This window comes from Salvia hispanica, chromosome 2 (genome assembly GCF_029641045.1).
Source record: "Salvia hispanica isolate PSC_SH4W2 chromosome 2, Shi_PSC_v1, whole genome shotgun sequence".
Classification (NCBI taxonomy): Eukaryota; Viridiplantae; Streptophyta; class Magnoliopsida; order Lamiales; family Lamiaceae; genus Salvia; species Salvia hispanica.
Window position 1 is genome coordinate 19,313,858 of NC_142693.1, and position 59,191 is coordinate 19,373,048.

At 33.9% G+C, this 59,191-nt stretch overlaps 2 protein-coding genes, 1 non-coding gene and 1 pseudogene across 4 annotated transcripts; all 4 read left to right on the plus strand.

Annotated features, from left to right (window-relative positions):
• Positions 1-7,902: 7,902 nt before the first annotated feature.
• LOC125201037 (uncharacterized) lies at positions 7,903-14,669 on the plus strand. Its single transcript, XM_089064683.1, has 6 exons — positions 7,903-8,080; positions 8,389-8,461; positions 10,353-10,823; positions 10,967-11,107; positions 12,968-13,419; positions 13,724-14,669. The coding sequence occupies exons 2-6, from the start codon at positions 8,407-8,409 to the stop codon at positions 14,294-14,296; spliced, it is 1,692 nt and encodes a 563-aa protein (XP_088920809.1). The 5' UTR covers positions 7,903-8,080; positions 8,389-8,406; the 3' UTR covers positions 14,297-14,669.
• A 7,585-nt stretch (positions 14,670-22,254) lies between these two features.
• On the plus strand, positions 22,255-23,258 carry LOC125188550 (uncharacterized). The gene is made up of 2 exons (XM_089063366.1): positions 22,255-22,424; positions 22,508-23,258. The coding sequence occupies exons 1-2, from the start codon at positions 22,266-22,268 to the stop codon at positions 23,108-23,110; spliced, it is 762 nt and encodes a 253-aa protein (XP_088919492.1). The 5' UTR covers positions 22,255-22,265; the 3' UTR covers positions 23,111-23,258.
• Positions 23,259-24,340: 1,082 nt separating this feature from the next.
• On the plus strand, positions 24,341-46,091 carry LOC125188568 (uncharacterized; annotated as a pseudogene). The gene is made up of 6 exons (XR_016135548.1): positions 24,341-24,475; positions 29,344-29,689; positions 42,771-43,245; positions 44,224-44,361; positions 44,939-45,311; positions 45,448-46,091. The product of XR_016135548.1 is annotated as an uncharacterized LOC125188568 (transcript).
• LOC125202926 (U5 spliceosomal RNA) lies at positions 35,057-35,175 on the plus strand. Its single transcript, XR_007173256.2, has one exon. It is a non-coding gene; the product is annotated as a U5 spliceosomal RNA (small nuclear RNA).
• Positions 46,092-59,191: the final 13,100 nt, after the last annotated feature.

The window sequence follows — 59,191 nt, forward strand, 5'->3', positions numbered from 1 at the left end:
AGAAATTACATTTTCGGATGAATTTCTTACACAGTAACTTCGTTGGAAATAAAAAATTTCCAAGCTGACCCCAGCCAGGGGCTGCCGCCCCTTGGACCCCGCTACCCGGGGGCACTGCCCCCGGACCCCCGTCCATCATAATGAATTCAAATAAGCGTGCACTCCGCACTTCCATACTTATATGATGTATCATTATGATAATACTGATCAATCAGGTTAACCCAATTATACTAAAATATCCAACACCCATGCTCTAAGCAATACTCTCTTCATCCCATAAGAATATGCACTCTTTCCTTTTTAGTTCATCCCACAAGAATATATATTTTCTAATTTTAAAAAGTTTCTTCTCTCTAATGAGGTGAGATCCATTCTCCACTAACAATACTTTATTTATTTTTTCTCTATACATCTCTCTTACTTTACCAATTTTACATTAAAACTCGTGCCGTCCTCAAAGTGCATATTCTTTGGGGACGGATGAAGTATTTATTAAAATTACTCCATTCACCCCTATTAATTGATATTTCATTTTTCCTCCATCCTTATTTATTGATACGTTTATTTTTTACTACTATTTTTAGCAATAAATCATATATTTTATTAGTTTATTCCTTAAAAATATATTTACTATAAAAATAAAAATTATAAATTTTATTATCAAAATAATTTATAACCAAATTTAATTCTGATTGTGATTTGATTTATTTTTAATATTAAAAATTAAAAAAATTAATTAGCCTTAAATTTTTAATTAATCCAAAATTTTTAATTTTTAATAATAAAAAAAATAATTGAATCACAATCAAAATTAAATTTAGCAACAAGTCATTTTAAAATTATATTTACAATTAATTTACTTAAAAATTTCATTGTATTTTTTAATTTAATTTTTACTTTCTAAAAGTTTTAGAGAAAAAGAGAGAAAAGAGAACTAATATAAAGTGACTGAAAAGTAAAAAGAAAAATATCATTTCAGGTACTCAAACTATAAAAAGAATATCATATATATTACTCAAGAGAAAGATAGAGAAAATATCATATCTAGTGATATTAAAGTTAAAAAATGTCCTTCATGCTTTGGGGGCATTTTTGTGTAAAATTATGATGAATAGTGAAAAAAAATACTAGTGATTACACCTTAGTCGAAAGACTATCCATGATATTTTTAAAGTTCAGGTATCGTTTATGTGCGAAACGCATAGTTCGTAGACCATATGCATAATTCACTCTTTATTATTACTAATATTTTAATAGTATAATTTATTAATATATCGATAGTGTGTATGCAACAGCCTAGCATTGCTGCTATTGTTGAATACACCGCATGGAATCCAAAATCCAGTAAGTACGATTCTGAAAGAAAATGACATATAGTAATAGTGTGTGGTCCATGTTGAAAATTGCCCTGCAGTTCCACTCACAAGTTTTATTAATTTCATAATGAGGTACTCCCTCTTCTATTCAAGATGTCCATTTTTTTCTTTTTTATTTGTTCCATTTAACAGGCCATTTTCCAATTTTGAAAATAATCCTCTCTCTCTTATCTTCTTATTAAAATATTCAATTATCTTTTTTTCTTTCTACTTTAATCCATCTAACAACACTTTCTAAAATCTCATGCCACTCAAAAATGTCGTCATCTTGAATGAGACGAGGCGATAAGAGTTTTGATATTAGGAGTCATATTTAAGCGCCTCTTGTGAGCGACGATGACATGGAGCCACATCACCTGTCATTTCAATATTACTCCCTACTTTGTTTTTCTCTTTCAATCCGTCTCCTCCTCTAGCTCCATTATATTCCCTCCATCCACAAAATATAGGACAATTACTTTTTGGCCGTCCATAAAAATTAGAGCATATTAATTTATGCAAAGTTTTAAACAAATAATAACTTTACACACTATTCTACTAACACTACTTCTCTCTTATTTTTTCTCCTTATCTCTTACTTTTTTTCCCAACTCTCTTATTTTACTAATTCTACGTTAAAACTCATACACAAAATATTTTTTTTTTTTGGATGGAGGGAGTATTTTAATTTTATAATGGAGAAATCATCGGCGTCACTTGCATAAATTGGTGAAATCAAAATAGCGTCAATGGCAAAAATTGGAGAAATAAAAAAAAAATAAAGGTTGCTATTCATCTTTTTCACGGTTTCAAAATTACCTCTTCACAACTGCTTGATTTGTTGATAAGAAAGAAAGGGAGAGAGAGAGAATGGTGGGAGTGAAGAGAGTTCATTTTCTAATACGTCGTTGGGGCACGGCGAAGAGTGGAAAAAATCTATAATTTTCTAATCCATCCGTCTCTATCTCATTCCTCAAATGCAGATCTCTTCGAAATTTCTACAACCATTCCACCTTTTTATTGTTTGAAAGGAACAACTAACATCCAGATTATCACTTTTATGAGAAGGTTAAATACTCATTTTTGGGTTACATAAATGAGAGCTCTCGAGATTCTGATATTGGAGTTCGGCGTGGAGAAGAATACTCATTCAAGATTTAGAAATTGATGTGACTTTTGGAAGAAAGTGCATAATAATTTACTATTCCCTCCGTCCCAAGATAAGTGACCTACTTCCTTTGAGCACGAGATTTAAGGAATGATATTTAAATAAGTTAAAATGGAGAAAGTAAAGTATGAGAGAGGGAAAAGTATATGAGAGAAGAGAGAATAAAGTAAGAGAGATGACTTTTAGCTAAAAATGGAAATAGGTCACTTATAGTGGAACACCCCAAAAAGGAATACAAGTCACTTATCTTGGGACGGAGGGAGTATTACTTATTGAGAAAACAAATAATTGAAAATATAGCAAGAAAATTGGTGACTTGGCTCCATGTCATAGTCGCTTATAGGATGCACTTAACTTTGACTCCTAGCACAAAACTCTATGCGATAGTATATTTATATTAACGTAAGGAGGAATTAAAAAATTAGAGAAAAAAATATTTTACTTGCCCTTCGTTATTATTTTTATATTTATTTATTTGTATATAGTGGTGGACACATGATAATTATGCTAGAGTTTCAAACAGCTATGAATAACTGTTATAGTAGTATTTTTTTATATCAATCAGGACAAAAATAATTATGACTTAAAACAATACTTAGCTAAACATAAATGAAAAATGAGATATAAATAATTTGAGAATGAGCAGTATAAATTAAAGATAAATATAATGCTAATATCAGTGTCGAAATAATTGAGAAATATATTTTTTAAATGAAAATAGTAACTTTAAAATTAAATTTACTAGTATTATATGATATGTATGCATAATTGTAGAATTAAGAATTTTATTTTTGATTATAGATTATAAAGAACATTATTTAGTGATTTTGCAATAATAATATTTATACAAATGACAAAATAAAAAAAATTGCACAAAATTACTAATGTGAGAAAAAAACAAGAATAAATTTTATTACATGATAAATAAATTATTAATATAGCTTTTAGAAAACCTAGTAATATAGTAATAATAAAATAACACAAATAATTTAATAATCTATAAAGATGGAAAAAAAAAATCTAAAGAATCAAAATAGACTTTGAAAACAAAAGCGCATAAGACCTAAGCTAATATGAGAAATTAAAAAGAATCAAACCAGATTTAGAAAGCAAATAAGTACAGTTACGAATCATTCTAACATGGGAGATGGGACCCCTTCTACACCAGCTATGTTGGAAAGCATCTAAGCTTCCGGTTACGTTGCAGTACTTCCTTATATCCCATAAAAACATGTACATTTTTTATTTTCATCAGCCCCTACAACATATGTGTATTTTTTTTTGAAAAGTTATCAATTTAATAATGTATATCATACTATCTACTAACACTACTTTTATTATCATTCTTTTGTATTAGAGCATCCACAATGGTCGGCTAGCGACCGGCTAGCCGATCGGCTAGCCGAACCATTGCAATCGGCAAACACGAAATCGGCGAGCGGATCGGCGTGGGCTGGCCGATCGCTCGTCGCTGGCCGAAGCGCTGGCCGATTGGCTAGCCGCCATTGTGGCGGCCCGATCGGCCAGCGCCGATTTTTTATTTTAAAAAAAAAATCATATATAAACGCGATTTTCGTTTTATTTTCATTTGCACCACTTGTTTTACGAGTTTTTTCTCTCTCTAACTTTCTGTACAAGAGCATCATCGAGCGATGAGTAACGCAGGTGGTAGCGGTAGTGGTAGTGGTGGGGATCCTGAGGAGTACGGACGGAGGATGAACGAGGCTATGGAGGCCTACATGAACCGCGGGATAGAGCGGTACATGCGTATGGTGGAACAGCAGGCGATACCTCGCCCTCCACGAGTTGTCCACCACCGAGCAGTGATTGATCGGGATCACGTAGCTGCACATCAGCGGCTGTACGAGGACTACTTTGCAGAGTACCCGCGGTTTCCCGCCAACATGTTCCGGCGGCGTTTTAGAATGCGCAAGGAGTTGTTTATGCGCATCGTTGGGGCATTGGAGCGTCAATATCTGTGTTTCCGCTTCAGGGCCCAACGCGTTTGTGGGATGTCGGATGCGTTTCCGAGATAATGTACGCCTGCATTATCCTGCACAACATGATCGTCGAAGACGAAGGCGTACAACTGACTAGTTGGGTCAGTGACGATGAAGCCGGTCTAAGCCACGGAACGGCCACCCCTAGTGTACGACAGGGGGTACCTCTCGATGAAGCCGGCCGACTCAAGGAATTTGCCAACATGCGCCAAGTGGATGCTCATATTCAACTCCAAAAGGATATAATTGAAGAGTTGTGGGCACGGAGGATTGCACGACGATAGTTTTTTTCCTTTATTATGCATGTAATTTTTTTTTATCTATGTAACTTTTTTTAATGCAATTAATGAATTTTCCCGTATATGTGTCGTAAATTTAATTCCGTATTTTAATCGTAATTTTAATTCCGTAAATGTAGTATATTTTGAATTGTTTTTATTGCGGCTGGCCTATGGCTGGCCTAAATCTGACGTGGCAGGTGGTTTTTTTAGTGTTGCTGACGTGGCAGGGGAGAGAATGGCTGGCCTATGGCTGGCCTAAGCACCATTGCAGATGCTCTTAGTATCCCCTGTTATGGCTGATAGCACAACAGGAAATGCTATGTCACACATGACATTATTTAATTATTAAATTATAATATTAAAATATGAATATCTTTTATTATAAAAAATTTGATCTGTGTGCGCAATTGCGCAAAATAGCACAGCCTGCGCTGCGTACAACATGGGATCCTTGGCTCCTTGCCCCATTCTCCCACTCTCTCTTATTTTACCATACATTTATTCTTCTATCTCTTACTTTATCAATTTTATGGACGGAGGGAGTACTATTTTATTAATTGATGTATGAATATTGAATATATAGTGTCATTCCAAATGGAGGGGTCCCATGGATCCTCATGCCCCTTCGTGGGTCCGTCTCTGTTTGTATATTACTCCCTCTATCCCCCAAAATTCGTTACCATTTGACCGGGCATGAGTTTTAAAAAATATAATAGAAAATGAGTTGAAAAAGTTAGCAGTATGTGAGTCATATTTTTATATATTAGTTTTAAAATAAAATGCGAGTGGAATGAGTTAGTTGAATATGAGGTCCACTACCAAAAATGGTAAAAGTGAAAGATGACAATTTTTTAGGGACGGACGAAAAAAGAAATAAGTGACAAATTTTCAAGAAAAGATGGAATAATATTTTGGCTCTTCCTATTACAATTTTTTGGCTCTACCACCTGCCAAGAGTGGCAAATTGATAAATTCAGTAAGACCATGTTTGGTTGCCAGGATTCTGTCTTAGAAAGTAATATGATTCCTTAAATTTTAAATTTCTGTTTTTGTTTCGGTTTTTAATCAAATTGGAAAAGTAATCAGAATCCGAGAACAGGGAAAGTTAGTACAACTTTCCAAGATTCTGAATCCTAACTTTTCTTAGGTATTCTTTTTCTCAGTTCTAGGATTCTTACATGTTTAAGCAATATATTATTATTATTATTATTATTATTATTATTATTATTAATGACAATGTTTTAAATATAAATTAAAATTATAAATCATACTTAATTTTACTATAATAAATAACTATAATTAAATTATCATAATTATAACTATATTTTATAATAATTCATAATAGAAATTAATAATTTATTAAATAATTTAAAATATAATTATATAATATAAATCATATAATAAATAATAATTATTATAAATTATAAATTAATAATTAATCAATAAAGTCATAGTGCAAATTTAATTTATAAAATTTATTCAATTATAATATCTGTAAATATTATAATTATAATATAATAATTATTTTATTTATTATTATAATAAATGAGTATAATATACCATGTAACTATAATAATAATTAAATTATTATATATTAAGATGGATAATCCATATTTAAACTATACATCTTAGTAATTAATATAATAATATAATAATTATTATTATTTATAACTAATAATTTATTAAAAATTGTACAATATTATTCTTCTTTAGAAATAAAATAATAATAAGTATATTTTTAATTTGGTGTTTAAATTAAGTATATATTTAAATCTTGATATTTTCCAAACACATGAAAGTAAAGTTACTAGGATTCATATTCCATGGATTCATTTTCCCAGAAATCATTTTCCTTGCCAACTTTACTTTCCCGCCAACCAAACATGGCCTAAAAGTAATGTTATTTCAATATTCGAACTATAATTAATTAAAGTTTAATGTAGGAATTTTAATTGAGTAAATTGTATTAGTATTTTAATTTACACTAGAGTATTATTTATTTATTTTCTGAATCAAAAACTAAAATAAAAAATAATACTCCATATAAAATGGCGGAATAAGCTGTTGGCAGTGGCGGCCACGGTAGGGCCAAGGGGGCCCTTGGGCCCCTCACCCATTCGACGAATTCCTATATATAATATATATACACAATAATTAATAATTGAATTAGTAGCTGAGTTGGACTGAGTTCCAAGCACATCATTCCAACTAGTTCGGGTTCAAATCCCATTTCTAGCATTTTCGTTGTATTAGTTTTTATGCCTTTTGGGTAATTTCTCTAGTAATTTTATGCTACTATAATCTTATAAATAATAATTTTAGTTTATACCATAAAGAATTTTTCCTGTTAATTTTCTCTAGTAATTTTTAATCTTATATATAGCTATTAATTTTGTATAATTCTTTTTTTAATTATAAATAAATGATTTTCATTATTTAACAATATAAATTACTCCTATCTCTTTAATTCCATGAATATATAAATATTTCACATAATATTATTTAGAAATTCGTTTTAATCATATCATTTTTATTTTAAAAATCTAGAATAGAAGAAAATATTCATTAACTCCATAAATACATAGATAAATTATTAGTAAAATCAATTTGAATAGTACTCTTTATTATAAAAATCCGTTCTTTAATTTAATTTTATTTTTTGTTGTTGTTACTAACTTACTATATTTAAAATTTTATTACTCATGCTCTAATTCTTTATCTCATTATCCATTTCTCGTACATACTACTAACACTTATGACGGAGCTATTTCCACGCCGTTAACACATAAAACACTCGACAAATTTTAGCAGTAATTTGAGCCCCTAAGATTAGAATCCTGGCTCCGCCAATAGTTGTTGGTGTCGTGGTTAAAATTTAGAATAGTGATGCGACTGAAGAAAAATGAGTTGTGGACTGATTTTCAGAGGATTAATGTCGAGTTTAGGATTTAGGGTTTAGGCAATTTAACGTCGAGTAGTTGGGAAGTATGCTAGGAATCATCCGGTTTGGTTCGACGAATTGATTTGTAAATTGCTAGGAGTAATATTTTTCTCCATTAAATAATTGCCATTTGCCGAGAAGAAAGGAAACTACATGGAGGTTTCAATTTCACACATTCTTAAGTAAAATATTCAATACTTCATCTCTTTATAATGGGATTTAGTATTGTCACCAGTCACCAATCACTCATATGTAGTCTGTCTTAATATTGCATCTCTCTCTCTCTCTCTGTCGGGAAGGAAGTAGTGCCTCATCTTTTTCTTCTCCTTCATAAGGTAAGAGTTCAGACCTATTTATGAAAATCAAAATAACACTCACTCGTCTCAGCTGAGATGATCCCTTTATTTTTTGCACGTATTTTAAGAAAATGATAGTAAATTTAAAGGGAAGAGAAATTAAAATAAGAGAAAGAATAATGTAGAAAAGACCATCTTTCTTTCTCTTACTTTAATTTCTCTTCACTTGAACTATTTATTATCATCTTTTTAAAAACAAATGCGAAAAGAAAGAGACCATTTTAACTGGGAGAGGAGTATAATTGTGAAGTATTTGGTTAAATTACCCCATCTCTCTCTCTTGGTAGATTGAACGTGCATATACCATGGTGATAAATCTGCAGCAAACACCTACAAAATGTTTGTATTCCTCATCTCATCGTAAGTTCTCTCAAATGAATATTCCAATCTTGATTAACTCATTGATTGAATGGTAGTAGTAGTTTATTTCGTGTGAAAATGGATAAAGACATATAGCTTTAATAAGTGGGAACCACTCGCCAACTCTAGTCATGACTCATGTCCCACTATAATTAAAGTTGTTTGTTTAGGTAGTTTAAATTTTGAAATAATTAACTAGTGTTATTAATGCAATTGGGACATATTATAACTTTTTTAGGACATCTAATAGACGAGCACTGAAAATAACACCAAGAAGCACTTCGTTTACATTATTTAAGACTAACTAGAGATGAAGATATTGTACATTCTAAAATATGGCAACAATGTCTGCATTGGCTCAATGGATTAGATTCTAAATTGATCCAAATATCCACCTACATATTCTTCCGTTCGCAAATATGAGTCTCATTTTTTTTACACGGATTTTGAGAAATGTTAAGAAAAGTAGATGAAAGAAAATTGGTGGATTATGAGTCCCGCTTACTTATATTAGTTTTAAATAATATATGAGTGAAATTAGTTGGTAAAATGTGAGACCATTTATCATTTATGATAATTGTGAATCATGACTTTTATTCGCGGACGAAGAGGTGAGTAGTATAGAGCGAGAGATTGCCAAAAAAACTGAAAAAATTAGTATAAAAAAGAGAATAGAAGATTAACGTAATGTAGAAGTATGAAGAATGAAATGAGAGAGTGCAATAATGTATAGATGAATACTTAAATAAAATAAAATAAAATAGAAGGGATAAGTGTGCAATACGCTCGGTGCTGATTGGGTGAGGGACATACACGTGGCATGCTATTAGACGTTTGCACTCTTCGTCATCCAATAGTTGCTCTTACTTTTAACTCATTTATAAATTATAAATTATTCTAATATTACAATACATATTTATTTTAAATTTTTTTGCAATCAAAGTTACAACTAATTATATAAGCATTTTATTAGTTATATTTAAATATATGATGAAAGGGATATTAATCGATGATAACTCTATATATTGTACGGATTCAAAACTATAATCTGGAGCGTTAAATTTTAAGATTTGATGACAAGACATGATAAATAAACGTGCATATTATAGTTTTGAATACGTAGAAAAGATGTAATTTGCAGATTATTATTATCCTTTTATTTATTTATTTTAATAATTGTTTCCAAATTATTACAGATTACTACTATCCTATCATAAAATATGTATTAAAATGAAATGTTAATAAAACCTTTTGTATCTATTCCATCGATTCCATTCAAGATGTTTATCTCTAATTTTTAGTACTCTATGTCTCACTTAAGATGTCCATAAAAATAAATCTCTATCTCCTATTTCTTTATTAAATATTCACCTATTTTCATTTTACTTATTTTATCTAACAATTTCTCTTAAAATTTCGTGTTACTCGATAATATCGACATCTTGAATGAGACATTCAAGACGAATGAGTAATACTAAAAGTCAAAATGTATTCATCAACTTTATAGTTTTGTCCAAATCCTTGTGTGAACTAGAGACTAAATTATGCGGCTTTGCGGCGCCTAATATTCCCTCATTTTAAGTGCCAATGTATCATTGGACGTTGATAATGAACAAAAACCTACATACTATATACTAGTATTGAATTTATTCGAAGTTTAGGAACTCGAGGTAACAAAAGCTACAACTTTACGGTTATTAACTAAATTGCAATAATCCATGTTCAAGTAGGCTTTCAAAAGCTACAACTATATTTTTGTGTTTAGGAATAGCTAAACTTCATTCCGTCTCATCTATACATTCTATAAATAAAGCATGTTACTAAGTGACTCATTTCTACCTCCATCAATGTTTTTCAAATTGAGCAATTTAACAAATCATTCTAATAATAGGCAAAAGAAGACAACGGACCGACACGGTGCTTCACGAAGCTGCATTAAGGGGCGACTGGAATGCCGCTGAAGAGCTTTTGACCATAAACAAAGACTTGGCCAAAACTGCCATAACAGAAGGAGGTGAAATCGTACTGCACATAGCCGCACTCGAAGGGCATACAAGATTCGTGTCAAAAATATTGGAAATTATCGAAATAGATGACATGGCAGCTCTGAACGCGAAAGGGTGCACTGCACTTTGCTTTGCAGCTGCAGCTGGTCACACTAAAATTGCTGAAATTATGTTAAAAAAGCACCCAAAATTGGCCAATATTAAGGGTGAAGATGGAGTTTGGCCGCTCTATATGGCTGCATTGCAAGGATTTGGAGAAATGGCTGACTTTCTCTACCATGAGTCAAAAATCGGATCGTGGACCCCACTAGATAAAATTAATTTGTTAACGACAGCAATCGACTCCGAATTGTTTGGTGCGTGTAGATTTTTTCGATCAACTAAAAAATCTCAAACCACCAAAAGTGGTGCCAGAGTATAATAATTGCTACAAGAGTATAATAATTGGTTGTTAAATTAAATATAATGTATTAATGTATTTATTTGGATTTTTTTCCAGATCTGGCTATAAAGATTTTGGACGAAGATAATACGTTGGCTGTAGCAGAAGATAGCAACGGCGAGACACCATTGCAAGTGCTTGCCAGGAAGCCATTGACATTTTCTCATAACAATGGCCAAGGATTCTGGACCAAGATTGGTTAGTATAATATTGAATTTCATAAATTTTATTTTGATCTCGTCCCACAAAATTAGTCTTTTCCATGCCCCAAACTATAGAAACTTCACTTGAACTTGTCTAAAGCCTTTTCTTTTATTAAAGTGACCTATATATTAAAATCATCTCCAACCATACTCTAAAAATGAGTTTTGGTATAGAAATATTCTCCAATCATACACCAAACTCAAACCAATTTTTTGTGTTTTTTGTGAAACAACACCAACTATGGTGTTACTACAAAAATTTTGTGAGACAAAAACTCAAAAATAGTGTAAATTTTGAATTTGGTGTAAATGGTTGGAATAAAACTACTTTTTGGTGTAACGTATACTCAAAAATGGGTTTGAGTTTGGTGTAAATGGTTGTAGATGGTCTAAGACCGTTACACCTTTAATCCACTAAAAAAGCCAATAACACCCAACAACTATATTTTTGTCGGTCAAACGTTTTAAACTACTCTCTTCGTAGTTCGTACACTGCTTAAAGAACCATTTTGATTTTACACTAGTTTTAAGAATTTGTTTGATTTTGTCAAGATGGTGAATGAAAAAAATTTGTGAAATGCGTGTCCAATTTTTAGTACTCCCTCTGTCCCGGCTAAGATGACACATTGCTTAGCCGGCACGGGATTTTAGGAGTTATTGGTTAAAGTATTTAATTAGAGAGAGAAGGTGGGTGTAAGTATTAAAGTAGAGAGATAAAAAAAGATGTATGTTTTAATAGGAGTGGGAAAAAGTGGTTGAGTGTATTAATTGGAGAGAGAAAGTTACCAAAAAAGGAAATGTGTCATCTTAGTTGGGACAAACTAAAAAGGAAAACGTGTCATCTTAAGCGGGACGGATGGAGTATTAGTTTTATACTTCATTCGTCCCATAAAAATATGCACTTTGGTTGAACACGAGTTTTAATGCATAATTGGTAAAATATTAGATAAGTAGAAAGAAAAAGTAATTCAAGTATTGTTAATGTAGAATAAACCCACCTCATTAGAGAGAGAAGAGTTTACAAACTTGAAAAGTATATATTTTTTATGGGACGGACTAAATAAGTTAATAGTCTATATTATTGTGGGACGAAGAAAATAATATATAGTGAGATAGAATTAGTTAAATATAAGATCTGCATTGTAAAGTGAAAACAAATGAATGAATCTTTAAAAGTGGACGCTCCAAAATAACAAAACATAACTTTTAAATCATGGACATGGGCCATTTGTAGACAAAGTACATAATTGTGAAAATATTAGTATATGGAGCAGTACATACGAGTAAAATTAAACAAAAAATAGATTCTTTTGACGAGACAAAGAGAATATATTTTGATGTAGCCTAAGTAGACCCAAATACAGGTTGGATCTGGCTAGACCACGCCCTAAGCGTATTAAGTTTCGGGTGAGCCTGTCTCCGTCGGGCCAATCCATTTTTCTTGTTGGGTATGGGCCAACTCGACTTTTAGCCGAGCAAAACCGACCCATTGAACCACATCGAATTTGATATAGTTCATACTCCCTCCATTCCACGATAGTTGAGTCATTTCATTTTTTGCCCCCGTTTTGAAAAAATGATAATAAATAGTTAAAGTGGAGAATGAGCAGGGTAAGAGAGATAATAATATAAAAAAGAGTCTTTTTTAAATTATTCTCTCTCTTACTTTACTCTTTCTCTACTTTAATTATTTAATAGGAGTATCATTTTTTCAAAACGAGTGCGGAAAATGAAACGACTCAACTACCGCGGAACGGACGGAGTATCAACTTTATGTTTTGGTAAATCAACACATCAATTATTTGGTGTCCCAAATCTAAGTTCTCACAAGAGTTCAAATCCACTATATGTATAGTACAATCCTACGCGAAGAAGTCAAAGAATGCAAAGTGTGATGCCTATACGTTAATGGATCGTTTGTGGGATGCTGCTGAATCATGTAAAGAAGACATTGAATCATGTGAAGAAGACATAAAAGCAACTATAGATTCTTCCAAGTTATTTTTTATAGCGGCAGAATCGGGAAACGATGACTTCTTGGCCGAATTAATTCAAAACGACCATAACTTACTATACAAAGTAAATAAGTCGTCACATAGCATATTCCACGTTGCGGTTTTGCTTCGCTATCCCAAAGTGTTCAACTTGATGTATGAGTTGGGCGGTACCAAAGATTTGATAGCATCATACATAGATAACGATGGTAACAACATTTTGCATTTGGCGGGAAGATTGGCTCCTCAAAATCAACTTGATAGCATCCCCGGTGCCGCTATGCAAATGCAACGAGAAGTATTGTGGTTCAAGGTATGTGATTTTCCATTTCATATTTATACTGCTTTCTATCCATCATAAGCGACTTTTTTTGGGACCTCCCATCTGAAGTGAGCCATTTATTTTTTAGGAAAATATAATACAATTACGATTTCTAACTTTATTCTCTTCTACATTTTTCTCTTTTTACTTCTCAACATTATTCTCTCTTTACGTAACTCTCTAAACATCATTTTCTTAAATCTCATGTCAAAAGAAACGCCACACTTATGGCGAGACAGGGGAAGTATTTATTGGCACGGCAGTGTAAAATTTCTGCCTTCACCGTTGTTTCTAGGTCGTTGAGAAGCTTGTTCGGCCGGCGTTCAAAAACAAGAAAAACTCCGAAGGGAAAACGCCTCACGAATTATTCACATCTGAGCACAAAGAGCTAAGGAAAAAAGCAGAGGAATTCATGAAGCAAACCGCAAAATCGTGCATGCTCGTGACGATGCTTGTCGCCACCGTTGTGTTCACGACGGCATTCACCGTCCCCGGCAACAATAGGATACTCACGGTCTTTTCGACTTCAGAAGTGGTTGTGATGTTCTCATTGCTCACCTCGATGCTCATGTTCTTGTCATTACTCACGTCTCGTTACTCGGACGAGGACTTCCTCAAAAAGCTGCCACTTTGTCTGGCGGTTGGCTTGTCATCGCTCTTCGTCTCGATTTTGGCGATGGATGTCGCATTCGTCACGTGGCTGCGGTTTTTCGAGCACGGGTGGCCGGCCATGACACTGTTCTTGATCTTCTTTGTGAGCGCGCCAATGATGTTTATGGTGTTAGAATTTCCTCTGTTGGTGTCTATTCTACGTTGTACCTATCACTGCACGGGGTTGTTCCAGCCGTACAACCCGTTACGTTTCTAGTATACATAGTGCAGTGGCGATGTGACGGTCGTCACTGGTCGAATTGTCGCACTGTGGGCTTGATGTCAGATCCAATGACCGAATTTAATGGAGTTTGGGCTGGTAGTGCAGTTGATGGACCGTTTGACAACACGTGGATCTGCCATTGGTACAAATAAAAATCTCTCTGTGTATGTGTGTGTATGTGTATGTGTATGTGTGTGTATGTGTATGTGTGTGTATGTGTATGTGTACGTGTGCAAAACAAGAATATGTTGTACTCCTACTATTTAGACCATCAAATTTGATGGTTTGTTTTAAGAGTGAACTACATAAATGGTACCTGATCTTTCACTTTCGCACGCAAATGGTACCTGATCTTTATTTTATATCATTTTTGGTACCCAGTGACCAAAATAACCCTTGGTACCAAACTTGTGATATTTTGTTATGGAGGTTATTTTTGAAAATTTCCATTAAATAGTATACCAAACATGTAATTATATTTTTCATTTCTTATTTCTTTTTTTCTTCTTTAGTTTCTCCTTCTTTCTTTTTTCTTCATTTTCTTCTTTCTTTTTAGTATTTTATCTTCCTTTTTTTGTTTCTTTTTCTCCTTAGTTTATGTTTCCTCTTTTTTCTTTTCTCTTCTTTTTCTTCTTACTTTTTAGTGTTTTATACATACATCTAATTGCATTCAAAATATAAATCAAGAACAAAACACCTAATTAAATTAATTATTTAAAATATTTAAATCAATTAAATATTTTGTATTGAATTATTTTATACTCATTTTATGGTTGAAACACCTAACTAAAATATTCAACTCTTAATATCATTATGAGTACAATTCACAATTTTAAATTTTTATCAAGACTATATTGATTAGTTATTATTATTATTATTATTATTATTATTATTATTATTATTATTATTATTATATAATATTGTGCGATTCATAATTTAAATAATTATATTATTATTATTATTATTATATATTAATTACAACTAGTTTTTAGTACTATATCAATAATCTTATTACAATAATTAGATATAATATAACTATAATTATAATTAAGTATATTTGAATGATATTAAAAAATAAATTAATTATTAATTTATAACATCAAAATAACAATATTAATATTGAATAATAATAATAGTATAAAGAGTGAGAAGAATGAGAGAAGAAATTATAATATCACTTTTGGTACTTAAATTTTATATGCCCAAAATAACCTTAATGATACAAATGGAAATATGTATTTGTTTAGAGGGCATTTTGGGGTCAAAATTGCATTATGTACCAAAAATGTGATTTATAAGTACCAAAAACGATATAAAATAAAGATCAGGTACTATTTATGTGCGAAAGTGAAAGATCAGGTACCATTTATGTAGTTCACTCTTGTTTTAATTGTTTTCTTTATCCCACCATAAGTGATTGATTTTCATTTTCAGCAAAATGCAACGCATTTACTTTCTCTTATCCCATTTATATCTAATATATGGTAAACTGTTCATACAATACAAATTTATAATGACTTCTAGTTAATTAAATCCACCTCAACTAAAAAACCAAACAACCATAAACTTATTTGTAATGTCAGAAAATTTATACTCTCTCGATTCCATGTTAGTCATTTTTCTATATTAAAAAATTCCAAGATAATTGAGTCATTTCAATTTTGGCAAAAAGTAATTCTCTTTTTACGTTATTCTCTCTTCGTCTCTCTTACTTTATTCACCATCCATTTAACTCACTACTCTTAAACTTCGTGCAAAAAAAAATATCTCAGTTAATATGGAACGGAGGGAGTACCAAATACCATAGAAAGGTACTAGTGAGCTATCTCTAAATTTATAAAAAGGCCACTTTCATGTTTACAAGTGGCTTTCAAACAAAAAAACTTGACTTAATTAAAATTACCAAATATTAGAATTCCAAAAATATAAGAGAATAGAGAATGGATGACATTAGATCTGTAAATTATGAATCATTATAAATTGCTGAAAATATCAAGGGCCATTTTCTACGCTTGAATTGGGCTTTGTTATAGCAAGGAAGCACGTTATGCGATAGTTTGCTTTGAAATTTTTGTAATTAAAAAATCATTTAGAGAGAGAAAATTGCACAAGAAAAATCATGTGTAACAGAATCTGTTTATAAGGCCTAGATGGAAATTGAAATTTGCATACAAAAGTTATTGTACATGATACTGAGGTCAAGTGCACAATACCTTTTTTTTCACTATATATGATCTATTTGGTATATTTGCAACAAGACAACATTTCAAGCCATGGAAGATCCATAACTTTTTATTTGGGGTACGATATTTAATAAAAGTGATTTGTTCCTTAAAAATTCGACCGATCATTTTTCCCTTATAAGAGGTGAATTCCTTAAAAAATAATTTATCTAGAACTTTTATATAAGTAGAAATATATTACTCCAATATTTGACATAAATTATCTAAGAATGATAATAAGAAGAGAGAACAAATATTTGTAGTATATTTAACAGAAATCCTACCACTGTGCCAAAGCACATTTTTAGAAATTATTTCATCGAAGGAATATATAATACGAAGAATATTTGGGGATACAGTTTTACCCCCTTGTTCTATATTGGCTCCGCCAATGATTTCAAGAGCTGTAATCGGATCAGGAGATGATGAAGAAACATTTGTTCTCACACCATAGTGATTAGACTAGAGATTGATGTCCAAACTTTTTATTCTCGTCAAGATTGGTACTCTTGATAACATGAGCGATGCTAGGAATTGGATGTGATCATAGACTTCAAAAAGACATGACGTGTTGAGATTATGAATATATAGTGGTATATATGTTAACTTCACATTCTTATTATTCCATAGGGGCTGATTGACGCATTACTTTGGTTAATGTTTGATGCCTACCGTGTAGAGTTGTCAACTGGGCCAAACGGACCTCGCCCAACACGACCCAAGCCTTGTATGGCCGACCCAAGCACAACCCATTAGTGAAACGAAATAGGTATAGACTGGGATCATTGGTTGAAGTAGGCTCGAATTGGTCCAATTTTCAAACCCAAACCCAAGACCATCAGAAATCCGCCCAGACCCACGCACAACTAGCCTACGTCAAGCCCAAATAAGAGCCATAACTACGGATTCTATTTAATGCTTCATCCATCCCACAATAAGAGTCGAGTTATAAGAAATATAAAGGAAATTTGGTTGAATATGTTAGTGAAATATGAGTCATACTTATAGGAAAATGATCAATACAAAAATGCATCTCAATACAAAATCCAGACCAAATCCTAACCATGAGATTTTTCAATCTAATGGTCAATAATTAAAGAAAAACACAGTGGGTCATTATAAAGCAATTTTATGTCATATTATAAAATTTGGGTTTGAGGTCATGTTAAGATCATTTTATGTCATGCTTATTATAATTACATAAAAATAAGCTTACGATGACCTAAAATGACATATGTATGCTTGGTTCTGTATTTTTATATTAAGAATGAGTTTTACATAGATCAAAACTCCATACTTATATATATTAGTTTTATAAGAAAATGTGTGTGGAATAAATTAGTGGAATGTGAGTCCTACTTATCATTTATAGTAAAAGTAAAATATGATTCTTATTGTGTGACGGACGGAAATGGAAAAACAAGACTCTTATTGTGGGACAAATGGAAATGTAGAAACAAGACTTTTGGTTTGTGTTTGGTACCTACCGTGTCGAGTTGTCAACTGGGCCAAACGGACCTCGCCCAACACGACCCAAGCCTTGTATGGCCGACCCAAGCACAACCCATTAGTGAAACGAAGTAAGTATAAATTGGGATCATTGGTTGAAGTAGGCTCCAATTGGTCCAATTTTCAAACCCAGACCCAAGACCATCAGAAATTCGCCAGACCCACGCACAACTCAGCCTACGTCAGATACAAATAAGAGCCATAACTACAGATTCTATTTAATACTCCGTCTGTCCTACAATAGGAGTCTTATTTGGCGTGGATACTAGTTTTAAGAAATGTAAAAGAAATTGAGTTGAATAAGTTAGTGGTTTATGAGTCTTACTTAATATATATAATAAAATGTGCGTGGAGTAAGTTGGTGGAATGTGGTGCCTATTTAACATTTATAGTATAAGTGAAATATGATTCTTAATGTGGGACATACGGAAATGGAAAAATATGACTACTATTGTGGGATGGTGGGAGTAATTCTTTACATTTGTCATTATATTTGTATTATTTTAATTTTTTACAATTGCCCACACATTTGAATTTTATTAAAAATAATTGCAAAATGATATATTTGAATGAAATTTTTTTATTTAATAAATAATAATATATTCAAAATCATCCAGTAAATATACCAACTATAAGTGAAGATATAGAATTCTATAAATAATTTAATTTTCTAAATATAATTACTTTGTCATTAATAAGAAAACTTAAAATACATTAAATTTTTTAGAAAAAGTATTAAAAATAATTTTTTGTGCAATCCAGCCCACTTAGTAAGCCGGCCTAGACTGGGCTGAATCTAAAAACTTAGAAAGAACCCAATCAACTTTAATTATGAACCCAATCTTATTTTTAGCTTTTATTTCTATTTCACCATTTAACACGGTTTGAATATTTTGCTCATCTTATAAAGAAATTTTTTTAAAAAACTCTCACAACAATTATTGGGACCAAAAATTCAAGAATTCAAATCTGTATTTTCTACTTCGAATCATCGTTCACTTCCTCATTTCCTCCCTCCTTCCTCAACGGCAATAATATTACTTAGGTTCCATATATGTATTGATTGAAAAGTAGAAACCGCACATTTCTTGAACATATAGCCTCTCAAAGAAATTAAATTAAATGTGTTGCTCAATTATGGACAATCAACTCAAATATCGAAATATGATAGCCTTTCAAAGAAATTAAATTAAATGTATTGGTTAATTATAGACACCCGAATCAAATGTCGAAATATGACGATAAACTAACATAGTTTTTAACACTCCTACAATTTTTGTTTAATTTGTAAATTTATGATATAAATCACCACGACAATATCAGAAAAATGAAAACCATTATTGATATTTGAAAAAAGAAATTATTACTATCGAAAATAAAGTGCAACATAGTAGTTTTTAATACTCCTGCATTTTTTTTATTAATTACTCCGTCCGTCCCACTTTAGGAATCCCGATTTACAATTTTTGGGTGTCCCACTTTAGGAGTCCTGATTGAAATTCCATAAATGGTATTAGGCCTCACATTCTACTAACTTTTTTTCCATTCACATTTTATTATAAAACTAATATAAAAAAGTACTAGGACTCACATTCCACTCTTTTTTCAGCAACTTTCCTTTACGTTTAATAAAACCCGTACCGAACTGAACTTAGACTCCTAAAGTGAGACTCAGGGGTGTCGAAACGGGTACCCGCGGGTACCCGTACCCGAAAACTTCAATATTATACTACCCAATCCCGACCCGTATAGTTAAATGGGTAATCCCATAACCGCATCGGGTATCCCAAACCCGCAGTTGCAGGTACCCAAACCCGTAGACATAATTTGAATTGTGTATTATATTATTCAATGGTATTATGCTTTTAGTTTTCGCTTATCATCAATGCTAGTCATCTAATACAATAATTTTATGTACATGTTTGAAATTCTAAAATGAATTTTGGGATTGTTGCTAGTTGCTACACTATGATTTTAGATTTGTATTATTTTTACTTTGTTGTATTTGCACAGTTTCCAACTATTAACTATGCACAAATATGATGAGTTCTCATCTCTTAAATATAATATGACTACGTATGAAATATAATGCAAATTCAAATTTCAAATAAGCAAAAATGATAGAAACATCAAGCATGTCTAAAATTAAATCACTAATCAAAAGTTTAATATAAAATAAAAAATAATTCACTTTCATCAAAAGTTTAAATATAAATAACTTCAAAGAAATGTCTAAATATTTTAAATCTCTAATCTAAAGACCCTAAACTAATAAAAGTTTCACTTTCACCAATCTTGCAATCCTTCATTTGGATGCGGATAAAATTGGAAATAAAGTGTATCATTGGGGGAGTATATATATAGATTTGAAACTAACTAACTAAAACAAAATATTTGAAAATTTTAATCCTAAAAATGACGGGTATTATCAGGTTTGACGGGTATACCCGCGCGGGTAGCGGATATATTCATACCCGCAAAATTTTTAAACAAACTACCCGATCCTGCCCCGTTTCTCATTATCATCGGGTAGCGGGTACTCGTTACCCGGTGGGTAGCGGGTCGGGTTGAGAGTTTCCCGATACCCGCTACCCATTTCGACACCCCTAGTGAGAGTGATGGAGTAGTAAATTGAGAATTCAAATCACCACGACAATATCCTATTGTGGTACCCACCACCATTGGTTGACGGTTACCTTCTGCTTGACTAAATCTTCAGCAGATGCCCATGTTGGAAATATACTATTGCAATAAAATATGAGTCATTTCCCTTTTTTAATAAAAGAGCCATTTTCCATTTTAGTAAAAGTCAATACATTTTTCTACATTTACTTTTCTCTCTTTTACTTTTTTTTCTTTTCATCTCTCTAACTTTTTTTATTTTCTATTTTATTCTTCTTTTGCTTAACTCACCTAACATAATTTTTCTTAATCTCCGTGTCAAAAAGAAATGTCTTTATTACTATGAAAACGGATGGAGTAAATTATTACTCCACTATATCACTAGATGATTCAATACATGCATGTGTCTTGTCAAGTGCTTTATACTTTTATTTCCGTGGTGGTTAAAACTGTCCTTTCAATCCAACTTCTAAATTCTAATTATTCCCAAGTAAAATTAGAGTCGAATAAGAGTCGAATTTGAATTCCTAAACTATTCTACTCTATTTTTCTTGACTTTCATGTTGAATAATTGCTGAAGTGGACCAGACAGAGGCTGGCAGTCATGACATGCAGTGGGGTCAGAGCAATCTCCAATGCAAATAGGCCAGTTATAAGCCAGCCACTTTCTCTTCCTGCCACGTCAGCAGCACTAAAAATCCACCTGCCATATCAGATTTAGGTCAGCCATAGGCCAGCCGCAATAAAAATAATTCAAAATATACTACATTTACGGAATTAAAATTACGATTAAATTACGGAATTAAATTTACGAGACATATACGGGAAAATTCATTAATTGCATTAAAAAAAAGGTACATTAACTAAAAATCAAAAAAATTACATTATAAAAAAAAAATCCGGACTTCCACACACGAGCCACCGTGCCACTCTACTCCTCACTAATTTATTAAAAAAATACATTAAAAAATGATATTGAAGCAGCAATACATACTGAAGGAGTCGGAGTTACTGATTCAACACATGCTGAAGCAGCAGCTCATGCTGAGTCAGCACCTACTGAAATAGTCATTCCTACTGAGTCAATAAATAATGAAATAGTAGAAGCTATTGAGTCAACACATGCTGAAACAATAGCTCCTACTAGGTCAACAAAGTCAGAAAATAATGAAACAACAAGAGTTAAAGTGGTAGATTCATCGGAATTACTCCCTCCGTCCCCTATTAGGAGTCACTCTTTGACCGGCCACGGGTTTTAAGAAATGTAAAGAAAAGTTGGTTGAAAAAGTTAGTAGAATGTGGAATCCATTTTTTTATATTGGTTTTATAATAAAATGTGAGTGAGTTGAGTTAGTGGAATGTGGGACCTACTTACTATTTATGGTAAAAATAAAGTGTGACTCTTAATTGGGGACAGACCGAAATGGAAAAGTGTGACTCTTAATGGGGGACGGAGGGAGTATTTTTTTATAGCGGCAGAATCGGGAAACGATGACTTCTTAGTGGAGTTATTCAATAATGACCATAATTTACTATACAAAATAAATACAAAAAGACATAGCATATTTCATGTTGCAGTTTTGCGTCGCTACATCAAAGTGTTCAACTTGATGTATGAGTTGGGTGGTACCAAAGATTTGCTTGCAACATATGTAGATAATGAGGGTAACAACATACTGTACTTGGCGGGAAAATTGGCACCTCAAAATCAGCTTGACACTATTCCCGGGGCCGCTTGGCAGATGCAACGGGAAGTACTGTGGTTCAAGGTACAAAAATGCGATACTAGTGTTAGCCTTTCATTTTATATCGAAAGATACGAGATGTAACGTGAAAATATAAAAATTCTCAGGAGGTCGAGAAGCTCGTACGGCCCGCATCCAGACACAAGAAGAACAAGAAAGGGCAAACGCCCCACGAATTATTCGTTGCCGAGCACAGAGGTATACGAGCGGAAGGGGAGAAATTCATGAAGCAGACCGCGAAATCGTGCATGATGGTGACGATGCTGATCGCGACCGTGGTTTTCACAACGGCTTTCACGGTCCCCGGGGGATACAACAACAGCGGCGTCCCGATCCTCGAGAACGAGAGGATGTTCGTGATCTTCCCTCTGTCGGAGGCGGTGGTGACGCTCTCCTCGCTCACCTCGATGCTCATGTTCCTCTCGATTCTCACGTCCCGCTACTCAGACGAGGACTTCCTTAGAGGGCTGCCGATTTGGATGGTGGTGGGCGTGTCGACGCTCTTCTTCTCCATCGTGGCGATGATGGTGGCGTTCTGCTCGTGCTTGCTGTTTTTCGAGCACGGGTGGGTGGCGACGTTGCTCTTGGCGTTCTTCGGGTGTGTGCCGATAATGTTTGTGGTGTTGAAGTATCGTCTCTTGGTGACTATATTGCGTTGTACCTATAGTTGTACTTGGTTGTTCCGGTCACACAACAAGTTGCACTCCTAGAGTCGAGTCGAAAATAGCAAGATCGCTCCCCTCCGCTTATAGAAATATATAAAATTGGCTCTTAATAAATTGAAGTTATTGTAGAACAAATTGTTGAGATGGGAGAAATAAAAGTGATGAGGTTGGAGGAATACAAAGGCCTTTTGTTGTTGAGAAGTTCAAAGATTTCGGATGTATTGTTCATTTTATGCAATAGTTCATTTTCATTATTTGTTTTATGAAATTGTTCACGTTTTGGTGTTTTAGACGTGCGGATTTAAAATCTCATTTGACTTGATGTTGATTTATTGTAAAAGAAAGTGGGTAGGAAAAGTTAGTGAAATATAATTCTCATTTTTATATAGTTTTATAATAGAATGTGAGGGTAATAATTCAATGAAAAATAGAGCTCATTTATAAAAAAATAGTACTAGTAAAAGCTAGATGCGGATATTATTTCGTAATTTTCGTGGATTGACGAGAATGAAAAATGCTGATATTATTTAATTGATTACTTTGCCGGTAATATATAACCAGAACGAATATATACAAAAGTGGTTCATAGACATGCACCAGAAACACTCAATATATTATAAATAAGGATAGTTGAGTAACTCATATAATATAACAATAAAAAATTAAGATAGTAGTGATATAAACCAATACAATCATATTAATAAAATTAATTACCCATGATAGAAAATTGAATCATAGACATAAATAAGATAATTGAGTAACTCATATAGTATAACAATAAAAAATAAAGATAGTAATATATGTATCTCCAAATAATAGATTCACTTTAGAGCTATACGATCGAGAATTACTTAAAAGGCTTTTTGTCTTAAAAATCATAAACTTTCCCTGAATTCTGGTTTTTTCCACGAACTTTTAAATTTGTATTTAAAACTATCAACTATCGATTCGTATGCGATTTGCCAACCCGAGCCGAATACCCAATTTTAGCTTAAATTCCAGCACGAAATTGCCCAACGTGGACGCCGTAAAAATGACTTGGCAATGGCGTCGTTTGTGTACACCCTAATTTAAAATACGTATCATGTTTAGTGGAGCATTTAAGCTCGATATAACCTCCATTGGAGCATTTTCATATACAAGATACAAGCTATCCCCAGTCTCCGTGTTCTGCGCGAACTTCACCTTCGCAAATGTCCCTTCCCCAATCGTCCGCCCCACCTCATACTTCCCCACCTTCCGCACCACCATTTTGGCTGCTTTCCCCAATCGAAAATGGTGGTGCGGAAGGTGGGGAAGTATGAGGTGGGGCGGACGATTGGGGAAGGGACATTTGTGAAGGTAAAGTTCACGCAGAACACGGAAACTGGGGATAGCTTGTATCTTGCATATGAAAATGCTCCAATGGAGGTTAAATCGGGCTTAAATGCTCCAATAAACATGATACGTATTTTAAATTAGGGTGTGCACAAAACGACGACGTTGCCCAGTCATTTTTACGGCGTCCACGTTGGACAATTTCGTGCCGGAATTTAAGTGGAAATTGGGTATTCAGGTCGGGTTGGCAAATCGCATACGAATCGAAAGTTGATGGTTTTAAAAACAAATTTGAAAGTTCGTGGGAAAAACCAGAATTCAGGGAAAGTTTATGGTTTTTAAGGCCAAAAACCCTTTTATTTAAATCACATTTGAATGATGATACGTCTTCTTCATCTAAACCATGAGCAAGAGAAGGAGTGATCAGTAAAATTGAATATCCAAAAAGAAATAAGACTGAATATGCACGAGACATTTTGCTAATGTATTTTGTAATTTGAACTGATGAGAGGAAATGAATAAGGTCCGACTCGTTTTATAGTGATTGTGAAAGTTTTTGGTCAATAATATGGATGACATATGTAATACTATTAAAATAAGTGATGTACACGTTAGTTTTCAATTTCTAAAATCCATGACTAGTAAACAACTGAATTGATATAGTCAAGCTTATCCAAATTTAATAGTATTAAATTTATAAGATCCATGACTGATAATAAAGTGAATTGATATGCTCAAGATTTTATAGTTTTAATATTGCTATACCAATTGCTTCTTTCTCACATTAATTTCTTGAGTCCTATATTAATGCATCTTTTTCCTATTAATTCTTTTGAATTTTATTGGAGTTTTTCCTTTGAATTAATAGCCTTACATATCTTCAATTTTCTCCGATTTGAGCCTAATTTTTGAATTCAGTTTGAAAGAATTACACGATTGTGCAAAGAAAAATGTTAAACTATTAGTAGTAAACAAAAATGTATACTCCAATATTTCACCAATCGCTATTGAATATTGACCTCAATGACTTGAAATTACTTTAATTTTATTATGAGTAGTGGTTTTGAGACGTAATTTATTAGAATTTACTTTGCCATTTCACATTATTTTTTTTAATTAATGTTGAAATTTATTATATTTTCAATTGATTTTAAAATGTATATCTAATCTATTTCACACCAATTCGCTTTATCGAGCTATACTCATGCAGTAGTTGGATTTAGGAGTAGAAGAAGAAGCATAAATATGTCACTTATGTTTAGATTAAAGTGCAAAAGTTGTTCATACGTTAACCGTTTTATAATTTTGGTCCTAACTCCATCACTAAATATACACACTTAAATTGAGTCTCGAGTTCATATGTGGCATGCAGACTCGACTTTAATTAAGACATTGTTGTTAATTAAACTTGAAATTCAGTATATTCTAACGACGCAAGACCCGACTCCATCACTAAATTAACCCGGACGGCTTGAAACTATTCTTAATTCTTCTACTATATGTTATTGTAAATTCATGAGGTCTAGTGAGTTTATACTCTTCACAACAATTCATATAGGGCCATAATATTACTTTGGTTCGTATACATGTCGATTGAAAAAGTAGAAAACACACAATTATTGTATTTCGAGCCTTTCAAAAAAATTAAAAGTAATTGCTCAATATGCACACTCAATTCGTATATCAGAATATCGAAATTTGAAGAATGCATCAATTAGAACAGGACGTCCCAAAAAGATTAAAATATTTTACATCGAGTGGGAATAACATTGTGAATACTAATATTCGTACGACGAAATTATTGTTTACAGTAAATCGATGAGAGATTAGTAGATGTTGATGGATAGATATATCATTCATTATTTGTGAGCATTGTGATAAAAAATTTTGTCCCCTAACTTAGCGTGATTATGATATCTTGAACTTGCGTTTTATAAAATGGTATAATCACTCGAAGCTTTTATTCTGTTCTCACGACCGCACTTTTCTAAGGATAGCAAAGTCGGGAAACCGTAAGTAAGGGTGGGAAATAAGAAGAGGGGAGGGGAGGTAAACAATGAATGAATATTCATTTTCGAAATAAAGGGGGAAACAATTTCAAACCAACTCTTAATCACCAGAACTTGAATAGACATCTTACTTTTCAATAAATAATTATCAGAGTATATGAGAACAGTCAATGTTATCTAGAACCTTAGTACGCATCGGAATGAACACGGTCACATGTATGGAGACATGCACCTCCAAGAGCCTCTACTTAAAATAAAAAGAAAATCATAACTCTGCTCAACATTCTCCACCATCACTACTCAACCTGTACATTTAGAAATATATGCAGGGCTGGGTATAAAAATACTCAGTGAACACATTGCCGAAATATACATACATAAAATGAAAATATTGTCATGCCATCACAGTAACACTCGAGGGTTTTCTCTTAAAAGGCCCGAGCTTAGTAAATTCTTTGTGAGCTAAAGTTCGACTGATCAATCTAAGTTCTTTCTGTAATTTTGCCATATCTGAACACCAAGTGCCGTGGAGATGGTGCACTTCCACGGTCATCTACATCTTTCTCCAGTCGGGGAGGTGGCCACCTCCCACGACCTCTATAGCATCCTTTGTGACCCGGGAAGGTGGCCACCTTCCACGGTCACATGTGTACACTAATCCGAGTAGGGACACCACCCTCACTCGAACCCGAATTCGATTCTTAAGTTCCAACCAAACAGATAGGCTTAGGGTTAAAACAAATAATTTATGGCAAGACAATATCCTTTGTTTAAATAAAAACATATAAGTTCACATTTTCATCCACACTAGTATGTAGGATAGAAAAGTTCATCTCGTTCGTTTAATTTCGTTAACTTGAATTTCTCGCTCTGACCTTAACTTGCGGAGATAACCTTTTTGAAAACATCACAATATAGTATAAAATACTAATCAAACTTCAAGAAATTCTTAAACTTTAATATGAATGCATGCCTCATTATTAATTCTCTTTTCTTATTTCACTTATCCTAAAGAAATTTCTAAAACTCATATATTATTTGATGTTTCTTCTTCTATTATTTTCAGGCTTCGACCAAATTGATACTCATACATTGCTACAAATTTTACACAAAACTATAATAATTCGGATCGCGACTAATTATCTTAGCTTACTTAACTAATTTGTTCTTAGGCCCAAAAATTCAGATTTGGGCTTTCCTTTCTTAGGCCCATTCTCACTGGTGCTCTTACTGGTTGGTGTGGAAGCTCCAGGAGTTGGTACTCTACGTCTTCTTTCTCCTCGTCGCTACTTGTGCCTAGGTTGGACAATGTCGTCGACATGCCAGAACGAGTGGCTACGAGTATCGTTCCTCGGGGAAGTATCCTTGGTCTCCACTGGCCAGGAGCCGAGCTACTTCTCATAAACTGAAATAAAAAGAAAAGGAAAAAAATTATAAACAATATATACACCAAAATCTCACACCGTCGTCCTTCTATGTGCTCGACACTACCGTCGGCTTCTCCGGCAAGGTAAGCTCCTTCCTCTCGCTATTTCTTCTTATTTAGATTTGCTTATTGAACATTAAAATTTGACTAATAATTTCATATTTCGGTAGATTGGGTGTCGTCGCCAAAATATTCACTGGAGTTGTCGCCGGAACTCATAGTTTCCAAGATAAGCTTTCCATCTATGTACTTGTTACTTTCATATGATTTATTTTGGTTATTTCATGTCTTTGGATGAACTTACACATTTTTGGTTGTTTTAGAAGATCGTGTTGGCTGGTGAAAGCTATGTTGTTAAATTCCTTGATCTTGTTGATCTTAATTGAGGCAGATTCTATATTTCTCAAAACTTTTCTACATGCATGCTTGGTAAGGAGTAAGAGTTGTTGGATTGATACCTTGGTTTCCAATGATCCACAATTCTCTATATCCTCTTCACTGTTGAAAATGGTGGTTTTAGTGTGTATAACTCCCACAAATTTTTGTAGTATTAAGCATTTTATATCACCAACAATTATAACAAATGTCACATAATTTGACATGTGGCATGTATTTGACAAGTATCCAATACAATAAGGAGTTACGATGGCATAGGTCTATTGTCTTTTTCATCTATTCACTTTGTATATATTACTTCCATGTAACTCCTCTTTTCTTTTCTTTTTTCTTTCTTTTTTCTTTTTGGCTAAGTAATATCTCTTGATCCATTGTAACCCACCTTTAATTATGTTTATTTTTGAGTTAAAGTGATCCATTGTAACCCACCTTTAATTATGTTTGTTTTTGAGTTTAGGCACGTAAACATGAAGTCTTAAAAATGCTCGGAGGTGTACCGCAGCACGCACGCTATTGTCGAACAAGCTGTCCGAGACTTGCATGTTCCTCTTATTTACTTATACTACTATAGATTAGTATCTAATATAATTGTCTTGTAAAATTTACTATATTCTATCGGACATTACAATTCTCACTTTGAATTTATATTTTTATTCATTTAGGATCATTACAAACTTCAATTTCTTATGAATCACAATAAATGATTCGATGGAAAACTTTTTATTACAACATTCCAATTGATTTTTATCTTTTTTCTAACAATTTATATATGAAAATTCTTCTTACGTCATTTTCTACAAACTATACATATACTATTTCGTTACGTATGATTCTTAGCATTAGAAGTCATAAAAAACCCCGGGTTGTCACGTCACGGGCGTAAGTAATACAATTAAGGAAGTTATAACCAATACAATCATATTAATACAATGAATTACCCATGATAGAAAATTGATTCATAGACATGCACTAGTAACACTCAATATATTATAAATAAGGATAGTTGAATAACTCATATAGCATAACAGTAAAAAATAAAGATAGTAATATATGTATCTCCAAAAAATGGATTCGACTGATGATTACATAAAATGTGTATTATTATCATGTTTTGTTTATTTAATTATCAGTATGTTTATGTGGTGGAGGAGCATGGTGGATGTGATGAGGAGATGGAGCACGATGGCCGCGGTGATGGTGTGGAGGAGGAGCATGATGGCAGCCGGGGTGGTGGTGGTGTGGAGGAAGAGCATGGTGGATGTGAGGAGCTAGAGCACGATGGCTGCCGTGATGGTGTGGTGGAGGAGCATGATGATGGCCGATGGGATGGTGACGGTGTGGAGGAGGAGAGTGGTGGATGTGGTGTGGAGCCTCAGCACGATGGCCGATGGGATGGCGGTGGCAGCTTCCATGAGGAGAGAGAGCGTGGCGGTGGTGGTTGGGGCGGCGGCCGTGAGGAGATGGAGCAAAGTGGAGGTGGGGTTTTACATGTCTCCACAAATTCTCATCCTCATCAATTTGATTTAAATCATATTTGAATGATGATACGTCTTCTTCATCTATTCCACGAGCAAGAGATGGAGTGACAAGTAAAATTAAGGATACAGTAAGAAATAAGAAAGAATATGGACGAGACATTTTGCTATTTTGTTTTGTGATGAGAGGAAATGAATAAGGTCAACCTCATTTTATAGTGATTTTGAAAGTTATTTGGTCAACAATATGTATGACATATGTAATATAATTAAATTGACTTAAATAATTATTAAAATTTAATACTTAAATTAAGTTAATTTTACACATTAGTATTAAACTTTTAAAATCCATGACTGATAATAAAGTTAATTGGTATAGTCAAGCTTATCCAAATTTAATAATTAAATTAAGTGAATTTTTTTCTCAAATTGGTTTTTTTAATAGTATATCTATACCAATTGGTTTTTTTCTCAAATTAGTTTACTGAGTCCTACATTAATGCATCTTTTTCCTATTAATTCTTTTGAATTTTCCTGGACTTTTTCCTTTGAAATAATAGACTTAATTACTTATAAGTTCCAATCTACTCCAATTTTGAGGGCCTAATTGATAGACTTGAAATTACATTTGTTTTATTATGAGTAGTGATTTGAGACGCAATATCTCTGTTAGGATTTACTACTGTAATTTTGATTTTAATTAATTTTGAGAATTATGATATTTCTATTATTTTTTAAATTTTAAAATGTAAATCTAATCTATTTCATACCAATTCGCTTTGTTTTAAAATTCCAATAAGTAGTTGATTATATGAATACAACAGTTTTAAATTTGTATGAAATATTTTAAAAATAACCAACATCAACATGATTCGCTTGAAACATGTAACAATCCAATTATTAGTATTATATTATAAAAGTATTAATTATAAAATATCAAAAAGTTCAATTTAATTTGTATAGATAAATTTTATTTAATTATTATATAAATTAGTTGTTAATTGATTTAATACTATTACTGAAAATGTGTAATATATTATTAATGAAAAATAGAAATCGTTAAAATTGGATATATAAAATCTGTTTTTTAAAGTAGAAGTATTACTGCATCATGATGTTAAATAATCAAATTTCTTATATTATTGTTATAAATTCTTCAAATGTGATGCCGAATTTCCTGGTTTCGCTCAAAAATTGTGATTTTTAGAGACCAATATCCGTTTATATTGTCACCAATAATTGAAGATATAATTTTATTTCCTTTCCGGTCCGTCTGTCAATACTTATCACATTTACTTTTTACTATTTTTTGGTAATGGACCTCATATTTACAAACCTATTCCCCTCATATTTTATTATAAGAGTGAACTACATAAATGGTACCTGAGCTTTCACTTTCGCACGTAAATGATATCTGATTTTTACTTTATATCATTTTTTGTACTAAGTGACAATCATTTTTTGTACTAAGTGACAATTATAACCCTAGGTACCAAACATGTGATTTTTTTTGTTATGGAGGATGTTTTTGGAAATTTCAATTAAATAATACCAATCATGTGATTTTTTTTCTTCCTTTATTTATTTCTTTTTCTCTTCTTTGGTTTATTCTTATTTCTTTTTTCTTCTTTCTTTTAGTATTTTATTTTCCTTTTTTATTTTTTTTTCTCCTTAGTTTATGTTTCCTCTTTTTTCTTCTTTCTTTTTAGTGTTTTATACATACATCTAATTGAATTCATAAGAGCATGTCCAATGGTATTTCGGCAAGAAATCGGCCAGAAATCGGCCGGCAGTTTCTCCCCCTGCCACGTCAGCAGCACTAAAAATCCACCTGCCACATCACATCTCCAATGGTATGAGCATCCACTTGGCGCATGTTGGCAAATTCCTTGAGGCGGCCGGCTTCATCGAGAGGTACCCCACGTCGTACACTAGGGGTGGCCGTTCCGTGGCTTGGACCGGCTTCATCATCATTGGCCCAACTAGTCAGTTGTACGCCTTCGTTTTCGACGATCATGTTGTGCAGGATAATGCAGGCGTACATTATTTGGGAAACGCATCCGACATCCCACAAACGCGTTGGACCCTTAATTGCCGCCCATCGAGACTGGAGCACACCAAATGCGCGCTCGACGTCCTTGCGCGCCGACTCCCGTCGTTCCGCAAAGTAGGCCTTCCTTTCATCACTTGTTTCACAAAGATCGGCCACTGAGGGTATATCCCATCCGCCAAGTAGTAGCCCATATCATGCCGGTTGCCGTTGGCCACAAATGAGACGGTTGGACCGACGCCCGGGCACTTCTCGATGAAGAGGGGAGACGAGTTCATTAGGTCGTTGTTCGACCCGGTTACCCCAAAATACGCATGCCAGATCCACAGCCGGTAATCAGCTACGGCCTCGAGGATCAACGTGGGATTCTTTGACTTGTAGCCGGTCGTGTAGGCCCCCTTCCAGGCAGTCGGACAGTTCTTCCACTCCCAATGCATACAATCTATGCTGCCTAACATACCGGGGAACCCATGCTTCTCCCCGTGCATCTGCATCAAATTCTGACAATCTTCGGGAGTAGGGCTTCGAAGGTACTGCTCACCGAAAACGTTTATCACGCCCCCACAGAAATTCTTCAGACATTCCAGGGCTGTCGACTCACCGATGTGGAGGTACTCATCCCACATGTCTGCCGCGCCTCCTTAGGCCAACTGCCTGATTGCCGCCGTACACTTTTGAATAGGGGTGTGGCCGGGTCTGCCATCGTGCCTAAAGCGGAAACACAGATATCGACGCTCTAATGCGCCAACGATGCGCATAAACAACTCCCTGCGCATTCTAAAACGCCGCCGGAACATGTTGGCGGGAAACCGCGGGTTCTCTGAAAAGTAGTCGTCGTACAGCCGCTGATGTGTAGCGGCGTGATCCCGATCAATCACTGCTCGGCGGTGGATAACCCGTGGAGGGCGAGGTATCGCCTGCTGTTCCACCCTACGCATGTACCGCTCCATCTCGCGGTACATGTAGGCATTCATAGCCTCGTTCATCCTCCGTTCGTACTCCTCAGCATCCCCACCACTACCACCACCGCTACCACCCGCGTTACTCATCGCTCGATGATGCTCTTGTACAGAAAGTTAGAGAGAGAGAAAACTCGTTAAAACAAGTGGTGCAAATGAAAATGAAACTAAAATCGCGTTTATAGGTTTTTTTTATATATAAAAAAAAGAATATTCGGCGCTGGCCGATCGGGCCGCCACAATGGCGGCTAGCGCATCGGCCAGCGCCCACCAATCGGCCAACCCACGCCGATCGGCTCGCCGGTTTGCCGCTCGCCGCCTCTAATGGTTCGGCTAGCTGATGGGCCAGCGCGAAGAATCGGCTAGCCGGTCGCTAGCCGACCATTGGAGATGCTCTAATATAAATCAAGAACAAAATACCTAATTAAATTAATTATTTTAATTAAATCAATTGAGTATTTTTTTATTAAATTATTTAATACTCGTTTTAGGGTTGAAACACCTAACAAAAAATATTCAACTCTTTATATCATTATGAATACGATTCACAATTTTAATTTTTTATTAAGACTATATTGATTAGATATTATAACTATTTATTAATAATATATTTGTTAGATATTATATGATTCATAATTTAAATATTTATATTATAACTATTTATTAGTTACTACTATTTTTAGTATTATAATAATTAAATATAAATATAACTATAATTATAATTAAATATATTTGGATGATATTAATTAATTATTAATTTATTATATCAAAATAATAATATTAATATTGATTATTAATAATACTATAAAGAGTGAGGAGAATTACAGAAGTTATTATAATATCACTTTTGGTACTAGTTGTGTGTATGTCAAAAATATCCTCCATAACACAAATGGAAAAATGTATTTGTTTAGAGGGCATTTTGGGGTGAAAATGGCATCAGGTACCAAAAATGTGATTTATAGGTACCAAATATGATATAAAGTAAAGATCATGTACCATTTACGTGCAAAGTGAAAGATCAGGTACCATTTATTTGGAGCGAATCACTTCATTCAAATAATACTCCATTTCATCCTACACTAATAAAATAATGACATGTGGATTAACAAAATAATAGACTAAAGATTAATTATCCTCATACGCCAACATTTTGGTTAATCAAACCAATAAATAATATCTCTCTCTAAAATTTCTTTCATTTTCTTTCCCCACAGTCCGACGCTGGTCCTCGCATTCTCTGCTTCAAACTCAAGTACGATCGGAAATGGTGAGTCTCCGCCCCTCCGTTTCTCCAAATTTTCCGTCGCATTGCTATCGCTTCTTCTGATTATTTTATTGCGCGTGGCTCGCTTGATTTGATTTTCGTTCCTCGTCTAGTTTGAATAAGTTATCGATTTTTGTTTTGGCGAGCTATGTGTTTTAGTCGGCTAATAATCTAGAGCGGTGATCTGGTTTCTGCTGGATGCTTCTCTTTTGAGTTGCTTTTTCGGTACCGAAATTCGGAACTCGTGTCGAATTCATTTAACTATTGAGATAAGTTTCGAATTCGCGTGGAAGGATTGGTTGCCTAATGTTTGATTGATCTGACATTAGTTGCCATTCGTTTATGTGATTTTGCTCGATTGAAGATGATTTTGTCCAATTTTCGAAGTTTTTGCAAATCATCCTAACGTGTTTTTAGTAGATAGATTCGAGTTTTCATACAACTTTTTTTTTTGTTGATGGTGATTCCTTTTTATCTGTTTTCTAACAATGCAATGGCATAATTGTTTTGGTGTTATAGTTTGATCTATTTGTATTCATCATCGTGCAGGCTAAAGAGTATGATATGTGGCTAAATCGACAACGATCTCTAGATGTATCGAGTTGTGATTTTAGTATAATATCTGTTGGCTGTTGATCCTTTGATGTTGATGAATTGATGGTGTGTGTGTGTTGGAGTTTTAGTTTGTTAGTTCCTTTCTTTAAAGAATACGTATATGCCATAATGGCAGTAAGTTATTAGTGTACGAAGATATGTATGATGATAATTAATCTTTTAGTCTATTATTTTGTTAATTAAAAAAATATCCACATGTCATTATTTTATTAGTGTAGGATGAAATGGTGTATTATTTGAATGAGGTGATCCTCTCCGCCATTCGTGTAGTTCACTCTAATTATAAAACCAATATATATAACTATGACTCACATGTCACTATCTTTTTCAAATAATTTTCTGTTACATTTTTCAAAACTCGTGTCAAGTTAAAGTGTGAAGTTTGATAGCGAATTTGAGGAAGTATATAAGTAATGATGAATAATTATTACGATTAAAACATATGGTGTCATCAAGTGTTGGATAGAGTAATCACGCAGCCATGCGTCGAGCACGTAGCGAACTATTCTTTAGCCTTTTACTAAAGAATAACGTGTGTTCGTCGCAATCAAGCGGCATACGCTTATTTTTGGAGGGTTGTCTTTTATAGGACAAGTGTTGGATAGAGTAGGAATGATCATGCATACTTTTGGATTGCTTTGTAAGTTTTACGCATGTCTCACCATGTGCGACATGTGATAAAATTTTAAATAGAATTGGGTTTTTAATATAACTAGTGTCACATCTGTGCGATGCATAGATATTTAATTTGATTTATATTAATTTAAATTTATAAAAATAAAGTAATATCTGCATTAAAAATAACTAATTAATTTCATGTTGTGACTTAGATTATGAGAAAAAAATACAACTCAAACTTACTACTGTATAAACTATTAGGTAGAGAACAAAATGAACTATTCGACCTATCATCAATAGCTAAGTACAAAAATTAATCACAAAACTTTTAGCAAATGACTTATTGTACACATAATTTGTACTCCACCATAAATTACAAACCAACTAATCAAAATATACAGTGATTGAATCAATACGTTAATATGGTAAGTAAAATGCAAATAAATCAAACAATCATTCATCTTTGCTAGCCCTAAATAAAAACATAAAGAAACATCGCACCTCCATAATTTTCAGAAAAGTTCACCTACGACGACAAATGAGAAACAGAAATACAAAACTTCGCACCACCAACACCACTCATCTTTCCTTAATTTCTACATATCATCATTATACGAAATCTTTGTAAAATTCGGGAAAATGTTCTATGAATTCTAACATCCTGCGTGGAAAAATTACTCATATTAATGGAATTAGATCAATATACCCATAAACGACAAAACACATACCATTATGTCATAGAACACACACCAATAACAATTGATTTTTCTTTGAGCTAGGTCATCTAAAAAATACGTACACATTTCATTTTGATGACCAATGCGGTATTGCTAGGTTGTAGTTCATTATGGACTGTGAATTCCATATTAAGTTTAATTTGTCTTATTGGAGAAAATCCAACAATGAAAGGAGAAGCCAGTGAAAAAAGTGAATAAAAAGCTAGCAAATTAGATGTACTAGTATTTACCCCCGGCTATGCGCGACTTAAAATAAATTCATTTGTTAATTTGACATTGTGAATAAATTTAATAAAATAAATAACAACAATATCACATAGGTTTAAATATATGTTGAATAATTATAGTATAAAATTAAATAAGCTTGAAATTAAATCAACATGAAAATAACTTTTAACTACAACATGTATAGATCACTATAAAAAAAGAAAAATGTCGTTCTTGACAACATATACTCTTTAACGCTAAAACCCTATCAATATGAAATTGATATAAAATATTTAATATACAATCGAAAATTTTAGGATGACAATGATATTGCCATAAAAATTTAATGATATTTTTTAAAACCTCTCAAATTTTACCGTACATCATAGAAATGAAAATGCATTCCGAGTTGCGTTAGCGTGCTAACTAATTTACAGTAATAACTAATAACTCTCATTTCTGTGTATTAAAATTTTCAACACAAAGACATAATTATATCAATACAACATGTAAATTTAAATATCAACACAAGGACATAAGTTTATCAACACAAGAACATTGATAAATTTATACCTTTGTGTTGATATTTTTAATATACAAAATTGATATTAATTTAGTTATTACTATAAATTAGTTAGTATTTGATCATACACCTATCCGACTAATAATAACAATTAAAACGAATTAAGACATTATTTAGTGAAATTAGCCGGTTTAAAAATTTAGCCATTGATTTAAATGGAATAGATTAATTACAAAATTGTAACCGGTCAAATCAGCAGTGTTACATCTTAATGAAACAATTGAAATGACAACAATTTCGCTCATTGTTCTACAAGTAACGTATCAATCTCATGATCTACTTTGCACAAATTTCGGGTAATAAATGCATTAATAGTACTTAATTATCCTAATTTAAATCTAATTGTTCCATTACTATCTTAGTTTCTACAATATGAAATCAAAGACCATTTCAATTGAATTTGGCCAATAATTTCACTAAATAGAAACCTGTTAAGCATTTGAATAGATTTATTATCTATTTTAAAATTATACGGAAAATTTTGTGAAACTAAAAAACTTCATCGTTACTAATTAAAAAAAATTTACATTTTTGAGAAATTTTTATTATTATAATATAATCACCATGCTCAGGCAGTAACACATATTGAATGGAGATTGGTGAGCACATGTGTATAGAGGCTTATCCTTTGGTATTGATAATCTTGTCTCACTATGAGTTAAATGTGTATTAATCATAATTTGATGTTATTAATATTATTACTAAGTTCAAAGTATTTTTTTATTTTTATTAGTAATAATTTACTTGTTTTTGGCGCATCAATAAATCTGTTTTACTACTACAAAGGAACGAACTAAAAATAATAACTAATAAACAAAATGTATGTAATTAGCAAAGGCTTCTAAAATATTACAAAATTACTGTGAATATGATGAATTATTATTATTGGGCCTAAATAAAATTAGTTGAGATGAGAAAATCAGAGCGGATAATAGGAAAAACCCTAGAAAATCTATACCATACGCATAATATGGATGCAATGAAAAGCCCTAAAATTAGTATTTATTATACAATTACAGGATATTTTTACAATATACAAAGGTGTAATTTATATATCTCCTATTTCTATTATATCTGTAAACCTAATCTTGAGAAGAGTTGAGACTTGAGCACCTCTCTCTATTTTGTTTCACACTCCTCCCTTGAAGCTTTTTTGTTGATTTTTTTGCTCTGCCTCCTTTATTTACCATCACATCCGCTCTGCTATTCGACTTTCACCATCTCAGACTATTTCCTCCGTCTCCCTTTACCACTTCAGTAGCACTATCATCAACAGACGCTAGAAGTTTAGGACGATGTGTAGTATACTCGGTTGTCGATAGCCATGTTGTATGGAATGCTACATGTTTGACACATGAGAATCCTCGCGGGCAACACTCTTTTTTCCACCGCGGTCATGACACTATTGATTAATAGAATTGGTATTTATAGAAGATTTGGTAACTTTTGGTATTTTTCTCCTTTCACACTCCTTCTCTATTGAGTATTAGTGAGCACAATTTAATTTATAATTAATTAAATCAACATTAAAGTGTCTCACAAATTTATGTCACGAAAAACTGTTAAGAGTTTGGATCCATTTGGATTACATTTCAATTATTATTCGATTTAATTAGATTTAATTCCAATGATAATTATATTGTCTCCAATTCATTGATGGAGAAAAACGTTACAGCTTTTCTAATTATTAGAGAAAAGTTTTTTTCTTCTTCTAATTATTAGAGATAAGTTGATTATTCATTTGATGTTCTAAGATGACATTTTTGTGAACTTTTTTAAAGTTCCCCCGTCGTCAAATAATTTTGGAACTTTCATTTACCAAATTTATTTGTGAAAATTATTTATTGAGATTTTATTTTTTTATACCAATCCTTGATTAAATTTAGTGAGATTAGCCGGTTTAAAAATTTAGCCATTGATTTCAATTAGGCCTGCTTATTCGGCCGGTTCCGGTTCTATCCGGTCCGGTTGACCGGGTACCCGGTTGCAAAATCTCATGAATCTCGGAACCGGAACCGGGTCCGGAACCGTCCGGTTCCGGTTTGGAACCGACCGGGTAAGAACCGGCCGGTACCGGTTTCGAACCGGAGCCAATTTGTAGTTTTAATTTTAATTTAAGTATAGTAATTAACGAAAAGTTGTTTATTATTTACCTAATTTTAATCTGACACCAAACTAGATTTAACTTATATATAACAACAATTACATTATCTCCACTTAGTATCAAGAAATATGATTCTCACGTTAGCCCACGAGTTGTCTGTGATGTCAAACCAGAATTACGGTATATTCTTTCGCATGTTTCCTTGATTGGTAACCTCCACCTTGACTCCTCTAAGAGCTTTCATGATCTGTTAAAATTATTTTTGTTTAAAGAACTCAAAGTATAATGGTAAATAATGATCCAAACACATAAATTGGAAAATTATATTGTCAAACCAAGAGTAGCATTTATTTTAAGCAATATCAAAGTAGCAAAGGAATACATTCAGTAATACTAAAGAATCAAAACCAACCTTGATAATAATAAATGAATTACCGTTAATTACTATACTTCAATTTTAGTAAAAAAAAATTAAATTTAATATAGATTATTCGGTTCCGGGTAGAACCGGAACCGAAATTTATGAAAACATTAGAACCGGTACCGGAACCGGAACCGGATTCTTCGGTTCCGGTTCTTCAATTACCCGATCGGTTCCGGTTCCAGTTCCGGGTACACGAGAACCGGTTAAGCAGGCCTAATTTCAATTGTACATGGGTGAAATTGTAGTCATTGGCTAATTTGAAGATTGAGTGATCGTTACAAATTTTGGGTAATAAATGCATTAATAGTATTTAATTATCCAAATTAACCAAATATTTAGATTTATTCAAAATCTTTCATAAAGTTTATAAATATTCAATTCATGCCTATAACTCTTAAATATTTACATTAAAGGCCAAAACTCACCTTTTATATATGTATAGATAGATTTTTATAGGGTTAAGGAAAGATGTCACGTTACAACCTCTCAACCAAATTAGTCTCATGAACTTATTTGGGCATTGCACTAATAATAATTGATATTCATTTGTCCCATTAGGAATGTACTTTTTCCATTTTAGTTTGTCTCATTAAAAATGAAACATTTCTAAAAATAGAAACAGTACTCTCTCCGCCTTTTCTTCTCTCTTACTTTACTCTCTCTTCATTAACTCACAAAACAACACTATATAAAATCCTGTACCGAAAAGTAAATGTTGCATATTTAATGGGACGGAAGGAATACGTTTCAAAGTCTTGTAGGAATTAAATAACTTTTCATAAAGGGAATTACTATGTAACGGCTCTTTCATTCATACATATGCCATCATTATAATATATTAACTTAATTCAAATTAGTGGCTCAAACCAAATAACTCTCTAATAGTAATGGCAATGATAGTAACGGCATTACTTTAAATTCAATTGATTTATACTATAATTAATAATTTATACAATCATTATAATATAATTAAATTAATTCATATCAGTGCCTCAAACCAAATAACTCCCCAAATAGTAATGGCAATGATAGTAACGACACGTTACTTTAAATTCAATTGATTTATAGGAACATATATTAAAAAAATTAGTATTATTTAATTATTCATAAATTATACTCTTGTTAAATAGAGTTGTAACGATAGTGACTTATTATGTTTGAATATAGTTATAGATTGCAAAAATTTAAATTCATACCCTAAATTAATAAATATTCATAATCCATACCCAAAATTTATGAATATTCAAATTAAGAATAAAATTCTCCTTTTATATATGTATAGATAGATATATTAATTCGGTATAAAACATATTTTTTCACTTTTTAATTAGCTATCAATTAATTATTGGTCTTCAATCAATTAATTAGCCATAATGTATATTGCCTATTTTAACTAGTCATTAATTGGCTGAATTAAAAGTTCGTCTTTTAAATAAAAGGAATATCAGCATTCCTATTACTAGGGATGTCAATCGGGCTAGCCCGTTCGGGTTCGGGCCAGCTCACTCGGGTCGCCGGGCTATTTGGGTGCGGACCATTCGGGTTATGAATTTTTCGGGTCATGAATTTTCAACCCTAACCCTAACCCGTCGGGTTTTGGATAATTTTAAATTTTAGATAATTTTTTCTTTTTAGTTTAGAATCATATAAAATCTTCAAATTTTCATAGTTTTCTTCAATAATACTTGAAAAGAAGCCTTTCATCTCAATCAACTACAATATAAATTAAAGCTTGTGTTCATGTCATTATTATGACATTGTTCGTAACTAATTCTTTATGAAAATTAAAAATCATATCTTACATGAATCATTATTAAAATGATAAATATATTAACATTTTGATGTGTTAGTTTTTAATTTTGTCTTGATTGGCTTTGGTGGTGGTAAGACACTAGTGGCAGATGATGGGACGGTGCAATAATGAGTTGAGATAGAACTTGAAAGCTGATATTGTGGGATCGAGTGGAAAAGTGTAGAATGAAGATTGAATAAGACTAATGATTGTGTAGAGTGAAGATTGAGGATTCAAAAATATAAAAAAAAACCCTAAAACTTAATATTTTATAATTAAAACTCACAACCCATCGGACCGACCCGCAACCTGTTCGGGCCAACCCGTTTAACCCGCCAACCCATTCGGGTCAACCCGTTTAACCCGTTTTGTATTCGGATAATAAAATTGCAGCCCTAACCCACTCATATTACCGGATTGTTCGGGCCGACCACGGATTTCGGATTGAATTGACATCCCTACCTATTATTAACAAGGAAATGAGAATATATATGTAATTTGGTTAGCCTCAATTCGGCGCCTACTCAATTAGAGAAGAGAGTATATTTATTTGATATAAAATAATTGATTGTAATAATTAGTGTTGCAATTGATTGAGAAAACGTGTATATTAATTGATTGTGATCAATTATATGATGTGATCAATAAGAAACGTATATATTGATTATTTTAATAAATTCATATTTGATAATTAAGGTTTGTCCTCTCTGTCTATAAATACAGTGTAGTGATTCCATCAAACTATATTACATTACAGAGAACACATAAACGAAATAGAGAAACTCCTTGGAGTTGGAGTTGCGCCACTACGCCGAAAAGAGTTCAAGGAAATCGTCCCTTCCATCCTCAAGCGTTTCGTTATGGATCACCAAGGTGTATTTCTATCCTATTATATTTATGATTTTACGTGAAATACATGTTATTCAAAGGTCTTGCTTATTTATATTCATGAGTATACGATAGATAAATAATATCCCACATGCTTGTTCTCTTACATTCTTCATCGGTAAACATATATTTACAATATATTTGAACCATTTTCTTTATTTGTGTTATTCCTTGCCGTGACAATAGTATATAAACGCATATCTGCCATTTCTTACACCATTTCCCTTTTTCTTTTCCACACATAAGCAATATTTTTTTTGGAAGGAGTTTATTACTGTGTGTGTTGATCTAGTGATAAAATATTTTTCGGAATTTGAACATTGTAGGTATCTTCGGACATCTTCATTCTTGTGATTTAGAGACATAATGTCTCTGTTAGGATTTACTTAGTAATTTACCTTATTTTTTATTTTAATTAATTTTGAAATTTATAGTATAGTTTCTGTTGATTTTAAAATTTTTAAAAATAAAAAGATGAATATGGTGTTGGTTAGGTAGTTTAGTTTTTCCATAATTAACTATAGTATACACCACTTATAGATAAAAAGTGTTTTTCAGAGAAGATCGAAGTTCACCTTATTACAAAAAAAATTTGCTAAAATTGAAAGTGGACTGATTTTTGTGGATGAACAATAATAAAGAAAACATAAGTATTGGTTGTGAACACAATGAGTAGTATATATATTTCCTATGTCTTATTAAAAATAAATCAATTTTCCTTTTTGGGTTATACCATTAAAAATGAAACATTTTTTAAAACGCAAATAACATCATATAAGTTAATGTGTTTAAGTTAAAGTAATCTAATTAAAAAAATCATTCTTGAATATTTGAGTAGGCCGAAAAATATCATCGAGTAAGATCTCGAAGCTACACAATGCTGCATTGAAGGGAGACTTGGATTGCAGCCCTAGAGCTATTCATTGAAATCCCAAACTTGATCAAAACTCCCATAACAGAAGGAGGTGATATCGCACTGCACATAGCCGCGGTTGAAGGACACGAGTTATTTGTCTCAAAATTATTAGAAATCATGGAAAAAGATGACGTGGCTGCTCAGAACATGAAAGGGTGCACTGCACTATGCTCCGCTGCAGTCGTTGGCCACATCAAAATTGCTCAAATTATATTGGAAAAATACCCAAAATTGGCCAATATTGCAGGTGAAAGTGGTTTTTGGCCACTCTATATGGCTGCAGTGAATGGATTTGGTGAAATGGCTGAATTTCTCTACCCTTACTCAAATATTGGATTGTGGAGCCCACTCGGAAAGGTCAACTTGCTGACGTCAGCGATCGGATTGGAGATTTATGGTATGTATGCAATATATAATGTCACATGAACTGATAATATATAAATAATGTTATATTTGTGGCTTTTTTTAATTAAGATTATGATATATATAATTGGATATTTTTTAGATCTAGCTATAAAGATTTTGAGTGAAGATAAAACGTTGGCCATAGCTGAAGATGGTAATGGTGAGACAATATTGCATTTGCTTGCGAAGAAGCAATTGGTATTTTCTCACGATGCCCAAGGATTTTGGGTCAAGAATGGTTAGTAATTTTGAATCCTATAAATTATATTCAGACTTTCGTCACATAAAATGAGTCTTCTATATTCCTAATCATAAACTTCATTTGAACTTTAACAAAAAAAAATCATTAATGGTTTTTCGTTTACATTTCGAGTAGGCTGTAAAAGATCATCGAGTAGGATGGCGAAGCTACACAATGCTGCATTGGAGGGAGACTGGATTGCAGCCCAAAGGCTATTCGAAGTAATCCCATACTGGATCGAAACTCCCATAACAGAAGAAGGTGAAATCGCACCAAACATAGCCGCGGACGAAAGGCGCAACATTTTCATCTCAAAAATCGTAGAAATCATGGAAAAAGATGACGTGGCAGCTCAGAACGTGAAAGGGTGCACTGCACTATGCTCCGCTGCGGCCGTTGGAAACATCAAAATTGCTCAAATTATGTTGGAAAAATGCCCAAATTTAGCCAATATTAAAGGTGAAAATTGTGTTTGGCCACTCTATATGGCTGCATGGTACAGATTTGGTGATATGGCTGAATTTCTTTACCCTTATTCAAATATTGGGTTATGGACCCCACTCGAAAAGGTCAACTTGCTTACGTTAGCGATCAACTTGGAGAAATATGGTAAGTAATCGATAAATAATGTGTTGTAAATTGATAATAGATTATGTCAAATGCTTAATTGGTTGTGGCTCTGTTTTTTTTTTAATTAGGATTGTGATAAATATAATTGGAAATTTTTAGGTCTAGCTATGAAGATTTTGAGAGAAGATAAAACGTTGGCCGTGGCTGAAAATGGCTATGGTGAAACACCATTGGAATTGCTTGCAAAGAAGCCATTGGCATTTTCTCACGATGGCCAAGGATTTTGTATCAAGAATGGTTAGTAATTTTGAATCCAATAAATTTTATTCTACTTTCATCCCACAAAATAGTCATTTATATCCTAAAATATAAACTTCATTTAAACTTTAAAAAAGGATTATTAATGGTTCTTCATTTACGCTCGTCTTACTATTTAAACTTTACTTATTGCTAGTCTTTATTAGTCCTTATCGTAAATTTTTTTGGCTTTTACAAAATTAACATTTTTTGATATCGACTCAATCTATAAAATGTACTCTAATGCCAGTCTCATTTGTCATTTTTGATTTTTCAACTGATAGAATTCTCATTTCAATTTTATTATAAATTATAAGTAAGTTACAAAATCTATAATCCCATTTCAATGATATTTTAATGCATAAAACTCATGCCACACATTCTTTTAACTAATTCTTCACTTTCATTTACATTTTATAAACTCGTATTGAGTTAAAGTGAGACATTTATTCATGGACTGTTGGAGTATAAATTAACACATCATTTATTTGATGTTAGATATTCCTTTTCCAATTTTCTTACATGAGTTTGATATTTTTAGTACTAAGCTGCATGAAGAATTCAAAGAGCCATAAAGTGAACACAAAGTGTGATGCATATGCATTAATGGATTGTTTATGGGAAGCAGTTGAATCATGCCAAGAAGACACAGAATCAGCCGTGGATTCTTCCAAATTATTCTTCATAGCGGAAAAATCAAGAAACGAAGACTTCTTGGTTGACTTATTGAAAAGGGACCATAATTTACTTTATAAAGTAAACGTATTTCATGTTGCGGTTTTGAATCGCTTTGTCAAAGTGTACAATTTAATGGATGGGTTGGGTGGTACGAAAGATTTTCTAGTAACATATATAGATGATGAAGGTAGGGAAAATTGGCACCTCCATATCAACTTTACCGCATCCCTGGCAAAGCTCTGCAAATGCAACGGGATGTATTGTGGTTCAAGGTATGAGACTTCTCTACTTTATTCTCTCTCACTGCTTTACCTACTTAATATTATTTTAATAAAATCAGTTCTTAATTGAAGTGCCTCACTTACCGTGAAACACAGGGAGTACTAATTATTGTGAAATTATTTCCAGGTAGTTGAGAAGCTCGTTCGACCGTCGTTCAGAAACATGAAGAACTCTAGTGGGAAAATGCCTAACGAACTATTCGTATACGAGCACAAATACCTAATGTCAGATGGGAAGAATTTCATGAAGCGAACTGCGGGATTAGGCATGATGTCCATCGCCATCGTCGTATTCATGTTCGCACTCCTCTGCCTCAACATCAATTGGATGCCATCGAAAGTGGTGGCGATGTTATCCTTGCTCTCCTTGTTCGCCCCGGCGCTCATGTTCATGACAATACTACTGTCCCGCTTCTCCGCTGAGGACTTCCTCTACAAGTTGCCGCTTTGTCTAGTTGCTGGCTTGTCGGCCTTCTTCATCTCGGTCGTGCCTGTAACGGTGGCGGTCTACACTGCTCTGTGTCATATTTTTTATAGGCTTGCCATCTTTGTTTATGGCGCCAGGGGATCCTCTTCTGTTTGTGTCTATTCTACCTCGTACCTACCAATGCACGAGGTTGTTCCGGTCGTACAACCCTGTTCCGTTTCTAGGTATACATAGGTCCGGATTCAAATCAATGGTAGTAGTAATTTTTTACTAGAACTGATAGTATTATGATTGTATTGAGTCAATGTCGGATTGTTAACATTCCTTCAAGGCTTGAGGAGTTTAATACTGAGGATTTATTATAATAAATAATTGTCTTGAACCGAAAAACTCTTGGTAAAATAAGTCAGTTAAATTAAACCAACATCATGTTTAATTAATTAATGGTAATTGGATGTCAAAAATATGAGGAAATAAGTGATCAAAAGATAAGCCAGAGATCATTTTATTGTTGTGAAAAAGACAGAAACTTTATAAGAAAAATATCGTGTGAAAATAACTGCCAAAGAATAAAATATTCCTCGAAAAATCTATGGCTTTAGTTTGTTATTGAGATGTTCATAGATTTTGGATCCTTTATATCCTATGGTTATTTTCGGTTTTCTAGATAAAATAACACCGAAGTATCACCTATGATTAAGTTATGAGATTATTTTAGTTGGAGGAGTTGGCTATGACTATTTATCATATAATTATCCATCTAGGATTGGGTTGTGAAATTCAATCTCATGAACCAAACACACTATATATATTTAATCCCGAGGTACAATCTTGCAAATAAACTGCCCCTATATGTATTATTCATTTCATGCATTGTTAATTCCCATAATTTATTTTATGGAGTTGTGCATGTTTTGATGATTTAGATGTGTGGATTTTATCATTTATCACTTTGTCGGTTTTTCTTTATATTTGTAAACTTCTGGGAGTTGACCGTGGTATATTAGTTTGAGTTTCTTAATTGTGTGTTAGGGAATTTTCTAATGTACTTGTACAAATATTATAACGAAAATATGATTGATGAAGACAATGGTTGAACCAGAGCATAAATTCTTGTGAATTAGGGAGTTCCAAAAAAATATCGCACCGTTAAAATCTCGGTGATATATAACCAATAGTCCAATACAATAATATTAATAAAATGAATTACTCGTGATAGAAAATTGATTCATAGACATGTAATGGTAACACAATGTATATTATAAATAAGGATTTTGAGTAACTCATATAGTATAACAACAAAAAAAAATAAAGATAGTAATATATGTATCTCCAAATTAGAATGGATTCACTTTGGAGTTATAACGACCGAAAATTACTTAAAATGTGTATTCTTATCATGTTTTGTTTATTTAATTATCAATATGTTTATGTGGTAGAGGAGCGTGGTGGATGTGAGGAGATGGAGCACGATGGACGCGGTGATGGTGTGGAGGAGGAGCATGACGGCAGCCGGGATGGTGGTGGTGTGGAGGAAGAGCATGGTGGATGTGAGGAGCTAGAGCACTATGGCCGACGTGATGGTGTGGTGGAGGAGCACGGTGGCCGATGGGATGGTGACGGTGTGGAGGAGGAGAGTGGTGGATGTGATGGGGAGCCTGAGCACGATGGCCGATGGGATGGCGGTGGCGGCTGCCAAGAGGAGAGAGAGCGTGGCGGTGGTGGTTGAGGCGGCTGCCGTGAGGAGAGTGGGCAAAGTGGAGGTGGGGGTTTACGAGTCTCCACAAATTCTCACCCTCACCAATTTCATTTAAATCATATTTGAACGATGACGCGTCTTCTTTATCTATTCCACGAGCAAAAGATGGAATGATAAGTAAAATTAATAATCCGAAAAGAAATAAAACTGAATATGCACGAGACATTTTGCTAATGTGTTTTGTGATGAGAGGAAATGAATAATGTCGACCTCGTTTTATTGAGATTGTGAAAGTTATTTGGTCAACAATATGGATGGCATATGTAACATAGTTATATTAACTTCATTATTCAAATTAATATTAAATTAAGTGAATTGTACATTATTATTAAATTTCAAAAATCCACGACTGACAATTAAGTGAATTGATATAGTCAAGCTTATCCAAATGTAATAATTAAATTAAGTGAATTCCACATTGGTATTAAATTTCTAAAATCCATGACTAATAATGAAGTGAATTGATATAATCTAGCTTTTAAAGTTTTAATATTTAAGTGAATTGATATAGTCGTCAAGCTTATCCAAATTTAATAATTAAATTAATTGAATTGCATATTAGTACTATTAAATTTCGAAAATCCATGGCTGATAATCAAGTGAAGATATAGTCTAGCTTTTATAGTTTTAATATTTCTATACCAATAACATCTTTCACAAATTAATTTCTTGAGTCTTACAATAATGTTTCCTTTTTTTCTATTAATTCTTTGAATTTTACTAGGACTTTTTCCTTTGAATTAATAGACTATTTTGTAAGTTTTTCAATTTGCTCCAATTTGAGCCTAGTTTTAAATTCAGTTGAATTTTTTTTAAACTATTAGTAGTAAACAAAGAGAGTATAAAATATTTTATTGAATTCAAATCATAAACATTGTGGGTACATATCCAACACCACGACACCATCGCTATCGAGTATTGATCACAATAACTTGAAACTACAATTGTTTTATTATGTGTAGTGATTTTGAGACGCACGGTTAAGATTTAAGTACTTAATTTGTAATTTGACATTATTTTCTATTTTAACTAATTTTAAATTTATGATATTTTGTTTTGATTATAAAATTTTAATATGTTAATCTAATCTAATTCATACCAAATTCGCTTTATCGTCCTATAATACATGACTGACTAGGGAAGTGATCAATTGCCAACTTATTATCTAATTGCTAAGTACAACTAATTTAAGGCCATAGGATTTTAGAAATCGTGTGGTCTACAATTTGTCACGTGTAATTTTTGTTTTTATTAATAAAATAAAAAATGATAAAAAAAAACTCCAAATTAGGGTTTTCGAAAATATCAACACAATGCTTTAAGAATGTTAACCCATTGCTTATAAATGTATTATATTCACATATTTTATATAGTATGTTGATATTTTTGCTTGGACGAAAAAATTAAAAATTTTCGAAATTTTTTTCAAATTTTGACGTCTGAACATATGCATATAGGATATCGTTAGAATCCTTATGAAATTATCTTTAATTCGATATATGTTATATGAATTTAAAGTTTTGGGATTTCTTTTAAAAGTTAGTTATAACTAAACATGTATAGTTAATTGACATTAATACTCCTATTGATATTTTTTGGAATTAATCCTATGGCATTATTGACGTTTTTCGTTGATCGTATTGACATTTAGGGATTAATGATCTAAGCCCTTAATTTGAATATCTAAAGGCTATTATTTAGTTGTAGTTAGCAATTAAGTTATGAGTTAGCTATATAACACTCTCTGTAACTGACTACTATTATTTAATTATGTAGTGTGTGTACAGTTTTTGTAAATTTGCTTTTATAGACTTTCTGTTTAATTAAATTGAGCTAATGTAATTAAACAGAAGTATATAAGGATAATGCTATCCAGTTTTTTATCCTTAAATATTGAGAAGATATATATGAGTGATACACATGAGAATTAAATAATGAGATAAATCCATATTCTAGTTAGAAACGGAATTCTTGATCCACTAATTTTTATTTTTATTTTTGTCCGTCTTCAAAAATTAATCCTCTTCAATTTATAATGAGTTTGAAATTGCTTTTATAATATTATGGATAATGATTTTGAGACGTAATTGTCTATGTTAGGTTTTACTTAATAGTTTTACATTTATATTTTATTTTAATAAATTTTGATATTTATATTATAATTTCTGTTATTTTAAAATTTGAAAAAATATATCTAATCTATTTTATACCAAATTCACTTTGTCGTACTATAATCATGTAAATAATTTTAGTACTTTTGTCATTTAATATTTCAATTGCATATAGTTGATTGTATGAATACAACAGCTTTTAAATTTTCATGAAATATTTTAGGAATAATCAACATAGTTTGCATGAAATATTTAAGAATTCAATTATGAGTATTACTCCCTCCGTCCTATAGTAATAGAGGCGTTTCGTTTTGAGCTCTCGTTTTGAAAAAATGATAATAAATAGTTAAAGTGGAGAGAGAGTAAAATAAGAGAGAGAATAATGTAGTGAAGAGTCTTATCTACAATATTCTCTTTCTTACTTTACTATTTCTCCACTTTAACTATTTATTATTATTTTTTCAAAATGAGTACTCAAAACGAAATGCCTCTATTACTGTGGAACGGAAGGAGTATATTATTATATATTATCGAAGTATTATTATAATTGCCATTCTAAAATAATCAGAAAATCTCAACAACTCGTATTAAAATCTCAACAACGCGTTGTTTACATTCGATATTCACATTATTGATATGTGAATAATAAGTGTTATTTGTTAGTTGTTGACATTTTAATACGAGTTGTTGACATTAGATATTCTCGGTATTGATATGTGAATTATAAGGGTTATGTGTTAGTTGTTGACATTTTAATACGAGTTGTTGACATTCGATTTTCTGGCTATTGATATGTGAATTATAAGTGTTATTTGTTAGTTGTTGACATTTTAATACGAGTTGTTGACATTTGATATTCTGACTATTGATATGTGAATTATAAGTGTTATTTGTTAGTTGTTGACATTGGATATTCTCGGTATTCAAATGTGAATTATAAGTCTTATTTTGTTAGTTGTTGACATTTTAATACGAGTTGTTGACATTCGATATTCTCGCTATTGATATGTGAATTATAAGTGCTATTTTTTAGTTGTTGACATTTTAATACGACTTGTTGACATTCGATATTCTCGCTATTGATATGTGAATTATAAGGGTTATTTGTGAGTTGTTGACATTTTAATAGGAGTTGTTGACATTCGATATTCTCGCAATTGATATGTGAATTATAAGGGTTAATTGTGAGTGGTAGACATTCGATATTCTCGCTATTGATATGTGAATTATAAGTGCTATTTTTTAGTTGTTGACATTTTAATACGAGTTGTTTACATTCGATATTCTCGCTATTGATATGTGAATTATAAGTGTTATTTGTTAGTTGTTGACATTTTAATACGAGTTGTTGACATTCGATATTCACGGTATTGATATGTGAATAATATGTGTTATTTGTTAGTTGTTGACATTTTAATACGAGTTGTTGACATTCGATATTCTCGGTATTGATATGTGAATTATAAGTGCTATTTGTGAGTTGTTGAGATTTTAATACGAGTTGTTGACATTCGATATTCTCGCTATTGATATGTGAATCATAAGGGTTATTTGTTAGTTGTCGACATTTTAATACGAGTTGTTGACATTCGATATTCTCGCTATTGATATGTGAATTATAAATGCTAATTTTTAGTTGTTGACATTTTAATACGAGTTGTTTACATTCGATATTCTCGCTATTGATATGTGAATTATAAGTGTTATTTGTTAGTTGTTGACATTTTAATACGAGTTGTTGACATTCGATATTCACGGTATTGATATGTGAATAATAAGTGTTATTTGTTAGTTGTTACATTTTAATACGAGTTGTTGACACTCGATATTCTCGGTATTTATATGTGAATTATAAGGGTTATGTCTTAGTTGTTGACATTTTAATACGAGTTGTTGACATTCAATATTCTCGCTATTGATATGTGAATTATAAGTGCTATTTTTTAGTTTTTGGCATTTTAATACGAGTTGTTGACATTCGATATTCTCACTATTGATATGTGAATTATAACAGTTATTTGTGAGTTATTGACATTTTAATACGAGTTGTTGACATTTGATATTCTGGCTATTGATATGTAAATTATAAGTGTTATTTGTTAGTTGTTGACATTCGATATTCTCGCTATTGATATGTGAATTGTAAGTGCTATTTTTTAGTTGTTGACATTTTAATACGAGTTGTTGACATTCGATATTTTCGCTATTGATATGTGAATTATAAGGGTTATTTGTGAGTTGTTGACATTTTAATACGAGTTGTTGACATTTGATATTCTGTCTATTGATAAAAACTTTGCTATAGAATCACAAAATATCTTAATTCAGACACAAACTAAGATGCATAGAAAATAGCTACAGACGGAGGGACCTAAATCCTAGTAGAACAATTCTGAGTAATAGGATGCAATCTATCTCTACTCAATAACCAACACTACACCTCTTCACTCAGATTTCTGAAGAGTTGATTTTCTTGCTTGCTGTATCCTATCAATTTCTAATTACACACTTCCTAGATCCAGTAAATCAACTAGATCACAAGGTCTAGAGACTCACAAGACTGGAAGTCTGGTCGTTGGTACGCAAGCAAACCTTCAAAACCCTCAACCACAGATACTAAACTAGCACAGGGAAGTAGGGATCGATCCCACAGAGATGGACTCGTAAAATACATGCGTAGAGAATTGGAAACTATTTTTGGGTTGGCTGCTGCCACGCATATTTTGGGTTGAGGAATTTAACTAAGTGAATTTGGAAATAAAGTATGCTATGCTAACTGCTAGATCTAGGCAAAAAATGAATTATGTATAAGAACTAAATCAAATCAACTACTAGATCTGGGACTTCTACGAACATCTCTAGACCAAGGAGATTAAAACAAGTGGGGACCAAACTCTGAAAAAGGTAAGTACGGACAGAATCGAATCTGCAGCCTAACTAACTAAAGCATCAACTGAAAATGACTTCATCTTCTTCAACGAACATAAATAAATGCAGAGATCGAGAAAAACAAACTCAGATGTAGATTGGAAACATAATTTTAACGGTAAACGAAACAACGACGGAAATCACACTACTAGACGAAGCAAACCAAGCAGAACAAAATCCCCATAATCTCATGCACAAATTTCACCTCCCCTGTTCAGATCCACACTTCGGATGCTAAATCCACTCCGGATCCAAGCATCAGAACAAAAATCCAACCGAACACAACTTCAATACCACGATTCTCGAATCTCCTAAAATATTCAGCAACAAATTCAAGAGAACATCTCAAATAAACAAACCAAAATAGCAAGCATCATAATAATCAACACGAAATCTAACTTCATCAAAGCAAATCAAATGTAAATAGAACGGATAAACTGATTCAGCAACAAAAACAGCAAGCTCGACTTCCAAAAGTGAAGTTCGAGACTGAACTGAGTACCAAACAGAAATTAAGAGAACAATTGTTTCTTCGCCCTCAAGGGACGGTGGTGCACTGATACGTAATTCACGAAAACGAAAACCTCCCCCAATTTCCCATATCCCTAGTGTGTGTGCTAAGAGCGTGACTGTGTGTGGAGTGTAACCGATCTGCCATTCTTGTTGCGCACTCCTTTATTTATAAGCTTCGAGGTGGGGCCCAGCGAGGTATTGATTGACTTGATTGCCCTCAGCTTTTGGCTTCCTTCCTCTAGCTTTTCCTCGTGATTCCGTTCCTGCTCCTCGCTAGATATCCTCCTCCAGCATCTCCTGGATCTAGCGCTACACACACACCTGGCTTAACAAAACTTGTTAGATCCAGCAGAAATGTGATGTTTTTCACTACATAACCAATGCATGAAATTAGCCTTATCAAACTGCTCACACTTAAACCATACTTGTCCTCAAGTATAAAGACAAGAAGAAAAGAAGAATAAGGCGAATTTCAAGCATGGTTATCCCCTTGACCGACTCTACAGACTCTAGACAAAACTCCTACACCTAGACACAACTGAGGCAAAGCTAGACACTAAAACAAAGAGTACATAATCACATAGGATGAAAACATATAAACACATATGCATGAACTGGTTTCAACTTTTAGGCAACCGTCCCCACAAGATTAAGATCAATCCAACAGGCTGCACTCCTCCAAATAGGCCTTTTTCTCCCCTCTACCTAGCCAACCTGTCAGCTCGTCAAGATAGCCTGTTACTTCCCCAATTGTTAGATTCACTCGATCGCTCATTCCTTACCAGGGATGTTAGGACCGATTCTCTCTTAAGTTATTGCCAAACCACTGAAACCTCGGGTTATGAGAATTCCTCCTTCTATCCTCCGTCACTATCCCCCTTTTTTTCTTTTTTTTTTTTTTTCTTTCTGGACTTCGTCCAGCTTATACCTCCTTGATTTCCTGGACTTCGTCCAGCTTATACCTCCTTGATTTCCTGGACTTCGTCCAGCTTATACCTCCTTGATTTTTTTCTCTCTTTTTATTTCCTCCTCTGGACTTCGTCCAGCTTATACCTCCAGATTTTATGATTATATATTTTCTCCTTTCCCCCTTTTTTATTTATATTTTTTTTTTTTTTTCTTCTCTTTTCCTTCAGCATTCAGTGGCAGACTTTTGACATATGTTAGCTCTAAGTGTTATCACAGGCTTATAACTCACCTCTAGAGTAGGGCTTCACAACTGAGCAAGTAAAGGCATTTACTATCGTTCTCGCTTCATTCAGATTGGTTCGGCTTACTAAAGAATCAGGCTTCTAAGTTGGAATACCTCCTATTTTCAATTGCTCTCCCTAAGGGAATCTGCCGTATTATATCCACTAGTTCATGCGACACACCCCTAGACCTACGACTCCTCAAAGCATAATAACACTGCATTGATTCCTCTCCCCCTCCCACTTCACTCAAGCTTGTCCTCAAGCCATCGTCGTGAAGGGGGGAAAACAGAGAATTCAATGCAGAATTAAACAACAATTTCACTTCTCACACTTAGACCGAGCAACGGGCTAAGTGGGAGAAGAATAAACCAACAGAAAACATAGAACTTCTCACACTTAGACCAAGCATTGGGCTAAGTGGGAGAAGATAGCATAAAACACAGCAACGCATGGAAATAAAACACAGAAAAAGAAACACAAAAACTAAAATTTACTTGGTCTGGGGAAATTGCTCATTTCTGGGGCTGGCTCCCGCGAGAGCCAGACGGTGGTGGAACACTGGGGCGGTTTGTTTTCACTTTCTTCTTCGCTGGTTGCTCCAGCTCTTCCTTTCCTTCTGCAGCTTGATCGAGTCCTGGTTTCCTCATTAGCATTTTCGTCCTCGGTGGATTTGGAACTTTCTCGGGAATAGTCGGGGTGGTCAACTGCTGGAATGGCTTGGTCGAGGGACTGCTGTGGATGATCTTCTGTGCCTCGCCACTTGACCCAGGAGTCGACTTCGACTGGGTCAAGGGAAGCGTCTGATGCAGCCATTTCAACATCCGCGTAGATATCTCCACAGCTTCCGCCACTCTTTCACTTTGTTTGGCACATTTCGTGGCCAAATCTGCTACGTTGCTGCTCAGAACTTTTACTTCTTCCCGACTCCCATTGAGTTCCTTCCGTATTCCCCCGAGTTCCTTCATCATCTCCTTTTTCATCAGTTGCATTTCCTTTTTCATGTCCTGCACCTCCTTCCTAAGCTCTTCCACCTCTTCACTTGGCATGGCCTCCTCAGCTTCCTCCGGCTCCGCCTTCGCTTTATCTCCCAGCGAATAGAAGTAAGTCTTGTTGCCTTGAGTTTGCAACAAGCCCTTGTTGAAGAAGTAGTCTACGCTGAAAACCTCTGGGCGGTCGCACATCACGACCTCGGGAGCAAGCTCGGCGATCTTCACCTCAATGTTTCGTTGCAGGCATGACATCAGCGACCGTACTCCTCCATAATTGTCGGCATTTTGAATTTCAAATTATAACTTCCCTCCTCAACTGCTCCTTCATGCACTCTTCCTCTAATTGATTCCCTTGACCGCGACCTAAAAAAATATGAAGACCCCAGACTCCTGGGTCAAGGTTAAAGTACGAGACATAAACCCCCTTTGAGTTTGGGTCTTCGAAAATATTTTTGGAAATTTTTGAATTTTTATTTTGTTTGGATTTTCTTTGTCTTCTAAAGCAATTAAACTATGTACAATTACCTTTGAATATTCTCGAATCCCCTGGATCAGTGTGTAAAAACATAACATTTCCCTTGACCCAGGAGTTCATCGAGAATATTCCTTTGTCTGGCTAAGTGATAACTGAGAGCGCACGTAGTGGTATTTCCTCCACTACGCATAGCTCAGAATTATCCCTATAGACTTTCAATCGATGGCCATTAACAAGAAAAGGGACCGAGTTAGGAGCACTTCCCTGGATTTCCACTGCTCCGTGTGCGCGGAGGCCAACGATGGTATATGGACCTACCCACTTTGACTTCAACTTCCCTGGCATTAGCTTGAGTCTGGACTGAAATAGAAGTACTTTCTGCCCCACCTGAAGTTCCTTGACCCGGAGGTTCTTGTCGTGCCAGAGCTTCGTTCTTTCCTTGTACCACATTGCTGAATCGAATGCCTCTAGCCGTAGTTCCTCCAGCTCCTGTAATTGCAGCTTCCTTTCTTCTTCACATGCCACAGACTTCATATTCATTTCCTTAATGGCCCAGTATGCCTTGTGCTCCACTTCCACGGGTAAGTGACACATTTTCCCAAACACCAACCTATAAGGTGACATCCCGATTGGTGTCTTGTAAGCAGTTCTATACGCCCACAAAGCATCGTCAAGGCGTTTACTCCAATCCTTCCTTGTGGTGTTAACTGATTTTTCCAAAATACTCTTTATCTCCCTATTAGAGACTTCAGCTTGCCCATTCGATTGGGGGTGATATGGTGTAGACAATCTATGATGCACGCCGTATTTCCTCATGAGCGCTTCTATAGTGCGGTTGCAGAAGTGTGTTCCTTGATCTGAGATAATCGCTCTAGGAACTCCATATCTGCTGAAAATGTTTGACTTCAGAAACTTGGCCACCTCTTTAGACTCACAAGTGGGCGTAGCCTTCGCCTCTATCCATTTGGAAACGTAGTCTACAGCGACCAATATGTAAGCATTTCCGTACGACGACGGAAATGGGCCCATAAAATCCATCCCCCAGACATCGAAAATTTCGCAGATCACTATGGGCACTTGGGGCATCTCATCTCGTCTCGAGATTCCCCCTGTCTGTTGACACCTTTCGCAGCATTGACAGTATTCAAAGGCATCCTTGTTCAATGTAGGCCAGTAGAATCCACTGTCTAGAACTTTCCTTGCGGTTCTCCTTGGTCCGAAATGCCCTCCACACGCCAAGGAGTGACAATGATGGAGTACATCTCTTTGTTCCCATTCAGGAATGCAACGTCGAATTATCTGATCTGCACACATCTTCCAAAGATAAGGATCATCCCAGAAGTAATATTTGGCTTCGCTTTTAAGCTTCATCTTCTGGGCCCGGGAGGCTTCCTCTGAACTTGGCACCTCTCCCGTGACCAAGTAATTTGCCAGGTCTGCGTACCATGGTTCTGCGTTACGTACGCGCTTTCCTCGATCAGATTCTCCTGGACCGGTTAAAACTAAGACAGATTCCCAGCTTATCGGTCTAGGTGGTTCGTCCATATAGTACAAATGCTCTTCGGGAAAAACATCGGGAATAGCCTCGTCCGTATCTCCTTGATGAATTCTACTCAAGTGGTCAGCCACTCGATTCTCTGTTCCTCTTTTGTCTCTTACTTCCCAATCAAACTCCTGTAGAAGTAGGACCCATCGAATTAGCCTTGGCTTTGATTCTTTCTTAGCTAGCAAGTACTTTATTGCTGCATGATCAGTGAAAACAATAACCTTTGACCCAAGAAGATAAGGGCGGAATTTTTCGAACGAGTAGACGACAGCCAACATTTCCTTCTCCGTAGTATCGTAATTCTTCTGAGCTTGATTTAGTGTCTTGGACGCATAGAAAATTACGTAGTTTCTCCCATCTATCTTCTGCCCTAGGACGGCTCCCACAGCGAAATCGCTCGCGTCGCACATTATCTCAAAAGGGTGATTCCAGTCCGGTGCCCTGATAATTGGTGCGGACACTAGTCTCTCCTTGAGCAATTGAAATGCCCTCTTGCATCCCTCATCAAACTCGAACTCCACATCGTTGTGCAGCAAATGAGTGAGTGGTTGCGCAATTTTTGCAAAGTCCTTGATAAACCTTCGATAAAACCCTGCGTGACCGAGGAATCCTCTAACTTCCTTTTGATTTGTAGGGTAAGGTAGCTTTGCAATCACTTCCACCTTTGCCTTGTCCACTTGTATTCCTCTTTCAGAGACCACATGACCTAAAACAATCCCCTCAGTTACCATGAAGTGACATTTTTCAAAATTCAGAACTAGATGTTTCTCTTGACATCTTTGCAGCACTAGGTCAAGGCTGGCTAAACAAGTATCAAATGAGCCTCCATATACAGTGAAATCATCCATGAATATCTCGATGCATACCTCTAGTAGATCCGAAAAAATACTCATCATACAACGTTGGAATGTCCCTGGTGCATTACATAGACCAAATGGCATCCTTCGGTAGGCATAAGTTCCAAAAGGGCATGTAAATGTGGTCTTTTCCTGGTCCTCTGGGTTCACGAAAATCTGGAAATAACCGCTATATCCGTCGAGGAAACAGAAATACTGTTTGCCAGCCAGCCTCTCTAGCATCTGGTCAATGAATGGTAAAGGAAAATGATCCTTTTTGGTGGCTTCATTTAGTTTCCTATAGTCGACGCACATCCTCCATCCAGTGACCAGTCGAGTAGGCACCAACTCGTTCTTGTCATTCTTCACCACTTGTATTCCAGATTTCTTCGGTACCATGTGAACCGGACTGACCCACTCGCTATCTGGAATAGAGTATATGATTCCAAGGGACAGTAGTTTCAGAACTTCCTTGAGCACTTCCTCCCTCATGTTTGGATTCAGTTTCCTTTGTGGATCACGCCGAGCCTTTGCCCCTTCCTCTAGTCTGATGTGGTGCATGCAAAGATCAGGGCTAATTCCAACTAGGTCAGAAAGTGTCCACCCTATGGCCTTCTTGTTCCTCCTTATTACTTCCAGCAGCGCACTCTCTTGGTCTTCAGTCAAGCGGCTGTTAATTATCACTGGACAAGTTTCTCCTTCCTCCAGGTATGCATACTTTAAATTTTCAGGCAAAGTTTTCAACTCCTTCTTCGGTGTGATGGCTTCCTGAGGTAAAGGGTTCTCCGCCTTACTTCTTGGCGCCATTTCCTCTAGATTCGCTCCCTCGTCTGGGCTCTTCTCCTGAACAGATCTGGCTGATTGGAATGATAGTGGCTGGTGGCAGAATGCCATGATCGCTTCATTGATCTGATCATCTGTCAAGTCCTGTGTGAAAAAAGTTTCACACCATCCTGTCACCTCCTTTTCTACAGTCTGGCTCAGCTCCGAATTGTCAAACTGTTCCTGCATTAGTTCAGTCTCAAGATATTCTTGGACTAGGGGGTTAATTACATCTACAACATGCAAGTTTTCAACATCAAGCGGTTTTTTCA

Bases quoted from the DNA above. Each gene is read 5' to 3' on its own strand.
- LOC125188550 (XM_089063366.1), top strand. From the start codon at position 22,266: ATGTATGAGTTGGGTGGTACCAAAGATTTGCTTGCAACATATGTAGAT. The intron at 22,425-22,507 runs GTACAAAAATGC...AAAAATTCTCAG, and splicing joins GGGAAGTACTGTGGTTCAAG to GAGGTCGAGAAGCTCGTACG.
- LOC125201037 (XM_089064683.1), top strand. From the start codon at position 8,407: ATGGTGATAAATCTGCAGCAAACACCTACAAAATGTTTGTATTCCTCA. The intron at 8,462-10,352 runs GTAAGTTCTCTC...TTCTAATAATAG, and splicing joins TTTGTATTCCTCATCTCATC to GCAAAAGAAGACAACGGACC. The intron at 10,824-10,966 runs GTGCGTGTAGAT...ATTTTTTTCCAG, and splicing joins AATCGACTCCGAATTGTTTG to ATCTGGCTATAAAGATTTTG.